General features: G+C 36.1%; 1 protein-coding gene across 5 annotated transcripts; it reads right to left on the bottom strand.

The window, feature by feature from the left end:
- Positions 1–45,270: 45,270 nt before the first annotated feature.
- Positions 45,271–51,954, bottom strand: LOC108453720 (26S proteasome non-ATPase regulatory subunit 1 homolog A-like). 5 transcript variants are annotated; one of them, XM_053028209.1, is made up of 13 exons: positions 51,571–51,954; positions 50,697–50,766; positions 50,176–50,281; positions 49,861–49,972; positions 49,618–49,786; positions 48,975–49,450; positions 48,736–48,871; positions 48,413–48,661; positions 47,945–48,165; positions 47,608–47,866; positions 47,208–47,440; positions 46,607–47,126; positions 45,271–45,890 (listed from the first exon to the last, which is right to left on the bottom strand). In XM_053028209.1, the coding sequence occupies exons 1-13, from the start codon at positions 51,723–51,725 to the stop codon at positions 45,552–45,554; spliced, it is 3,045 nt and encodes a 1,014-aa protein (XP_052884169.1). In that variant the 5' UTR covers positions 51,726–51,954; the 3' UTR covers positions 45,271–45,551. The 5 variants fall into 5 exon arrangements, with proteins under 5 accessions (XP_052884169.1, XP_052884168.1, XP_052884170.1 ...); XM_053028208.1 differs by having other exon boundaries at positions 47,208–47,485; positions 51,571–51,948; XM_053028210.1 differs by having other exon boundaries at positions 47,208–47,485; positions 48,975–49,384; positions 51,571–51,948.
- Positions 51,955–72,089: the final 20,135 nt, after the last annotated feature.

The following is a 72,089-nucleotide window of genomic DNA, read 5'->3' as shown; positions in this document are numbered from 1 at the left end:
GTAATGCTAGCCTACAGAGATGAGATTCACATAGTCCAAACCAATATTTACTACACAATCATATAATTTATCCACTTGGGCCTATGGGCCCATTAGGCCCATATGGCCCAAAGCAACCTAAGCCCACGAGAGCACTCATGATGGCCTCAACCATCACGTCAAAGCTCCCACACGTGCGCTCGCACGCTCGTGTGGCTGCCATCACCTTGTGACTGGCATTTCGGCATTCCAGCATTTGCCGTTCTACAACTAGAGTGGTGTGAAATACACACTTGTTTATGAGAACGCGCCGAAGTCCATGATCACCAACCTTGTCACATTCTGCATTGAGTCTTGCTCCCCAACTCATCTAGTTCGCTTTATTTAAAGCCAGCTTCTCACCAATTCTCATGTTAGCTTCCCGATGTGGGATTACTTCCAACCAATAGGAAAAATTCCTCATTCTTATGACCACTTCAACCACAGAGTTTTAGTCCAACTTCACCTCCTACACAATTCAAATAGCAAAATAAATACTCCACTACGAATCCCAAGACTTGAACCTTAGACCTCACAGTTACACAACATGCCACCTTGCCACTCCATCACAGGCTCTTTCTATGATAAAAACATCCATAATTAACTTTAAGACATATGTGCCAGCATCCAGATTCACTTAAGAGAAAAACCAAAATGAATTGTAAGAGCCAAGACTTGAACCTCATACCCCATGTACACTCCACACGCCATTTACCAATAGACCACTAGGCTTTTTGTGTCATTTATTTACCACAATAATTTAAAAGGCCTTCATCCAAGCACCTAAGGTTTTATTCACTTAAAACCAAAATTTTTGCTAAAGCTCAGGTTTGAACCCATGATTTCTCCAACACTTCTCAGGACCATTAACCACTAAAGCAGACATTTAATTGCGTCATTTCATTGCACAATTAAATACCTATATACAACCTCTTTACGGACCCACACTCAAGGCCCAATACTTCTAGGCCCAAATTCGGGGTGTTACATATAGTTCTTGGTACGGAAATAGCATGAATTAGGCTTAGTTGAGATTGGTTTGAATACCTATTTATACCATATTATGCCTTTTGGTTTTGTGTAGGTGAATGAAATTTTGGGTGAGAAGGTGGCTTGGTAAATAGCCTATTTTTGTCCACATGGGAAGAGACACAGACGTGTGTCTCAGCCGTGTGTGACACAGGGTCAGGTGACACGGCCTTGTGTCCCCTGGTGTTTAATTAAAAATCAAGTCAGAATGCTCCACACGACCCAACACACGAGCGTGTGACTTGGCCGTGTGGCATAAGTCAGAATACCCTACAGGTTTGGCACAGCCTAGCACACGGGTGTGTGAGGCCATTTCAAAGGGCACACAGAATAGCCACACCGCCGTGTGGTTGGCTGTGTGACCCAAGTCAGGGAGTTACACGCAGGGTCGGACACAGGCTGGGACACGGCCATGTGATCCCATTCGAATGTCCAGACAGCCTGTGACACAGGCGTATCTTTGGCCATGTGAGGCACATGGCTGGGCCACACGGGCGTGTTTCCCCTGTATTTTTGAAAAATTTTCTAAGTTTTTCCAAAAATTTCTTGAGTTATCAGTTTAGTACCAAACCACTTCTAATGCATGATTTGGTCCTCGTAGGCTCGTATTAGGGACAATGTGATTGATTATGAATGACTTGTATTTGAATTTGATAATTGTTTGAGAAATGTATGTTCATTTAAGTAATAAGTTGGTAATGCTCCGTAACCCTATTCCGGTAATGGATACGGTTTAGGGGTTTACAATAGCCACTTTGCATGCATAATTGATAAACTTATAAATGTTTTAATTATTTTTTTAGAACTTAAATGGTTTTATCTAATCTTAAATAAATTTTAAACTTAAAGTTTTCTAAGTATTTTTAAAAGTCCACTGCAAATAATTTACATCTAGACCACTTATAAAAAAGTTCAAAATTGATATTGAAAATTTCCTATTTAAATTCTTTAAGATGATAATTGATTTAATTAGTGATTTTTCCAAAATAAACATGTTTTACTAAATATTTTACAACAATATTAAATTAGTTAGAAATTAATTCTAGGTTTTGAAAAAATGATTTAAACATTTGTTTTTAAGAAGAAATTTTTTTCAACAAAATTAATGTCGCTTCCAAAATTTGGCCATAACGTCTAGGTCGGGTTTGGGGGTTACAATTATCAAAATCAATAGGTATTTTGCAAGATTGTAATGGGGCTAGGCTCAAGGTAAGGATAAAGAGATGTGATTTTTAGGCTAAATATTCTTAAACTTGCCTTGGATCTTTGTAGCACAATCTACCTTACTAATTGGGTTAACACCCCTAAACTTAATTTTGAACTCATGCTCAATGATATCATCAGTATTTGATCATACTTTTTTATCAGAAACCTTCTGAATTTTCCTTCAAGTTTTCTTTTCACCAAAGCAAATAAAGTTAAAATTAATGCAAAGATAGGGTAAAATTTATGAAAAGAAGGCAAGATGACTTGTTATGTAGGTGAATCAAATAAAGTAGGCCATACAACTCAAAATAAGGTTTCAACGGTTAATATTAAATATGGTAGGCTTGAAAGGCTTAAACGATCCAAATAAATATGCCTATAACATTTTCAGATTCTTGTGCCTCCTAGGATTTCGCCTCAAGAAAGTTACTAAGACAATTCTAAATACTTAAATCTTCATGCAAACCTAATTCTAAGGAAAAGTAAATTTTCATGGCTAAAACTTCATAATTCTTAGAAAAACACAACCTTATCATGATTAAGCTAACATAATTTCAAAAAAAAACTTGAATAGAATCAGAAAGTACACTTTCATTCAAGCTAACTTATTAACAAAAATTTTCTCTAAGTATTAATTCATTTAAACGTACTTATGTGTTAAAATTTAAAAAAAATAATGCAAGATGGTCCTTACCCCTTTTAAAAAGAAGCAGTGTCCTTATTGCAAAATAACAATGTAGTGAATGTGAACTTGTACACTAGGTAGGATCCTAGGAAAGAGAGGTGAGTCATGAAGACTGCTTAAGTACCAAGTATTTCCTTGACAAATCCAATCCTAGACATGTACATGTGCATTACCACACTACTTTGCTTTTTACTAGAAAACAAATATAATGGAATGGCATCAGCTTAAACTATTCATAACTTGCAATTTATTCAATTTATTATGTAAAAGTAAAATATTACCAAAGCAAATATAAAAATGTCTTAAAAGAAATACTAAGAAAAAGAAATTCCCCATTTTATTAATTTGTTTGTCTTGTTCCTTCGCCTTCTCATTCTCATTCTCGCTTGAATTCACAAACTTTTCTTGTCTTGAATCTTGTATCCATGACTTGAAGATATGATCTAGAAACTCAGGAATGAAAGTAGACAGATTATTAGAGAAATTCTTAAAAACATTCTTTATGGAGTCATATCTAATTTTTGCAAATTTACAATAAGTCTGTTGTTGGTTATGCATAGCTTTCCATATATCCATTATAGTTGAAAATTCTGGCTTATCATTGATATTTGAAGGAGTGGTCATCGAAATGGTAAAATCAGGACTAACATCGTCTCAACTAGTTCAACAATATTCGGTTCCATTCATGGTTAAGAGATGTTCGGTTCGCCTTCATATTTTTCTTTTTCTGGTTTATTCTCTGAGTCACATCTAGTTCAGGATCTGTTGGTGACTCTTCAGGTTCTGGTTCATCTGGTTTGGTTTGATTCAATTGTTCAACATTCTCTGCTAGCCTTTCAAGATAATGTTTTGTTATGCAGCCTTAAACATATCAACCTTTTAGGTTTGCTTAAGAATATTTTTCCAGCACATTGATATTCTTGTATCATAATTGCATACAACAAAAGCATTCATTCCATCGAGATGTTAGAACTGTGTGAGATAGGCATTATCGTACAAAGTAGAACCATACCTAGGCTACTGGTTTTAAGTACTCCTTTCGACAAGTGCGACTGTCGTATTTTCTTATTATCCATTGGGATCTCAGATTTACAAGAACTTGGAGTACTTTTTGAAGAAGATCCCAACTGATATTTTCCATCATGGTAGAGTATTCATCTTATTCAACATTAGGTAGATTAAACAAATTGTTAATGGATTTAGACGTAAGAGGCACCTTCTTTTTACAAACAAAAACTTTAGTGCCATCTGGTATGGTTAGATTGGCATAGAATTCTCGTACTAATTATTTTTTGGATAGTGATTGTATATCACAAAATTGATTCTAGTTTAAAGCATCCACTGCCTTCCGAATTGACAATGGTACAATCATTCTATCAATGCTTTTCGAATTGAAGCCTTTTTCTAGGAACATAAGCTGATTCTTGAAGATAGAATCAAATCTCTCCCTTGCTTCCTCATGTTGCACCAAAATTAGGTTTTCAATAGAAGTTTTCGAAGATCAAGTTCTTTTTCAAGTCATGATAAATTTGGCAAAGAATTAGAGGGTGGCAAAAAAGGTAGTTCAATGGTGATGGAATAGTGGTAAGGAATTTGTGGCAGAAAAAATGTAACACCCCAAACTTGGCCTAGACGTTATGGCTGAATCTATGATGTCATATTAGAGTGCTTTGCGAAAACTGGTTCTTGTTGAAAACCCATTTGGAAATGTAAAGCCTTTTTTTTAGTTCTCAAATTATTCTAGCTTAATCGTTATTCATTTTAAAATTATCATCACTTTTAAAACTCTTATTGTTGAGGAAGCATTTCAAAAGTGTTGTGAAGACGTAGTGTTTTTAAAACAGTTATCATTTTGGAAAACCGCATTTTACAATCTTAACATATATTAATCGTAGTAACCAAAACCCGAATTTAAACAGAAAATTAAAGAGGCCTTATTACATAACCCAAAATGAAATCCATTAGCAATTAAAAGAAAATAGACGCAGTGGTGTGGCCATCACCGAGGTCCTCGTAGTACCGACCCACTTAAGGATTACTTACACAGTTAAGCAGAAAAGGGTGAGTATGAAAATCAGTGTGTAATCCCTAGCTAATGAGCTGTGAAACATACAATGTCTGACCAGACTGAGCTTAAGCCCATATCAGTGGCAATAACAGTGTAGGCCTTTGTGATATCCCGAATTAGGGCCTAATAGGAATAGTGGTTTTGGGACCACAAATTTGAGATAGAAATAATTATTTTATGATTATTTTGAGGTCTATGATATGATTGCATGATTGTGTGAAAATTTCGTGAAGAAATTCTATGCATAAAGTGCTTAATTTGAAGTTAGGGACTAAATTGAATAAGTTACAAAACTTGCATTCTAGAAGTTTCTAGTATGAAATTTCTTTGAAATATTAATTAGGAGGTCTTAAATTGCAATTTGACCAATTTCTAAGTTTCTGGACAAGAATTGGACATGGATGGAATTTTTGAAAGTTTAGTAAGGAAGGGCATTTTGGTCATTTGAATATTAAATGAAATAAAATGGGAAAAATAACACAAAAATGATCATCTTCTCCATAAGTTACTGCAAAATTTTTCTCTCCACCATAGCTAGGGTTTCAACACTTTTAAGCCTTGATTGTAAGTGATTTCTATGCCCGTTTTTAATGTTCTTTACATTTTTGAAATCCTCGTAGCTCGGTTTAACTATTTCTACCAATATTTTGAGCTAGGGTTTATATTTAAAATTTTACCCATGGATTATATGTATGAATTTTGATGTTTTATGGTAGAATATGAAGTTTGAGATTGTGTTAAACAACTTTTGCTAAGTGATTTTTCGTAAAAACGAGTAAAATGACATAATCGGTAAAAATACCTAATATACATAAGTACATGTTAGAGTGTGAATTTGATGTTGCTATAGAAGGGAAAAATTATCAGCATGTCATAAAACATAAGAAAATAGGATGAGGTTTAAATTACGAGCCTTGGGGTAAAAGTGTACATATGTGAAAGTTTAGGGGCAAAATGGTAATTTTACCAAAGTTCGTATTAAGGGCTGTTTTGATGAATGTGTGTATTAAATAAATTAATTTGGTATTATAGATCAAGAGAAAAGATATTCGAGTCGAGATCAGGAGAAAAATAAAGTTTACGAGGAATAGGCTCGACTATTCTCATTTTGTATTGAGGTAAGTTCATGTGTAAATAAGGTAACATAATTTTTATTTTAAGTGATTTAATGTTATTTATATGACATGATACTTATTATCATGAAATATGATGTTTTGTAAATTATTATTTAGTGATATGCAAATTCTGTGAACAACTTGATAAGTATGAAATGTTAGCAAGTATCGATTTCTATATTCTGAAGAAGGCGATCAAAATGTGTAATCGAAAAGAATCCCGTTTGAACCTTGGGAATAGATTAGGGTACAAGTGACATGTCACTAGGATGGTTGAGTTCCGAACTTGTTGAGTTGAGTCCGAGTTCACTTATGGATGCGAATGCCTGAACTCATTGAGTTGAGTCCGAGTTCGTGAGATGTAACTAGGCATCCAAGCTCGTTGAGTTGAGTCCGAGTTCACTTATTGATGCGAATGCCCGAACTCGTTGAGCTGAGTCTGAGTTCATGAGATGTAACAAGGCATCCGAGCTCGTTGAGTTGAGTCTGAGTTCACTTATGGATGCGAACGCCCGAGCTCATTGAGTTGAGTCCGAGTTCGCTTATGGGCAGGTTACATGGTAGCTTGGCTACATATGTGGCACTTATGTGCAAACTTTCCATGTATCCGAGTTATATTCCGATGTGTTCAACGGGTAAAATTATAGTGAATGGAAGAATACTCAAGATGTAAGTGACGTATTGGTAAGTGTTGTGGAATGGGCACTTTGGACAGGTATGTACTTAACCCTCGGGTTGAGACTTGATACAACAACAATAATATGGTAAGACGATGAATGATGAATAGAAATGTGATATATGTTTTAGTGATATTATGCTAATGTTGGTTGGTATAATTTCTTTGTTAAGTTATTTTTTATTTGCATGTGAACTTACTAAGCATTTATGCTTACTTCCTCCCTTCCATTCCTTGTAGTTTTGACAAGCGGTTTGGAGATCGGGGCCGGTGAGGCACGCCACACTATCAACGGACCATCTCGGTATGGTGGCTTGCATATTTTGGGAATATGGCATGTATAGTATTATAACCCTTTTGTGTATATAATCTTATGATATAGCTCATGGATTGTAACGCCTGTGCGAGACCGTTCTTTGAAGTCGAACACGAGGTGTTACGAGACTTAATTCATTTACTTACAGTTCATTTCGAAATTTCGAGCAAGTCGGCTAAGCGCATCACAGCCACTTTAAAATCATATCTCGAGTTCCAAAACTTAGAAACTGATTCCGTAAATTTTTCCTGAAACTAGACTCATATATCCATCTACAAATTTTTTTCTAGAATTTTTGGTCGGGCCAGTTTATTAGTTAAAGTCTCCCCTGTTTCAGGGTTCGACTACTTTGACCTTCATGCATTACGACTTAGATATCTCCCTGTACAGAGCTTCAATACTTATGACGTTTGTTTCTAATGAAACTAGACTCAAAAAGGAATCTGTAAATATAAAGCATGACGTCTAATTGTCTCTAGTTAATTTATGGTGAATTTCCAAAATCAGAATAGGGGATCCAGAAAATGCTCTGGCCCTGTTTCACGAAAGCTTAAACATCTCATAAAATACGGCTCATATGGTTGTTTCGTTTCTTTCATATGAAAATAGGCTCATCAAGATTCGATTACATAATTTATTCACTATTTAATTCTATTCCTACTATTTTTAGTGATTTTTCAAATTCACATCACTGCTGTTGTCAGCATCTATTCTAAGGTAAAATTTACCTATTTCATAATTTTCCATGAATCAATTAGTAAATTGACATACTTCATTTTCAAGTATAATCACGATTAGCCATGTCGTACGTAGCACCAATAGGACCATGATTGGCCATTCCAATGGCTAATCATTACCAACATTTCCACACCACTTAATAACCATATCATAAGACCATATATACAAAATGACCATAATGTTATACTCAAAATATACAAGCCATTTTCGCATGGCTATACGAATATACATTACCAAAAGATACTTAATTAACAACAAAGGTCAGCCCTATACATGCCATTATCAAAATTCAACTAAAAGAGTACCAAAGGGCTTAGATAGTGTGGACGACTTGACTTTGACACTCCCGATTCCGATGGTGACGAACAAAATCTATAAAGCAGAGAATTAAAGCAATGAATAAGCATTTTGATGCTTAGTAAGTTTTAAGTAATGAAATTATTTACAACTAAGGTATAGCGTTCGTATGACTAAATGAACAATTGCATATACGCATATTCCCAAAATCATGTTTACTTCACGCTTCAACCAATATATTCATACACTCAGGATCAAACCTGACTAAAGGCCGGAAGCTTGTTAATCAATTGAGTGAATACTATTTAAAAGGAATCAACCTTTCCAATGCATATACGAAACATTATCGTTTGGATTTATGAGCGTATTAATTGAAGTTATTATAGCAAGATCGCTCATTTCCAAACCCAAGTACCTTTGGGATTTAGCCGGATATAGCAACTCGTACAAATGTCTTTGGGACTTAGACCAGATATAATCACTAGCACAAATGCCTTCGGGACTTAGCCCGGATATAGCCACTAGCACAAATGCCTTCGGGACTTAGCCCGGATATAGTAACTAGCACAAATGCCTTCAGGACTTAGCCCGGATATAGTCACTAGCACAAATGCCTTCGGATCTTAGTCCGGTTATCATCCGAATAATCATGCACATATATCAATAAATCATAACACATTTATATTTCATTTTCATTACTAGAACTCAAACACAAGACACTTATCAACCTTTACAATTTTCGGCTCAATAGCCACATACAAAGAGCATGATTATGATTGGCTTTGTAACATGATCTCTATACACATTCGGCTACCAGTCATAAGTATAACTAATTACCTCGATATATAATTCAAGTAGAATCATTATATCACCGTTTATTTGTTATGCTTATATGTCATGACTTAATCAAATCATAAACTAAGTTCCATTACTCAAAGACTTACCTCGGATTTGTCAAACGACTTCAATGGCTATTCGATTACTTTTTCCTTTCCCTTATCAGATCTAGATCCTCTTTGCTCTTGAGCTTAATTTAAAACAATTGAATTCATTTAATTTCAAATCAAATAGGCGATTTAATATAATACACGTATATTATAAGGTTGAGGTACATATGACTTAATGGTTAACTATCAAACACCATACGCATATATATGTATATATATATTCTCTAGTCATGCACAACCTAACATCTTACTTAGGCATTAACAACTTTATAGATATATGCATATCTATGTTAAGGCGAATATATATAATTTAACACATTCTACAAATATGGTTATTTATAATGACTAAACACCATTTTATCTCAAGTTATACTTATAAGCACATCCATCCAAATACATTCGTACTTAAACATCATTCCGACCTAACACTCATATTACATCTATAAAACTACAAGCCGAATATACCTATACTTACATCACTTAAACATCAACCCTCAATTTCTTTGACAAAGCACATTTCTGAAAATGATAAGGCAATATAACAGCCTTTAATCCAACTTATAATTCATACATATCACATTCCAAGCATTCACTCTATTCTATCACTTAAAGTACAAACATTACTCAATAACTTCCTAGTTCAAATTCGGCAATTACACCAATTCACTAGATGATTTATTATTATTATTGTTCATTTATTCAAACTACTTAAAATTACCTTAAACTATCACAATTAACAACCATTTGTAACTTATTCATTAAACATGAAAACAACCATATATCTCTTCCATTTTCTACCACTACGAATGCTCAAGACACCACACCATTCCAAATTGGTCATGGGTTGAGCAAAGAACTTAATGACTAACTCAAAAATGTTAAAAATCCAAGAATCATCATTGAACTTACCTTCATTTAGCTAACCACCATAGCCGAATTTCTCAAAGCTTTTTCTCTTCTAGTTACGGCAATGAGGAGCAAAGATGGAGAAACTTTGGTTTCTCCTCCCACAATTCATTATTTTTTTATTATCCATATTTTTATTTTTAACATAAAATATTAACATAAAATAATTATAATATGTTTTAGTCCATAACATGGCCGGCCACCATCTAGAATTTGGCTAATTTGACATGCAAGTACAAGCATTTTCTAACATGCATTAATAGGCCACTTTAACATTTGCCTAGCACATTTCTAAATTTTCTCACACAAGTCCTATTTAATAAATTTGGCACCATATACACATAATTTAAGCATGAATTTTTTCACACATGCATATTCATATATAATGAGCATCAAACATGACTGTAAATTATTTTTATGACTTGGTTTCGTGGTCCCGAAACCACTTTCCGACTAGGGTCAATTTAGGGCTGTCACATGGATGGCATGGAAATGTTTGAGAATGATTAGCTATTGGAGTGCCTAATCGAGATTATATTTGATAACACGTATATTTTATGTGCTAACTAATCTATGGAAATCCATAAAATGGTGAAATTGGCTATAAAACAGAATCACACAGCAGCAGTGATGTGAGTTTGAAAAATCACTAAAAATATTAGAGATAGAATTAGATAATGAATAAAATATTTAATTGAATATTAATGAATCTATTTTCATTTGGAGGAAACAAAATAGGTAAAAGAGTTGTATTTTATGAAATATTTACATTTTGGTGAAACAGGGTTAGAGCAATTTTTGAATCCCCTATTCTAAATTTTAAAATTCACCATAAATTGTAAAAAAACAAATAGGAGTTTTAAATTACATGTATAAAATCCTTATTGAGTCTAGTTTTTTTAGAAACAAACAGCATAGTCATTAAAACTCTGGACAGGGATATATCTGACTTGTAATACACAGGGGTCAGAGTAGCTAAACCCTGAAACAGGGGAGAATTTAACTAATAAACTGTACTAATTGGTCCAACCAAAAATTCTAGAAAAATTTAGTAAGTATATATATATGAGTCTATTTTTAGGAAAAATTTACAGAATTGGATTTTGAGTTTCGTAACTCGAGATATGTATTTTTTAGCGACTGTGACACAGTTAGCCAGCTTGTCTGGAAATTCTAAAATAAATTGTTTGAGCTGTTTAATTAATGAATTAAGTCCGTTAACAGCTCGTGCTCGACTCCAGCGATGGTCTCGGGTATGGGGGCATTACATCCTTAGCCCATTAAAGTACAGTATCAGTAATGCACAAAGAAATCCTACCCAACCATCCTCTACACTCCACTCCGTCCAGCCCTACACTCTATGTGGGGAATAAATCCACCAACCCATCCCTACACTCGAGAATAAAGTACCGGTTTTGGCACTAACAGTAATTGCAGCAGAGCTGCCAGTAATAGGCTTATAGTCTTTCAATACACTTTCTCCAAAATATATATATTCCACCCTATGCAATGCAACATAGTATAAATGTACATACGATAAGAATGGCATGCTCAAGCAATTATACATCACATAGGGGTATTTTGGTCATTTACTTTATAGGGGTTAAAATAGTCATTTCAAAAATTAGGGTTTAGGTACACCTACCGACCCAACAGTAGGTCCACAGTCGTCTCGTGAAATCCATGTAGCCTTTAACAGTTAAACAGCACAAATGGGCCTAAGCCCACTATACGAACCATGTGGGCCCACACGCTCGTGTGGCTCATTAAGCCCAAATAATGGCCCCGGTCGTGTACACAACATAGCCAACCCAATAGTTCCTACACATCCATGTGGTTTGCCCGTTCGGCCCACGAGCCCATGGGGCCCACACGGCCCATTGTGGCCCAATGTCGGCCTAAACCCATGAAACGTTCATGGTGGCCTTTTTGGTTGAATGCCTACGCTTAGTGCATTCGGCTCACCACTCGAGCGAGCGTACGCTCGTGTGGGGTCAATAGTTGTATACTTCTGGCTTTTGCCGGTCCATGTTAACAATAGTGTGATTACACCCTCGTTATGAATCTGAAGTTAACCTGCACTCCAAACACTCTTATGCCTAAAGAACAAATAATATGTTAACTAATCAGTTAATTGACTTAAATTGATTGAAAACTAACAAAGTTCCAAAACAACCATAAACTTCTTACTCCAACGCTTCAACAATCGCACCCTTGATTCTCAATCTATGATCAATCACCTTCGATCACCACCTACACAGAAATACCACCATTCTATATTAGATTCGTGTTTTAATCATAATATCATCTCAACTGAACCTCACTTACCAACAACCGAGCAGGGTGAAGGTTAATGAAGTGACGCATACCGACACGTGAAAAGGGTTGATCTAAAGGGTAGATGGATGGGGTAGTCAGCAAGAACCGAAGAGTTAGCAATTGTTTCAAAAAAGTAAAACAAACTGAAAACCAAAAGAGAAACAGTGATACTAAGGCTTACCTTTCAATATTCGGTCAACACAAGCCACTAGAGAGAGAAGAAAATTGTGTGCCTCCCTTAACTGATCACCACGCTTATGAAGCCCACATAACACAAAGAATTAGGATAGCATTCAGCCATGACATAAATATGATAGAGAAAGAATAGGGAGAACCAAAAATAGGAAAAGAGAGAGATATAAGGTAGAGATACCCTACCACAATTCAACCAAAGTAACCAGTTGAAGGAGAGGAGAGAAAAAGATCGATGGTACAGGGCCAAACTAAACTCTAGGGAAGAGAGGTATTCAGCTTTAGCAAAAGAAAAGGAAAAAGGCTTGAATGGGAGAAGAAGAATGAAGCAGAAGTCGGTCAACACACCCACAAAGGAACAAAGAACAAGAAAAAGGTAAAAATTACCGAAAAAGAGAACAAAAGAAAAGGGAACAATTTAGCTTAAGAGGCAAACCGTGAACACCAAAAAGGGAAAAACCTGAATGAAAAAAAATAGGGAACAAAGTACAAAGAACAATCGGCTATCCCAAAATAACCAGCACAAATTCGACACTAGCACCCTATGACGGAATTTGCACAATAGAGATCCCACTTTCGGTCACCCACTAACACCTCAACTCCCCACTTCCTTGATTCCCTCCTATTTTTCCTATTCACCAATTCAAACTGATAACTTCCTCACCCACACCCACGATTCTCTCCTCCATTTTGGCTATCCACTTTCACACAACCACTCCACTCTTAGAGTTTCGGCCAAACTCTACCACCTCCCTTACGAGAGCGGCAAAATATTACTCCCTTGTGCCAAAGGTAGCTCGAACTCTAGACCCTAAGGCACACACCACACTCCACTTGCCACTAAACCAACAAGCTCCTTTATGACACACTCTTCCTAGATTTATTTAAGACTCTCACCACTAGCATACAAGGTTTATTCAAGACAAAACCAAAATTTTGTACAAGTCCAAGCTCGAACTTAGGACTTCTCCAGCACCCCTCAGGATGCTCAACCATTGGAATAGACACTTACTTATGCAACACAACACACAATAATTAAGACCTAATATTTTTGGGGCATTACAAAAAAGAGGTGTCGGGAATGGATGATGTGGCAAAGTGATGCTATTTGGGTGTTTGCTATGGTAGAAAAATGGATGCTGTAGAATGGAAGAGATGCGGTGGCAATGAAAAAATTTGTCGGAAAAATTTGTTTTTGGCTTTTGAAGCTAATGAAAGAAGGAGGAAAAAAATGTAAGGTTAAGGTTAAGGCTAATTACTTAGGTAATGTGGAAAGTAAGATGGTGTTAAAGGGATTTTGTAGTGGGAAATTAGGGTAAATTGATAGCATAAATTTTGTTATGGACAGAACTTAGGCGGCAAGGATTTTGACGAAGGGAAGAAATGAAAAAAATTTTGTTCAGGGAGAGCTTAAGGGCGGCAAGAGTTAGGTATTTTTTGTCCTCATCACTGTTTTGGGCCTCAAGCTCAAATTGCAACTCTTTATTACCTATACTGAATCGAAACTGAATAGAAATAAACAGATTAAAATTTGGCCAACTTGACCCTTTTTATTCAACATAGAATTGAAATAAAATAAAAATAACAGCTCCTTTTAGGCTACTTAGACAATTTTCTTGAAGAATTACATTCATTTAAATTCTCAGGAAAGGTTGGAGGGGTCACAAATGGTCCCATTTAAGTTCTAATCTCCTTAGGAAGAATTAATTTAATGTACTAGTTCAAGAGAATATTTTCTAATCATGCATTTTATTCAAATTAATTAAATAAAAATCAAGGGTCTATTAAATTGAACGAAGTATTAATTTTCTCAACTTCATCATGCTAATAGTGTTTGAGAAATTGATGATTAACTTTAAGTGTATCTCCTTTATCATCCTGAAGTTTCACCACTCCATACGGATAGACTTTACGAATGATGAATGGTTCAGACCATCGAGACTTGAGTTTCCCAGGGAATAACCTTAATCTTGAATTGAACAGCAAGGCCCTTTGACCTTCTTTGAATTCCTGAGGTTGTATACTTCTTTCATGCCATCGCTTGGCCTTTTCTTTGTACAACCTTAATTCTTCCAACTCATTGAGTTGTAACATCCTTCTTTTACCAACTTGCTTCAAATCTAGACTTAATTGTTTTAGGGCAGCAAATGACAGGCTTTCTTGGAGACTAACTGATAAGAAGTCATTCCTAATGATGTTTTGAAAGTTTTCTAATAGGCCCATATGGAATCATCAAGCCTCAAGACCAATCCTTTTTTTTAGGTCAAACCACCTTCTCAAGAATTCCTTTGATCTTGCAATTTGCAAGCTCAACCTGCCCATTCGTTTGTGGATGATTGGTAGTAGCTACTTTGTGTTTCACATCATACTTAAGCAATTTATTTACAAAGTGAGATCCTTCATCACTTATTATAGCTTTAGGAGTCCCAAACCTTGTAAATACATGCTTATGTAGGAACCGCATGACTACCTTAGCATAATTTTTGGGGTATGCCTTAGCTTCCACCCACTTGGATGCATAGTCAATGTCACAAATGTCAAATAATTCTACCACTAGGATGTTTGTTAAAGGCATCTTGTTCCTCCTTGATATGTTTCCAGTCCTCTGGCATCAATTGTAATTCTTCACATATGCATATGCAAATTTAAACACGCAGGCCAGAAAAATCCAGCTTGAAAAATCTTTGATGCAGTGCGGGAACCTCCAAAATGTCCTTCACTTGGGGATGAATGGCAGCAGTATAAGATCTCGTCTATGTTGCTTCCAAGTACTCATTTCCTAATTATATGATCTGGACAAAAATGATTCTTCCTAGAACTAATACTACTATCATGAAGGAACTTTTCCTTTATTGGCATGTCATTCCAGAAGGCATTATTCCACATGCTAAATAATTTGCATAATCAGCAAACCAAGGAGTTTTATGGATTCGACTTACCGTAAAAATATGTTCATCTGGGAAATTTTCATTAATAGGAACAAGTGAGTGAGTTACCTTGTGTTGTTCCAATCTCGAAAAATGGTCCACTACTTGATTCTTAACTCCTTCTCTATCTTGGATCTCAAGGTCAAATTCTTGAAGTAAAAGTTGCCACCTAATAAATTTTAATATTATCTACATGTCAGTCGGTCCAACATCTGGCATGAAAGGCAATGGGAAATAACCCATCTTAGTTTCCTTGTTCAACTTAATTGTAACACCCCGTACCCGAGACCGTTGCCGGAGTCGGACACGAGGGGTTAACAGACTTAATTCACTTATTTGCACAGTCCATTTTAAATTTCCAAACGAGCTGGCTAACTGCATCACTGTCACCTTAAAAATCATATCTCGAGTTCCAAAACTCGAAAACCAGTTCCGTAAATTTTTCCTGAAACTAGACTCATATATCCATCTAAAAATTTTTTTATAGAATTTTTGGTTGATCCAATTAGTACAGTTTATTAGTCAAAGTCTCCCCTGTTACAGGGTTCGACTATTCTTACCTTCATGCATTACGACTTGGATATCTCCCTGTACAGGGCTTAAATATTGATACCGTTTGTTTCTATAGAAACTAGACTCGAAAAGGAATCTATAAATATATAGAATGACTTCTAATTATCTCTGGTTAATTTATAATGAATTTCCAAAGTCAGATCAGGGGATCCAGAAATCGCTCTGGCCCTGTTCCACGAAAACTTAAATATCTCTTAAAATCCGACTCATATGACCGTTTCGTTTCTTCCATATGAAAGTAGATTCATCAAGGTTAGATTACATAATTTATTCACTATTTAAATCCATTCCTACTATTTTTAGTGATTTTTCAAATTCACGCCACTGCTGCTGTCAGCATCTGCCTTTAGGGTAGACTTTACCTATTACATAGTTTCCATGATTTAACTAACCCTTTAGCATATATAGCACAAAACATGATTGTGATTAACCATTCTAATGGCCAATCATTGCCAAGCACATCCACACCTCTCAATAACCATATACATACAAGATGATTATAACATTATGCTCAAAATATGTATATAAGCCATTTTCGCATGCCTATCCAAATTTGTACAATACCGAAAGGTACATGACCAACATCAAAAAGGGTAGTCCTATACATGCCATTTCAAAGTTCAACCAAAAGTGTACCAAAAGGGGGTTTGATAGTGTGGGCGACTTTGACTTCAATAATCCCGAGTCCGATAGCTGACGAACCAAAATCTATAAAACAGAGATTCAAAGAACGGAGTAAGCATTTAATGCTTAGTAAGTTTGAGCCATAAAATTAGACACAACTAAAGTGTAGCATTCATATGGCTAAACAGATAATTTCATATGCACAAATTCTCAATATCATACTTACTTCACATTACCAACCCTTATATTCATACACAAAAGATCAACTTAGCCAAAGGCCGGTAGCTCATTTATCATGGCGAATACTAATTGTAAGGATCAACTAAATCAATGCATATACGAGACATACCTCATTGCTGGGATTTTACGAGCATATTAATTGAAACTATTACAGCAAGGTCGCTCATTCCCAAGCCAAGTACCTTCGGGATTTAACCGGATATAGCTACTCGCTCAATGCCTTCGGACATAGCCGGATATAGTAACTCGCACCAATGCCTTGGGACTTAGCCCGGATATAGTAGCTTCGCACAAATGCCTTGGGACTTAGCCGGATGTAATAACTTCGCACAAATGCCTTGGGACTTAGCCCGGATGTAATAACTCGCACAAATGCCTTGGGACTTAGCCGGAACTAGTCACTAGCGCAATGCCTTGAGACTTAGCCCGGTTATCATCCGAATATTCATGCACATATCAATAAATCATGACACATTTATATCTCATTTTCATAATTAGAGTTCAAACACAAGTCACGTATTAAGCACTCCCATTTTCGGCTCACTAGCCACATACAAACAGCATGGTTTAGTTTGCTTTATGACTCGATCTCTATGCACATACGGCTACCCGTCATACGCATAGACTAATTAACTCATCATATAATTCAAGTAGAATCATCATATCACCGTATATTTGTTATGCTCATACATCATGACTTAATCAAATCATAAACTAAGTCTCATTGCTCGAAAACTTACCTCGGATGTTGTCAAACGATTTCGATGGCTATTCGACCACTTTTTCCTTCCCTTTATCGGATTTAGTTCCCCTTTGCTCTTGAGCTTAATTTAACAAATAAATTAATTTAATCATTTGAGCATCGAAAAGAGGAACTCAAGGTACTTAGCCCATATATATATACATTAGACATTAAAGTCACATACATATGAAATCATGAATCAACTCAACATATTAACCCACACTTCCTTTTAGCCGATTGTCTAAGCCAAGATAAAAGCATCAATATGCTTGCCTCTAACCAAATACATGCAACACTAATCTTCTTCCTATGGCCGAATATGCATGTCTATGTTGAGGCCAATTATATGCTTAATACTTCCTACAAGTATGGTTACTTGTATTGATTATATATCATCTTATTTCAAGTTCAAAACTCGGCTAATACGCATATATACACTAGTAATCAAATACTAACATTTTGCACTTCACCTTACTACCATTTCACATCTACTTTCTACCATGGCCGAATGCATCAAGACACCATACCATTCAATTTTGGTCATGGGTTACACAAAGAACTTAATGTCTAACTCAAAAATGCCAAAAAGAAAATCCAAGAGTCATCAATCACCATCACATGTATCATTACAAAGCTTCACACTTAGCATGCAAATGACATCAACACAAATCCACCTTAGCCGAAACTTGACTCATCTTCATGCCTCATCACCACAACATCAAACATCAACCAAGAAGACAACACCCATGGCCGAATATCATCTCCATCTCATAGCAAAGATTTAAACCATGGGCTAGGTAGAACTCAAACTAACAACTAAAAACATGCATGAATCTCATGGACAACATCAAACATACCTTAGTCTAGCAACCATCCATAGCCGATTTTCTCAAAGCTCTTCCCCCTTCTCCTCTTTCTCCCATTCAGCCAAGAACAACATGAGAACTTCTTTTTTTTTTTTCAATTCACGGCAATGGGGGGGCAACCACACACATTTTTTTTTGTCATCATTTACCTTCCCATTATTATTTTATTGCCCATACTCCTTATTTTATTTTTCCTAACATAAATCACTAACATAACATGTTTATGACATGTTTTGCCCATAACAATTTGTCTATCCTTAATGTCATGGCCGGCCACTACTTCTTAAGGGGGAAATTGACATGCAAGTCCACCCTTTTGATTCCATGCACTAATAGATCCTTATAGATCGACCTATCACATTTCAAAAGTGTCGCACATAAGTCCTATTAGCTAAATTCACATGCAATTGACTAAATCGAAGCTTAAAACTTTCACACATTCATATTCACATATTTTAGACAATAATCATTATATTCAAATAATTTGGTGACTCGGTTTAGCGGTCCCGAAACCGCTTCCGACTAGGGTCACTTTAGGTGTCACAACTCTCCCCACTTAAGAAATTTTCGTCCCCGAAAATCTTACCGGTAAATAGGTTTGGGTATCGCTCTTTCATAGAGTTCTCAGGTTCCCAAGTAGCTTCTTCCATCCCGTGTTTGAGCCATAACACTTTTACTAACGGAACCCTTTTATTTCGCAACTCTTTCACTTCACGAGCTAGGATACGAATCGGTTCTTCTTCATAACTCATATCGGATTGAATTTCAACCTCTGATGGATTAATTACGTGTGATGGATCAGATCTATAACATCGAAGCATCGAAACATGAAAGACGTCGTGAATCTTTTCAAGTTCAGGGGGCAAAATCAATCTATACGCAGCTAGACCAATTCGTTCAGATACTTCATATGGCCCTATGAACCTCGGACTCAGTTTGCCCTTACGGCCAAATCTGAGTATCTTTTTCCAAGGTGGGACCTTAAGAAACTCTTTGTCTCCCACCTGATACTCAATATCTCTTCGTTTTAAATCCGCATACGACTTCTGACGATCTGATGCTGCCTTCAGACTTTCACGAATTATTTTTACTTTCTCAAGCATCTTTAATCAAATCCACTCAAAATTTTACTTTCACCGAGCTCGGTCCAAAACAATGGCGTATGGCATTTACGCCCGTACAAAGCCTCGTAAGGTGCCATCTTAATACTTGATTGAAAACTATTGTTGTAAGCGAATTCAATCAAAGGTAAATACCGCTCCCATGAACCACTAAACTCAAGGATGCAGCATCTCAACATATCCTCGAGTATCCGAATTATCCGCTCGGATTGACCATCGGTTTGTGGATGAAAAGCGGTGCTAAAATGCAGCTTGGTACCCAAAGCTTCTTGCAATTTCTTCCAAAATCGCGAGGTGAATCTCAGATCTCTATCCGATACAATAGAAATCGGTACCCCGTGTAATCTCACAATCTGAGAAACATACAATTCAGCTAGTTTATCCAACGAAAAATCCGTACGTACGAGAATAAAATGAGCCGACTTAGTCAGTCTATCCACAACAACCCAAATCGCATCTTTCTTACTTGCCGACAATGGCAACCCAGATACAAAATCCATCGTGACTCGATCCCATTTCCATTCAGGTATCATGATCGGCTGAAGTAAACCCGTAGGCACTTGATGTTCCGTCTTCACTTGCTGACATATTAAACACTTCGAAACAAAATCAAAAATGTCTCGTTTCATACCATGCCACCAAAACTGACGTCTCAGATCGTTGTACATTTTCGTACTCCCCGGGTGAATTGACATTCGGCTACAATGAGCTTCGTTCAGAATCATCAAAATGAGTTCTGAATTTCTTGGAACACACAAACGATTTCTGAACCTCAAACAATCGTCATCATCAACTTGAAACTCTGATTCCATATTCGGAACACATTCAGCCCGTTTTGCAACCAATTCATCATTGACTTTCGAGCTTCACGAATTTGATGAATCAACAATGGTTTGGCCTTTAATTTCGCCACTAACACATTGTCGGATAGAATGACAAGTGTACATTCATCGTCAGTAAAGCAAGCGGTGATTTACGACTTAAGGCATCCGCAACCACATTAGCCTTTCCCGGGTGATAGTCAATGACAAGTTCATAATCCTTCAACAACTCGAGCCAATGTCTTTGTCGCAGATTTAAGTCTCTTTGAGTCATCAAATATTTGAGACTTTTGTGATCCGAAAATACATGGCACTTCTCACCAAATAAGTAGTGTCGCCATATTTTCAAAGCAAATACGATGGCAGCTAGTTCGAGATCATGGGTCAGATAATTTTTCTCATGTGGCTTTTATTGTCTCGACGCATAGGCCACAACTCGACCTTCTTGCATCAATATGCAACCCAACCCAAGTAGGGATGCATCACTATAAATGACGAACTCCTTGCCTGATTCGGGCTGCACTAGAATTGGAGCTTCAGTCAAATAAGTTTTCAGTTGATCAATTAAATCATCAATGCACGGCATCGGATATTTATTCTTTATTGTCACCTTATTCAGCTGACTATAGTCGATGCACAACCTCATGGTTCTGTCCTTCTTTTTCACAAACAATACTGGCGCACCCCAAGGTGAGGAACTTGGTCGAGCGAAACCTTTATCCATCAACTCTTGCAACTGAGCTTTCAATTCCTTTAATTCCGTTGGTACCATACGATACGGAGCTATCGAAATCAGTGTAGTCCTAGGTACAAGCTCGATGCCAAACTCTACCTCCCAAACAGGTGGTAAACCCGGTAATTCTTCGGGAAAAACATCCGGGTATTCACAAACCAGCGCATGATTCAGCTTCTTTTCTAACTCTTTGTCATCAAGTACATACGCAAGGTATGCTTCACACCCCTTTCTTACACATTTCTGAGCCAGCATCGACGATATTACAGCTAGCAACCTATTCAAGTCAGTAGACTCGACTCGGATTATCTCGTTATTTACACACCTCAAATCGATGGTTTTTCTTTTGCAATTTACAATTGCATCATGTACGGTCAACCAATCCATACCAAGGATAACATCAAATTCGTCAAACGGTAAAAGCATCAAATCGGCCGGAAAACAGGAACCTCGAATTACTAGGGGACATTTCTTGCACACTTTGTCGACAAGCACGTAACGACCCAAGGGATTTGACACCCGAATTACAAACTCAGTAGACTCAACAGGTAGAGTCTTACTGGATGCTAAGGTTTCACATATATAAGAATGAGTAGAACCAGGGTCAATCAAAGCAATCACATTAGTATCAAAGAGAGTAAAAGTACCGGTAATGACATCCGGCGAGGAAGCATCCTCGCGTGCTGGCAGATAGCGTAAGCTCTAGCGAGAGCACGAGCCTCGATCCGGTTGCAGATCTCTAGATCCTCTCGACCGCCACTACCATTGACCGTATTCCTAGATGGTCTACCCCGAGCGATAGTAGCACCGGGCTTTCCACTCGATTTACGTTGTGTTCGACAATCTCGGCAATCTCTAATAAAGTGGTCACTGACCAAGACTTGTAACAGAGCGATCATGGAATCTACAACTCCCTGAGTGCCATTTACCACAATACTGACACTCCGTTCTATCTCAACGGTCATTTCCAACACTAGCGACCGAAGTGACTCGTGCATTCACAGGGGGTCGATCACGATCTCGTCTAGAAAAACCCGAAGTGTCTCTAGATCGGCCCAAATCATCTCTAAACTTTTTCGATGATTGTTGAAAGGGCCTCCCCGAAGACCTCTTACGAAACTCCTTTGCTCCCATATCAACTTTTCTTTTCTCCATACTGAACTCCTCGGCTTTGCAAGCTCGCTCGACAAGTACCACAAATTCTTGGATTTCCAAGATGCCAACATACAGCTTTATATCATCATTCAGTTCATCTTCGAAACGTTTACACATCACAGCTTCTGAAGAAATGCATTCTCGCGCGTACCGACTAAGCCTCACAAATTTTCGTTCATAGTCAGTAACCGACATGGAACCTTGTTTGAGTTCAATAAATTCCTTCCGTTTTTGGTCAATGAATCTCTGACTGATAAACTTCTTTCAAAACTCGGTTTGGAAAAACTCCCAAGCTACTTGCTCTCTGGGCACAACAGAAGTCAACGTATTCCACCAATAGTAGGCAGAATCACGTAGCAAGGAGATAGTACACTTTAGGCACTCATCGGGTGTGCAAGATAGCTCGTCGAAAATACCGAATAGTGTTGTCCAACCAAAATTCAGCTTGCTCGGCATCATCGCTGTCCGTAGCTTTAAATTCAATAGCCCCATGCTTTCGGATTCTATCAACTGGGGGCTTATTTGACCTTATTTGGTCAGCTACCGGAGGTATCGAAGTCTTGAGAGGTTGTGTTTGTCGGGAATGGAGGTTGTGGAACAGTAGTATTAGTTCGAATGTATTGGTTGAACCAATCATTCATCACGCTATAAAAAGCTTGTCTAGCTTCATCATTCGGATTACTAGCAATAGGTTGAGAGTCATTGGCGTTGTCCCTTGTCTTGCGGAGCAGCGCTACACTCTCAAGAACATCACTACCGCTTCGGTCGGGATCGGGATCCATTACTATAAGTAAACACATTTGCAAACGTCAGAAATCACCACACTATCAAATAATCACAAAATGGCATGTATAGCTAGACCCAAACATATTACGGTAGTCCTAGAATCGACTAAACCGTAGCTCTGATACCAATTTAATTGTAACACCCGCACTCGAGACCGCGTTTGAGTCGGACATGAGAGGTTAATGACTTAATTCACTTATTTGCACAGTCCATTTTAAATTTCAGACGAAGTGGCTACTGCGTCACATTGTCACCTTAAAATCATATCTCGAGTTCCAAAACTCGAAAACCAGTTCCGTAAATTTTTCCTGAAACTAGACTTATATATCCATCTACAAATGTTTTTCTAGAATTTTTGGTCGATCCAATTAGTACATTTTATTAGTCAAATTCTCCCCTGTTACAGGGTTCGACTATTCTTACCTTCATGCATTACGACTTGGATATCTCCATGTACAGGGCTTCAATACTGATGTTTTTTGTTTCTATAGAAACTAGACTTCAAAAGGAATCTATACAGATATGGAATGACTTCTAATTATCTCTGGTTAATTTATAATGAATTTCCAAACTCAGATCAGGGGATCCATAAATCGCTCTGTCCCTGTTCCACGAAAACTTAAATATCTCTTAAAATCTGAATCATATGACCGTTTCGTTTCTTCCATATGAAAGTAGATTCATCAAGGTTCTATTACATAATTTATTCACTATTTAACTCCATTCTTAATATTTTTAGTGATTTTTCAAATTCACGCCATTCTGCTGTCAAGATCGCCTTTAGGGTAGACTTTACCTATTACATAGTTTCCATGATTTAACTAACCCTTTAGCATATATAGCACAAAACATGATTGTGATTAACCATTCCAATGGCCAATCATTGCCAAGCACATCCACACCTCTCAATAACCATATACATACAAGATGATTATAACATTATGCTCAAAATATGTATATAAGCCATTTTCGCATGCCTATCCAAATTTGTACAATACCGAAAGGTACATGACCAACATCAAAAAGGGTAGTCCTATACATGCCATTTCAAAGTTCAACCAAAAGTGCACCAAAAAGGGTTTGATAGTGTGGGCGACTTGACTTCAATAATCCCGAGTCCGATGGTGACGAACCAAAATCTATAAAAAGAGATTCAAAGAACGGAGTAAGCATTTAATGCTTAGTAAGTTTGAGCCATAAAATTAGACACAACTAAAGTGTAGCATTCATATGGCTAAACAGATAATTTCATATGCACAAATTCTCAATATCATACTTACTTCACATTACCAACCCTTATATTCATACACAAAAGATCAACTTAGCCAAAGGCGGTAGCTCATTTATCGATCGAGCGAATACTAATTGTAAGGATCAACTAAATCAATGCATATCTGAGACATACCTCATTGCTGGGATTTTACGAGCATATTAATTGAAACTATTACAGCAAGGTCGCTCATTCCCAAGCCAAGTACCTTGAGATTTAACCGGATATAGCTACTCGCTCAATGCCTTGGGACATAGCCGGGTATAGTAACTCGCACCAATGCCTTCGGACTTAGCCCGGATATAGTAGCTCGCACAAATGCCTTCGGACTTAGCCTGGATGTAATAACTCGCACAAATGCCTTCGGACTTAGCCGGATGTAATAACTTCGCACAAATGCCTTGGGACTAAGCCCGAACTAGTCACTAGCGCAAATGCCTTGGGACTTAGCCCGGTTATCATCCGAATATTCATGCACATATCAATAAATCATGACACATTTATATCTCATTTTCATAATTAGAGTTCAAACACAAGTCACGTATTAAGCACTCCCATTTTCGGCTCACTAGCCACATGCAAACAGCATGGTTTAGTTTGCTTTATGACACGATCTCTATGCACATACGGCTACCCGTCATACGTATAGACTAATTAACTCATCATATAATTCAAGTAGAATCATCATATCACCGTATATTTGTTATGCTCATACATCATGACTTAATCAAATCATAAACTAAGTCTCATTCCTCGAAAACTTACCTCGGATGTTGTCGAACGATTTCGATGGCTATTCGACCACTTTTTCCTTCCCTTTATCGGATTTAGTTCCCCTTTGCTCTTGAGCTTAATTTAACAAATAAATTGATTTAATCATTTGAGCATCGAAAAGAGGAACTCAAGGTACTTAGCCCATATATATATACATTAGACATTAAAGTCACATACATATGAAATCATGAATCAACTCAACATATTAACCCACACTTCCTTTTAGCCGATTGTCTAAGCCAAGATAAAAGCATCAATATGCTTGCCTCTAACCGAATACATGCAACACTAATCTTTTTCTTCCTATGGCCGAATATGCATGTCTATGTTGAGGCCGATTATATGCTTAATACTTCCTACAAGTATGGTTACTTGTATTGATTATATATCGTCTTATTTCAAGTTCAAAACTCGGCTAATACGCATATATACACTAGTAATCAAATACTAACATTTTGCACTTCACCTTACTACCATTTCACATCTACTTTCTACCATGGCCGAATGCATCAAGACACCATACCATTCAATTTTGGTCATGGGTTACACAAAGAACTTAATGTCTAACTCAAAAATGCCAAAAAGAAAATCCAAGAGTCATCAATCACCATCACATGTATCATTACAAAGCTTCACACTTAGCATGCAAATGACATCAACACAAATCCACCTTAGCCGAAACTTGACTCATCTTCATGCCTCATCACCACAACATCAAACATCAACCAAGAAGACAACACCCATGGCCGAATATCATCTCCATCTCATAGCAAAGATTTAAACCATGGGCTAGGTAGAACTCAAACTAACAACTAAAAACATGCATGAATCTCATGGACAACATCAAACATACCTTAGTCTAGCAACCCACCATAGCCGATTTTCTCAAAGCTCTTCCCCCTTCTTCTCTTTCTCCCATTCGGCCAAGAACAACATGAGAACTTCTTTTTTTTTTCAATTCAGGCAATGGGGGCAACCACACACATTTTTTTTGTCATCATTTACCTTCCCATTATTATTTTATTGCCCATACTCCTTATTTTATTTTTCCTAACATAAATCACTAACATAACATGTTTATGACATGTTTTGCCCATAACAATTTGTCCATCCTTAATGTCATGGCGGCCACTACTTAAGGGGAAATTGACATGCAAGTCCACCCTTTTGATTTCATGCACTAATAGATCCTTATAGATCGACCTATCACATTTCAAAAGTGTCGCACATAAGTCCTATTAGCTAAATTCACATGTAATTGACTAAATCGAAGCTTAAAACTTTCACACATTCATATTCACATATTTTAGACAATAATCATTATATTCAAATAATTTGGTGACTCGGTTTAGCGGTCCCGAAACCGCTTTCCGACTAGGGTCACTTTAGGGCTGTCACATTTCTGTAGTCTATACATATTCTCTAATCTGTGGCCTTCTTTGTTGGGATTAACCCATTTCACTCATTCTCTACAATCATGATTCCACCCTTCTTTGGCACACACTGTACCATACTTACCCACGAACTATCTGAGATGGGGTAAATAATTCCCGCATCTAACCATTTGATAACTTCCTTCCGAACTACCTTTTTCATAATAGGATTGAGTCTTATTTGCCCATGAATTCTAGCTTTCTCACCTTCCTCTAATATAATCTTTTTCATACAAAAAGGATAGGTTTATTGCTTGGATATTGTTATAGTCCAACTGATCGCCTTCCTTAATTTCCTTAAAAATTCAATCAACTGTTCCTTTTGGCGTTCTATTAGTTCTGCTAAAATAATAACAGGTAAAGTAGAAGAGTTAACTAGATAAACATATTTCAAATGAGAAGAAAATACCTTTAATTCAAGTTTGGTTGGTTCCCTGATTAACAACTTTGGTTATATGTATTCTTGAGTTTCCAACTCCAATAATTCAAAATGTGTTGGTCAAACATAGCCCTTTCGATTGGCTTCCTTCAAAGCCATATTTTCCTTACCTTGTTCATCTTCTAGTAGCTCAAACCCTAATGTGTTTTCTAATGGGTCTTCTACAAAATTAAACTCCCATTATGTAGAGACTAAGGACTCTAACTCCTCCATTGTTGAGCATTCTTCCATGGCATTAGAGAATTCCATGGCTTTAAGAACATTAAAGGTTACCTGGTCATCATGAACTCACATAGTGTGTTCACCTTTCTGCACATCCATTAATATTCATCGTATTGCTAGAAAAGGTCTCCCTAGGATGATTGATAGTTCCTTATCTGCTTCAAATCTAAAATGATAAAATCAACAGGAAAAATAAACTCGTCTACACATACCAGAACATCATCGATCTTTGCTTTTGAGTGTGTTATGATCCACCAGTTGGAGTGTCACAGTTGTTGGTCTAACATCACCTATACCCAACATATTAAAAGTAGACATTGGCATCAAGTTGATGCTTGCTCCTACATCACAAAGAGCTTTACCACAATAAGGTTCTCCAATGTTACAGGGTATAGTAAAGCTCCCAGAGTCCTTTAGTTTTAGAGGTAGCTTGTTCTATAAGCATGTAGTGTAATCCTTTGTTAATGCTACAATCTCGAGCTCTCCAAGCCTTTTTTTCTTGGATAGAATATCCTTTATAAACTTGACATAGTTATGTAGTCCTAAGGCTTATACCAATGGGATATTGATGTGAAGCTACTTAAGAACATCCAAGAATTTCTTGAACTGTACCTTTTTTTTTGTTTGAGTCTTTGTGCATACGGGTGTGATGGAAACTTGGCTTAGATCGAACAATGTTTCTGAGGTATTTTATCTGCAATTGACAAAGGTGTTAGCTTATCAGAATTGACTAGTTTAGATTTTACCTCTTCAAAATTTTTAGAATCTGGCATCTTTGGTGTAGGAATTTCAACTGTCAATTCATTTTCCTTACTCTTAACGAATTCATCTTTAACTTCAACTTCCTTGGTTTCCAAAATCCTTTCACTTCGTAAGGCAACTTCTTTTCTATGTTCCTAACCTGTATTCCTTGGATTTTTCATGTCACTCCGCAAGCCTTATTGAGGTCTATTGCGAAGCTCTATAGCTAACTGACCTATTTGGTTCTCCAAATTTTTCAGTGTTGTTGTTTGGCTTTTGGATTAAGACATCATTGTTAGCCATGTATGCCTTAAAAACATTCTCCAAATAACTAAAAGTTTTAGTTTAAGGTGGTTTTTGAACTTGTTGATTGAAACCTAGAGGTTGATTTGATCTATGTTGCATGTAGGTATTGTTCGGTCCAACTCATTGGTTACTCTAAGAGAAGTTCGGATGGTTTTGACACAGATGGTTTTGACACGAATGGTTATAGAAGATGGACTATGGTCTTTATCCACTTTTATTTTGGTTTTGAAATCCTACATAATAGACAAACTTCAGGTTTGATGGACAGTTCTCAAACAAATGTTCGTCCCTATAGTATATGCTGGTATGGCCTATTCGTGAACACCTTTGCCCCGAACTACTATGGACTGTGAGTTCGAGAGATAAGTAGTTCTTGCTGACTCGTTATTCTAGTGGAAGATCAAGAGATCCTACTAGGGCTATGACTAGTTGATTGAATAGGGAACTCGAAGCAATATTTAGTTATGATTACCGAATCGAGCTAGTCACCCATGCTCAGATCTGATTAAGTTTCCATAGAAAATTTCCCAAAGTTTTTTCATTTATATTATTTTATTACATTTTATTACCTTAGTTATTAAAAACCCTCTTTATGTTTAGTCATAATATAATTTATTTAAAGTACAGATTATCTCTATTTGTGCTTAGGTTAGGATTAATTTAGTGCTCGCCTCCATTAGGTACGATCCTCAGAGTACTCACCCACATTGTTGTAACTATATTACAACCAGACTCGTATATTTACGGATACTATCTATTTAACATACTTGGAAACAAGCATACTGCCTTTGTTGTCGCAACACAGTCTCTATTGTGTAGCGACATCGGTCCTGTACTAGAAATAACTACGAGCTAGGGGAATTTTGATTCACACAATCAAAACATGCATGTCATAAAAATAACAAAATTTATATATAGCAACACAATTTCACAGATTGCAGTATGCATAAGGATGTCAATACAGAGCTTTTTCAAAATCAATGCAAGTTTTTTAGATAACGTTCCTACCCATCTTCGCTACACTCTATAACTCAGCTCCCTATAACTCGCCCATCCTAAAACTCCAATATATACGTGGGCAGAGCCACCAAATTTGAAGACAAGTTTCCAGTAATGTGGACAAGCCGCCAATAATGTAGATAAACTTCCAATAATGCAGACAAGTTACCAGTACTACAGATAAACTGCCAGTAACGCAGACAAGCTACCGGTATTGTGGACAAGCCACAAGTAATACAAATAAACTATTAGTACTTCCTCCTTACACATGTCCCAAACCCATGCATGTGATATGGCCACAGTAAACATATTTTGACTTTGTTATAGAATATCACTTTAGGCATGAGAATCATGCTCATCGAATCATTTAACATATAATATCACATAGGCATGTTTTGACATGCAATTCACGTATTATCTTGATGTATCAAAACATCACATTTTTAACAATCATGTAAAATAAATTATGCCATAATATCACATAACATGAGAATGAGAACAACATACATATCACATAACATGAGAATGAGAACAACATACATTTCAAATGAGCATAAACGTAACCACACAACATACTTTTCATAAGCTAGTGGGTTTGGAGTCACTTACTTGGTATGATACATATCGATAGGTTTAATCTCCCTTTTTGGAATACTTTAAGTATTTGAATAACGCACAATACAGTAATAATATTTATTTAAACATTAGAATTCATGTGTATCAATTTTTATTTAGATTAGACCCACACCTGATGTAGAAGATCCAACGTAACACTAGACTCCTTCGAGCACCCACACTTGGATCTATTTAAAACAATCACAAATCTAAGTATATAATGATGATCCACTATCAAAATGTTTTGCTATTTATTCCTTTTAATAAAAAACAATTTAATCTATATTTCCAAACCCACACTTACACTATTACATTTAATTTCGATGTCATAATTCACTTCCAAAGCAAAATGTGGTCCTAAGTTGATAGGAATTGGTCCTTCAATCATGCGAATATTACAATTTGCTAATATAGAGACAAAAAAATCTAATAATCACTATTATACCCATCCCTTAATAATAAGAATGGGAAACAAATGATGATTATCCTAAATCATCCCATACCAACGTTATAATATTTATGTTAGAGATATAATTCACTTCCAAAATTTCTAGCGATCCAAAGTGGTCATTTTGGTCCTGTATCAATAAAACGATATATATGGGATTAGTTCTAGAAAAATATGTCAATAAATTATATCTATATATATACATTCGGTGAATGAAGGAAAAAGGATGGAAGAAATGTGACAAAATCGACCAGTAACACCTTACTTACACTTATTATATCCAAAAATGAGTTAAATCAATCCGATCTAAGGAAATCCAGAAAGATGGATGATAGGACGAAATTTTTGGTTTGGAAATAATAAAATTCCATCAAGGTTTTCAAAATAAATTATATACGTAAATATGGACCAAATATCACTTAGTTTAGAAGTAGAGAGAAAAAGAAAAGGAAAATTGATCACGACGGTGGTGAAGTGGTAGCGTAGCGGTGGTGTGGTTAATTAAATGTGGTGGAAGGTGGAATAGAAGTAGAGAAAAAGAGGTGTAATGGTGGCTCAAAGAAGAATAAAATGGAATAAAAATGAGGAGCAAGGGAGGAGAAATGGAAGAATCAATCAAAAGAGGAGGAGGAAACACCAACATGAGAGAAAATGATAATGGTAGCCTCTTTTGGTTGGATGGACAATTAAATCTTGGTAAAAGGGAGAAAATGGAAGTTTTGGGGAAAAAGGAATGAAAGGTAGATCGCGAGAAACATGTGGAGTGAAAATGGAGCTAAGGGAGGAAGGTTGACTAGCTAAAGGAGGAAAGAATCTTTTTTTATATTGAAACTATGAGGTGGACAGCAATGGGGTGTTGACCATGGATTGTATGAGCCAAAAAATAATAAGAAACATGAAAATGTAGGGAATTGAACATAAGATCTTTAGGAAACTAAGTAAGCTATTAACCATTAGACTAACTCACTTATTAATACTCCTACATCATTTATTTTAAAAAATATGGTGTGCCCTTTGCTAAGGGTTGAAGCAAATTTGCACCAAAAAAAAATTAATGAGAGCGAAGGGATTCAAATTGAGATCATCAAGGACAGCTCCACCACTACTAAATCACTATATTTGATACTTATATATTGAAAAATGTGCCAAGGCCATCTAAAAAAATTCGGGTGTGACCCTCTCGATTCATTAACCCATTTCCTACTAACCTGAATTTTGGGACGTGACAACTCTCCCCTCCTTAAAAAGAATTTTGTTATCAAAATTCATATTGTCAAGCGAATTCAGTTATCCAAAAAATTCATAACTCTTCTTTCTAAACCAACCACCACGCTTCCATTGTGCAACTCTGATTCCAATGTAGTTCTAATACTTCACCTTAAATCTCCAATAGATTCCTATTTATTTACACTGGTTATCTTAAGGGACTATCTATATAAACATCACTAATGATTTCCTCATTTCCAAATTCTCAATTTTAGAGATACACTATTTACAACAAACATTTAGGTAAAACTTGTAGCACCCTATACCCAGCCCGATTGCCAAGCCCGCGTACCAGGATGCTACACCACTGTCACAACATCACACATCACATAGCATCTCATTAGCATGCAAATGTCTTCAAATTTGAATTAATTATAGAGGTTCCAAGTCAAGAATACCCTAGGCGACATTAAGTTATGCCAAACATGCATAAAAATAAGCCCATAACAAATTAGAAGCATGCTTTAAGACTACTTAACAAAAATTACCAAAAAAATCACGTAGGTACTGATACTAATTCAATGGTACAGAAATTTCTGATATATGGTAGCGATATCAATCAAAAAAATGGTACCAAGTCAGCATTTTATTTTTCTGCAAAAGTTAAAACCCGGCAATTATTGATACAAATTCAAACCTATCGGTATTTTTACCCCGAGTATCAATATTGAGAAATGGTATCGATACCAAAATGAGCTACTATTTTCCTACATACTCAAATCAGATCAGAAGTATCGATACTTATGCCCAATTATCAATACCTTAGATTATACCAAAAAAGGGAAATTAACACAATTAAGCACATGCCATATCATCAAGTTCATAAAACCTCAACATTCATCAATAAAATGTCCATATTTTCAGTTTAATGAATCGTCAACAAACTAAACCATGTAAACCAACAAATCGATGGCATACATCCATAATTTCTATGAGTAACGAAATCATGCAAACATCCAAAAATATCATGGAAATAATCAACCGCAAGTCTACCACATTACCTTATTCCCCCAATCAAAATAATAGCAATAATATCACGTATTAAAAGTTTCTTAGGTCATGTGGGTTTTTATAGAAGTTTAGTTAAAGATTTTTTGAAGATATTTAAACCCTTATGCACTTTGTTGGAGCAAAATAGACCTTTCAATTTTGGTGAACAATGTTTGGTAGCTTTTGAAGAGTTAAAGAAAAAACTCATAGTAGCACCAATTGTAGTACCTCTGGAATGGACACTACCTTTTGAGCTCATGTGTGATGCTAGCGATTATGTTCTGTGGGCCATGCTGGGGTAAAGAAAAGACAAAATATTGTGGGCAATATACTATGATAGCAAAACTTTATCGGAAGCGCAGCTTAATTACACCACTAGGGAAAAAGAGTTATTGGATGTGGTGTTTGTGTTTGATAAATTTCGTTCTTACCTAGTTGGTATAAAGGTTATAGTCTACACAGATCGCTTTGTTATTAAGTATCTAATGTGCAAAAAAGATACTGAATTGAGGTTAATTAGGTGAATATTGTTGCTTCAGGAGTTTGACTTAGAAATTAGAGATCAAAAAGGGACTGAGAATCAAGTGGCTGATCACTTATCGAGGATAGATTTTAGAAGTGAAGGTAGTCATGATACATTCATTAAAGAAGAATTTCTAGATGAACAGTTGTTAGTAGCCACGGCATTACCTTGGTATGCCGACATAGTGAACTATTTAGTGAGTAGAGTGTTGCCACCTGATCTCAACAGTCAGAAAAGACAAAAATTTCTTCATGATGCCAAGCACTATTATTGGGATGAACCATTCTTGTTTAAACATTGTGCTGATCCTATAATTAGGAAATGTGTTCCTGATGACGAAATATATAGCATTCTATAGCATTGTCGTTCAGCTCTGTATGGAGGACATTTGGGAAGGATGAGGACTGCTGCCAAAGTACTTTAATCAGGATTTTATTGGCCAAGTCTGTTCAAGGATGCTCATCAATTCTATTAGTCATCTGACCATTGTTAGAGAATAAGGAATCTATCTAGGAGACATGAAATGTCATTGCTAAGTATACTAGTGATTGAGTTGTTTGATGTATATGGAATAAACTTTATGGGTCCATTTCCATCAGCAGTGGGCTAGGTGTACATATTGTTATCAGTGGACTATGTCTCTAAGTTGGTCGAGGTTGTTGCCCTTCCTACTGCTAATGCAAGGTCAGTAATGAAGTTTTACACAAGAACATTTTTACAAGATTTGTACACCTAGAGTGATTATTAGAGATGAGGGGTCTCATTTTGACTGTAAGTTGGTAGCTAATGCTTTGAAGCAATATAGGATGAAACATAAGATTACCATAGTATATTACCCCCAAACAAATGGACAAGTTGAAATTTCTAACAGGGAAATTAATTTTTTTTAAAGAAAAAGTGGTGAATCATACTCGTAATGACTGGTCTACCAGATTGGATGAAGCTTTGTGGGCATGCCGTACCGCATACAAAACTCCTTTGGGGATATCACCTTTTAAGCCTGTCTATGGCAAGCCATGTCACTTTCCTATTGAACTTGAGCACAAAACATTTTGGGCTATTAAGAAGCTGAAGATGGATTGGGTCACTGCTGGCCATAAAAGGTTGTTAGAATTGAATGAAATTGAGGAGTTCCAAGCACAAGCATATGAGAATGCTAAGCTATACAAGGAAAAGACAAGCATTGGTCAATTTGAACCTGGACAACAGGTGTTGTTATTTAACTTTAGGCTCAAATTGTTTTTCGGTAAATTAAAGTCTCACTAGTCATATCCTTTTGAAGTAGACCAAGTGTATCCTCATTGAGTTGTTAATATCAAAAATTTGAAAATAGGGGTCACATTTAAAGTTAATGGGCAACACTTAAAACACTACTTAAGGTGCCAATGTGAATCGAGACAAGCACTCCACTGATCTCCGAGATGTTTGAGCTAACAATTTATGTTGTCTTTCTTTACTTTAAATTTTAGTACTTACTTAATACTATTTCCATTTTTTGTTTGTATTTTTGAAGAGTTTTTTTATGATTTTCAAACATAGAATAAAGAATGTGAATTGAGTAGTTGCGATATTGGGTGGATTTTATCGTAGCATTCAAAAAATTAGGTACTAGATAACGTGAGGATGACCAGGCAGATGAGTCCAAAGGGAGAGATTTTTTTTTTTGTTGGGCTGATTATATTATTGAGCGAGCCAATAGAAGGGAAGTTAAACTTTTTGAAATTAGGGCACTTCACATTTTCCCCCAAAAAATCCTCTTAGTTTTCTTCTTTCCTCCTCCACGTCACGCAACATCCCTAGCACGTTTCAATCTTGTTAAATTTTCATCATTATCCCCTTATTTTCCCCTTCTCAACTACTCACGTCTCTTAAGTTCCTCTTAAAGTTTTCATTTTTATCACTTTTTATTTTCAAACTCTCTTACATTTTCTTCCACGACATACTCCAAGATTTCTTCTGGTTTTCTCCAATGGCTCACATCAAAACTGCTACCAAAACAGCTGAATCATCAAGGGCTGGTGCTGCTCAGGCAAAGACAGTATTTAACACTGCCACAGTCACGAGATACAACAGTAACATCGCGAAGCAGCCTTTCTGTTTTGAGAAAGGGTTCTTGTTTAAAGATGCACCATATATAGGATATGATGAATTTGTGTCCTCAATAGTAGAAAAACATGGGTGGGACATTTTTTGTTTGCACCCCGAGGATGTTTAGGAAAAATTATTCGAGAGTTTTATGCCCATGTCAACTCTCTATATTCCCCTTTTATCTATATAAGAGGTACTTCTGTTCCTTTTGATGAAGACCATATTAATGCACGGTTTGGCCTTGTAGGTATACATCACAAACACACGCCGTTTGTTGAAGGTATTACTGCTTAAGGATTTAAACCAAGTATTGTCATGAAATATTGATACTTTAACCTCGAGTATAGATACTCGAGCAAAGGTACAGATATCGATTCTCTTATTTTGATTTCCTACACATTTCATAGCACAGAGGTATCATTTTTAAAACACAAGTATCGATACCCCTGCCTTTGAGCATAAAAAAATACAGCATACAAGGGTACATAACCATTCCAAAAGTGTTTCTAATCAACATGCACTAACTACTAAAACAAATAAACATTCAAACGGCTTATCCAATAGTTCACAATACCAAAAATGAGTCTAAGCAAGTAATGCCATGCCATCATCAATATTCAAAAACCTAAGCTAATATATAAACTCATAATGCTCTTGTAAGAAAAACAAAACCGGTAAATAGTTCAAACACATCATGGCATCAACAAATCTACCACATTGCCTTATTCCCCAACATGAAAACAAATGAATGAACACCTACGAGAAATAACGATCCTTCCTTGGATCACTCCCTAGGACAACCACACCGCCTACGCCAAATTGTTACTAATCTGCAAATGTTGAAAAAAGTGGGTGAGCTTTAACAAGCTCAATGAATGAGTGGAATAACCACAATGCAAACATACCATCATATGTCCACAAACAACCATATTCTCACAATTACGTTGTTCCTAAGTTTAATAACATACAATACTATAACATTCATTATCTAACAGTTCATCACAAAGCATTTATAAGAATAGTTCGCATAGCAACCACATATTCCTTTAGGCATACATCACATACCCTACATATATATATATACAAATATATGATAATTTGGCACTTAAGTTGTAAACTTATAGTAAACTCTATCATCACACATCGGATACACGGATCTCCAACACACCACATAGACTCATAGAGTCAAATCATGTCTTATAAATGAAGTATAAGGCTAACACTCTCCTTATTTCCTCTCACATGTCCCATTGAATGGAGCTTAGCTCACATTCCCTTATCCCTCCATCATGTTCCAAGGCCTCAATGCCAAAAACAACTGTACATATAAGTGAGCACTCACAATCCTATTGCATGCCAACTATATCTAATGGTTTTAAGAATCATAAGGCCAAAATATCCAATTTAACACACATATTACTTACCGGTTATCCATGCACTATCACTACATGTTAGAAACTTGCAAAACACTATCACTTTCACATAACATATATATATCATGTATACTTTTTCACTTTTCGCATCATTTACCATATCCACATATCACATATTTGAGCTTCTCATCACTACACACCATGTCATAATCATATAAGCACATAAACCACAAAATAATGTAGATACAAGAAAACTTAACACTTAGAATTTAGAGTAGGGGTTTAGGCTACGACTAAATTACCACATAATACATGATTTGTGTATACAAGAAGTAATTCCAAACACTCACCACTATGCTTTCACCAATAAGTTGAAAGCTCACAATAGATCTTCCTTTAACTTGTAGAAGGCTCCAATGAATCCGAGGCTTTACACACAATAACCATACAAAATTCACAATCAGATAGTAACCAAGGACTTACTTAAACCAACTAAAATATCAACTTATTCTAAGTTCTCATGTAACTCAAATTTTAACATAACAAACTTAAAATGGTCATAACTCGGTCTATGCTTAACCTTTTCACCTAAAATGAATTCCGTTCATCTAATTAACCATCTATGCCTAATTCTCAATCTTTAAACTATAGTAAAATGCTCAATGCATGGTATCAACATTTTTCAACATCTTTCCGGCAATTTTCACAAATTTCATTAAAACATGAGAAATCATTAACGAAACTTCAATGTAAGTTTAAAAACCTCTTAATCACATTCAAACTAATATAAAAACACTTTTTGCATGAAAGTAACATGCAAATTATCAAGTCAAATATGCTATTTCACATAATCATGTACTCAAGACAATCTCATTTATCTTATATCAACTAAAGTCTATTACTTTTTGCAAGTTAATAATCATACAATTCATATAAGATACGTTTCATCTCAAAATCCAATTTCATGTTTTCATGGAACATAACATATTAATGTTCCCAATTCAATCCAAAATCCACATTTCATTTTCCATTTTCATTTCCAATTTCATTTCTTATTCTTTTTACCATACCAAATTCATATAATCCATTTCGTTCTTTATGTCCCTACTAACACGACTCAGTCTTAGACAGATACACGAACCCAGCCAACACACCAGTTTGGCACCCAGTGCCTCATCGGATAAATCCGAAGTAAATAGTTACGCCTAACGCTATCAAATAGATTAACACCCAATGTCTCATCGATTAAACCGAAGCAAATTGGCACCCAGTGCCTCATTGACTCATAGTCAAAGAAATCCCTAAACTCTTCCTATCCTATAGCGTGCCAACTATATCCGACTCTACCCGAATAGTTAATAAGGTTTTTATTTCATAATCCAATACCAACCAATGTCTCAATTTCACAATTATTTCAATTAAGTAAACATTTATTCAACATATATAGTAGTCATAATTATCACAATTCATACTCAATTTTCATAATTAATAAAAATACACACATTTATCAAACATATTCATTTTGATCCTCATATTCATTATTCAATTCAAGTCATCCCAAGTGAACAACAATTCTCACATCATATTCTTACCATGAATGAACAAATCAATATGCAGCAATTTATAATTAGTTCGGATTATAGAAACACAAATCGTAAACTCCAAGCTATTCGTCGACGACTTTACCTTTTCCTTTATTTTTCGAGTCTGGGTCGACATTAGCTACAAATTAAAACAAACATAATAAATTATCAAGACATTGCCAATTTCACATTCAATTTCTAATTTATGCAAACTTTTTATTTTATTCAATTTAGTCCTTAAAATTAGTACTAACATAACTTTCACATTTAACCTCAAATTTGTATACCAATTTCACTCTAAGCAAAATTTAACTCCCTGTTTCTCATTTCTATCCCAAAATTTCAAAATTTTTGAAATTTGGTCCCTATTGCACAAAATCAACAATTAACTTTACAATTTAGTCTTTTTTTTTCACTTCTAACCTAAAAACCTATCAAATTTGTTCCTAAAACTTTAATTATTCAACGATGGTGACATCTTCAATCTTTAACAGTACTAAAAAATAGGACATGGGTCAGCTAGATTATAGTATCGGGATTCCAAAAACATAAAAATTACGAGAAAATGACTAAATTGCACTAAAAATTTTAAACTTGAAAAAGTAAGCCCTAAGGTTGTGCGTGCTTCTCTCATTTCTCCTTGGTTTCGAATTGATGAAGATGAAGAGAGAAAAATGGTTTCTCTTACCATCCACCAACATGTTATCAATTCTTTATTTTATTATGCTTTTTATTTTATAATATCATTAACCAGCCATGCATTAAAATTTTAGGAATATTTAATATTTTAACCCATGTATTTAAGTTATGATTATAAATCATTAGTAAGTTGCACTTTTACCAATTATGCGATTTAGTTCAATACTCAAATTAAGCACTAATTCAATGAAATTACCTAACTGAAATTTAATTCACTTCAAATATAACTTCGTAAATATTTAATAAAAATATTTACGAGTCTGGTTTATGGAACTGGGGTTCCAAAACCATATTTTCTAACACCATTGACATTTGGGTCGTTACACTTTTTTCTCGAAAAATAAATATGTTTTGTGTTAGATGGATCCTAAACGTTTGTGGGTTTTAATCGAACAACCTTCTTCATTATTCTTATACTACGAATTGTTTTGAGTATCGGCTTGAAAAATCATGAATCAAAAACAAAACTAGAAATGATTTATTACTTTCAGTAGGAAAGTAATTCCATCTCTATAGGAATCGGTAGAATTGTGATTCCTAGAAAATAGTATTTATACTTAAAAAATAAATTCTCTCTACTTTCTGGAAGAATAACAATATCTTAAATTTATGTGAAACTTATGTAAAACTTATGTTAATAGCTCTACCAGTACCATCTATTTATAAGGAGAGATAAAAGAATCCTAATTGAATTAGTAAAACACAAATAATATTTATTTAATAGAAAATTTAGCCTTCTAGTCTATTTAGAAGAGGAAGTTGCATACCGTAATTAAATACACTAGGGTTGCCACCTCTCATATTTAATATGAAGGGAATTGAGCCTCTCTTGTGTAAGGTTCAATTAATTAATTTAATTAGATAAATTAATTTTACAATTAAATAATTTTCTTAATACAATTCTAATTTTGTTAAAGTCATGACAACCTTACCTAAAAGAATCTATGAGGAAATATATTTAATTTCCACATTCAACTAATTCACAATGACCAATTAATTTAATTTTTTTGAAATTTAATTATTTAATTAAATGATAATTTAAAATATTAAATTAATTTTCAGGTCATTTCTATACTCGATGAGAAAATACATTTATTTGTGAAATATTTCTCTAACTTCATCATTTCCATCCATTTTTGTTCATTTGTTCCTACATGTAATTCATTTATGGTTTCAACAAGTTAGCGGAGGGAGCGATTGGACATATGTAATTAGGGCTAAATAATTTATAATTAAGTTTCAGCTTTTTACCTATTAATTATAAACTTATTAATCAAGAAGTTATTCCACTATAGTATTATAACTGAGCTCTCTCTTATTACATATCATTACGAAAGCTACTTAATTAGTGCTCATCCAATGACCTTGTCATAAGTATGTTACCCTCATAGGATATATTTAATCTTTTTAGGATAAATTCATTCTCCCAATATGATTATATTTTATTTCATGGTAATCATTACATCTTCATTCATGAAAAAAGTCAGTTAGTATCAAATAGTAATTAAGTCATTTATAAAAAAGACGACCCATGATCGCTTTTACTTTTCATCTATCATATAATTATGATAAGAGGATGTCATTTGCCTATTAGTTGGGTTATGGAATCAACTATTGTGAATGATCCTACATACTGTAGAAATTGTATATCCAACGCCCTAGCTCTCAGTTCCTTAACTATTTGAACTCAGGCTTTTACTTACATCAAAGAATATGAGTCACATATACATAATCCAACACCCACTCAGGATTAAAGTATGCCACACTATGAACATCACAAACGAATAAATCCATAAATGGTCTAAGATCTATTTACTTAGGTCTTATTTGATGTACTATCAGTCTAGTCAGTCACATTTATATCTTTATTTTCTGGGAGTCATCCTCTCCGATACTTAAGATAAAATATCTCCCCAATTGGACTTGATTGATAGAATATTAGTTTTCGATCGATTTTCTCATTTCTTATTAGAATAATGACATGTTTAGATTCATCTACTAATATAAGATATCTTTACGTATTACAATCAAACCACATAACATTGCTTAGTATTAATTAAATGTTAGATAACCATTGAGCCAATATTTGCTTCATATTTTCTTTGAGTGCAAAAACCATTTATAACAATATACAAAAGGTGGTATTAATGTAATTAATGGATATTATTCTTAAACTAATTTGTTCAAAAAAATACGAGTGTTAATAGATGAAAATACTACACTTAGGACCCCAGATCCAACACCCACCATCTCAAATTTAATTTTATGATTTTATAAAAAAAATTAAAGTTTCAAAATTTTAAATAAATCCTAGATTTTGATACGTACATGCTCTTGTGGCACTTTTCATTTGTACTCTACATTGAGATAAGTGAAAAGTGTTACAACTAACCTGTCATTTTCTTATCATTTTCCTAACATATCAATTAAATATATTAAATAAATTTAGTTTAAACTTCACAAATTTTGAATAGTATATGTTCAACCAAAAAAAAACAATAACGTTTTAGAGTAAGATAATGACAAATATAACCAATTCACTTGATACTTAATCCAGTCAAATGAAGTGGCGTCTTCTAATTGGTTCCAAATATAAATCATATAACTATAGAACCAAAACCTTCCTACACACACTATCACCTAAAGTTTAAGTACAGTCTCAAAGAATCCTCCATATTAAAAATTGCAATGGTATTGAGAAATAACTTGAATATAATTTTGACAATTTAAGTAGTAAAAAGAATTTCTTCAAACCTCTCACAAAGAAAATTGATATAAAACTAGCGGACTAAAAGGAGAAATACTTAACCCTTGGTGGAAGACTAGCTTTGGTTAAGTCGACTCTAACCAATATTTCGAATTTCTACTTATCCTACTTTAATATCCCTAGTTACATTTCTAAAAAAGTGGATCAAGTTAAAAAGTTCTGGTGGAACCAATGGGACAGTAAGAAGAAAATTCATTTCATAAATGGGACCTTCTATGTAGAGGCCTAAAAATCAAGAACTAGGAGTAAGAAATACGAAAAGTATGAATTAAACTATTGTTGCAAAAAGAGCTTGGCACATTATTCAAGACAACTGTTGGCTAATTATAGAAACTTTGGGATGTAAATATTGTGCTTAAGAAAGGCTTTTTGGAAGTAACCCCTAGTGTCACGGGGCTAGATCTTTCATCTCGCAATTTGTGCGGCCTTAGGCGATCCGTTCATCCAAACTCACCTAAGTCAGCCTTTATTCAAGTGTGGATTCCTTAAGAACTCCTCCAAGGTACCAATTTGTAGACCAGAAGAAATTTATGCCAAAAGAAGCTTACAAAGAATAACAAAAATAGCGCACACAATGTGTTTGAGCAAATGCTCTCAATATTCTCTTATTTACAAAGAATAATGAAACAATGAATTGAATGAGTACAAATGAGGGAATGGCTCTCTATTTATAGTTAAGCTCCCTCAAACCAACGGTCAAGATACATTTACATCAACAGACGAGATTAACTATATTCCTTAAATCATGAGATTTATAAGATATGTCATATCAAATCTAATCTAATCTTTACAAGATATGATTCTACCAATCTTCTACTATTAGTTACCAAAATAGCCTAAGTTGTTATATCTTCATTATCGAGCCAACTAGGCTTCAATTTGACAGCCTTTTCCAACAGGTTACCAAATTAGGTCAATTCTTGCGGGCCAAATGATCCTCATCTACACAATACACCTCTATCGGATGCATTTGGTGTGATGGTCGTGGGCTTTGAACTACGGCCCGTGGCATTCTCCCCTACCCATTCTCGTAACGCTTTCGTTGCGACTTCTGAATGGCACTGACTTGACTCGCCTCGATCTCGTCTTGACGCCTTAGCTTTTCCCTTTCTTTGGGACTTTTTCCTCGGCTTACGTCGTTATTTAACTCAAACTGTCCTACTCATTGCATTTACTCTGGTCAACTGTCCTACTTGCATCACTTCTTTTTCCTTGAAGTTCGATGCATCACCTTCCTTTCCCATAGGTGGAAGCCTTGTCAATGACTCGGCCAACTCTAACGCTTCACTCAAACTGAGCATCATTGGTCCCAACTTCACTGTTTTCATCGCAACTTTTTCCCCTAAGTTCAATGACAAACTCACCTATTCCTTGGGTGGAAGCCCCTCCGACGACTCACCAAGCTCAGGCGTTGCCTTTCCTTTGACTACGACTTGCTTTGGACAGTTCCACAACTCATGCAAACCATGGCACAAGAAGCATTATACTCACTTCTTTTTGCTCCTCTTTGCCCTCTTGGCTTCGACTTTTCCCTTACTCGAACCAAGCTTCTTGGGCTCCTTGTCTGCTCCATCATCCCCTTTGATGACAAACTTCTTCAGACACTTCCGCAACCTATGCAGACTATGACATAAGAAGCACTCCACTGGCTTCTTCTCACTTTCGGCATACTTGACTTCAACACCCCTTGCACTCGAACCAAGTCCCAAGGCCTTACCCGCCGGCTTCTCCTTAAGCGTGGATTTCTTCAGAAATTTCTTCAACATGTGTGGACCGTTGTAGAGAAAGCATTTTAACTTGTCCCTTTTCCTGTTGGGTCTTTTCTTCCCAACTCATGGTTTCCCATTACCACCATTGTTGCCGTTGCTGTTGCCATTGCCACCAACAACATCTTCCTTGTGGTACCCACCATTGCCCCTCCTGTTGGGCTTAGAAGATTCAAACTTGTCTCTTTTCGAAACAAGTTCCAAGGTGAATCAAGTCAGTGCCATTTGAAAGTCACAACGAAGGCATTGCGAGAATGGGTGTGGGATAATGTCACAAGCCAAAGTGCAAAACCCGTGACCATCGCACCAAATGCATCCGATGGAGATCTATTATGTAGATGGGGATCATTTGGCCTACAAGAACTAGCCCAATTTAGTAACCTATTGGAGAAACCTCTCAAATTGAAGCCTAGTTGGCCCAATAATAAAGGTATGGCAACTTAGGCTATTTTTAGTAAGTAGGGGAATCATATCTTGTAGATTTGATATGATATGATGTAATCTTGTAAATCCCCAAAATTAAGGGATAAGCTAATCTCGTCCGTCGATGTAATTTAATCTTGACCGTTGGTTTTGGGAGAGCTCAACTATAAATAGAGAGCCTCCCCCTCACTTGTAAATCATTCCATTGTATGTGAATTCTTAAGAGTAATAGAATTCTGAGAGTATTTACTCAAACACCTTGTGTGCGTTCTTTTCTGTGGCTTTCTATTGTTCTTTGTGGCTTCTTTTGGCATAAGTTTACTTCCACTATACAAATTGGTGCCTTGGAGGAGTTCTTAAGGAATCCTCACTTGAGTAAAGGCTGACTTAGGCGAGTTTGAACGAACGGATCGCCTAAGGCTGCACGGATGATCTAGCATCGTGACACTAGGACTTGTGATTCTTGGATCTGGAAGGGTATACCAACAGGAAGAGACCTATGTTTAGAAGGCCTTGAATGGCAAATATGCGGAGAAAAACAAGCTACCATTATAAATGGTAGGATTCCTATTAGAATTAAACCTTTTAAAACCAAGGATGTCAACCATAATAACTTACATGAGATGGGAGTTTGGATGACTGCAAAGCATGATATTGAAACTACTGAACTATATTTTATCAAGTCTACTGTTCTAAAGAGAACAAAGAGGCCAGATTTTAATAGCTCCACAATAGTTTTTGATAACAGGGATAGTGAGGTGACTATGACTAGATATCAAATTCATGTCAAATGGAAGAAAATCAATGAAGGAATGGAAGTGGGATTTTGTTGTATATTATCCTGGTGGAAGAAGTATCTTCAGTTCGCAAAATACATCCATGTTAAAGATTTTGTTAAAAGGCAAATTATGGATGTTAAGGAAGTCCTTTTTAAGTTTCGATCAGCGGGGATTTACCTTCATGGGAAGAACAAATTCCTGAAGTTATTAGGAACATATCAGGTTAACGTCCATTTTATTCACCAAGCCATCTATTCTAACGTTAGGATTCTAAAGGATAATTTAGATCGGTTGAGGTAAAAGCATGTAATAAGATTGGGAGCGCAATCAGAAATAGTGTTAACAGAAAATCTCATGTTAAGAAGCTCATCCAAGAATTTTCAAAAGGAAGGATGAACCTGTAGGGAGGGTAAGTTTTCTGTCTTGTTTTAATGACTATTTGCAGCTTGGTGTTTTAAGGTTTTGAACCTGAACACTAATGGAAAAGAAAAAAGATATTATCAAATATTGGTATGGTTTTTTTTTTTAACGTAATATTGGTATGGTACCAAGTAAGCACGCACATTCTACGTTAATGCATCGATAGAACTTGAAACATAATGGTTCGATAAAAATAATGTTAAAAAAATATTAAATATATGTGGTACTGGTGCGTATCTATTAATATTTTATCATATATTCCAGCTAACTTAAATGCGCGCTGAAATACCATAAAAGGAGAATGGTTAAAACGTGTAACCATTTCAATAAAACACAACGAAAAGGAAACAATAGAAAAATAAGATCAATAGATCACTTTAAAATGGATATTTAAATAAATAAGTAAACAAATAAATAGATAAGATGCCATGAACTAAATTACCAAAGTTGCAAAGCTGTAATGCGACAAAACACTGCCCGATTCTGGGAAAATCATAGGCCCTCTTCAGTTTCATAACCCAGTGAAATCAGGATGTGTACTCAAAAGGCTGCGGGACCTGAGGTTCATCATCAACCGCCATAGCTGATGAGGAACTCTGTTGCCCTACTGCTGGTCGACCAGTGGTTCGAGATGCTGCTGATGCAGGTGCATCTGTTAGAGAGAGCACCTCGGGTTCATTAGGGCGCAGGTCTTTAAGAAGAACAAACCCGGATGGTGCCGATTTCACAGGCACATATCGGCTGTCTTCTAGAAACTTGATGAACTTCTCTTGAGCAGGAACCACTCTGGCTGGATTGGTCAAAATCTCAAATGTCGGCTCCGGCTCTGGCTCCGGCTCTGCTTTCTTCTCCGGAAGGCTATCAACCTGCTTAACATAAAACATCAATGGCAGAAGATAGTAAATATATTTTGGTTGTTCATCACCTGAACATATCTCAAGCAATCAATGATGAAAACCTATGACGTTCCGACTTAATTTTTCTTGAAATACCTATGTCTAGCACCCATATCTAACACATATCCGAATATGGATAGGAGAATATGTTCCTCCAAAGACCCCCGCAAACTATAGAAAACTCAAGGAAGAAAAAAAGTGAACAAAACTCTATCCGGTACTCACATCCAAACTTGAGTAACAAAAAACAAAACAACACATTTCAAGAGATATTTCGACGTTAAATTTTTAGAGTTGTATTGGAATTTTAGTCCCAACTCCAGCACAACTCAAAGTATGAGTTATAATTAATTCTAATATTCTGACATATTTAAATTGCCAGTTAATTTATTAGCTCACTGGTCAGTGCACTAAGCCCCCATCAGTCTTAAATTCAAAAACCTAAACCTATTCTTCGACCCTTCATTTTTCTTTAAGTATGTGTTTGATACATATTTAGATATAAACACAACAATATGATTTCCAAAAAGAACCTCCAAATACATTAAAAAAACTTAGAAAATATTGAAAACACCTGTGTTGGACACATACATGTACCTGACACACCTGAATCCATGTAACACAGATCTAGACAATAAAAGACAAGATTTAAACATCGTTCAAACGTATAACTCGATGAATCTTACCTGCATAGCTTCCCCATCCTTCTCACTAGATGGTTTCCCTTTTCCAGTATTCAGAGAAGAGGATGAGGACTCCAGCCCAGATGATTTTTCAGCATTAGCCTTTTGTTCTGCCTCTTTCTTAGCCCTAGCTTTAGCCTTTGCTGAAGTTGACAGGACAGCAGTTGGAAGTTTAACAGCTGATGTAGTGGTAGAAGCAGTAGTTGGTTTAGGATACTCAAAAAGAAAAGGTTTTGCATGGGATAAGAACTCAAATCTTGGAACCTTCAGGTCATAGTTCAGTCCAATAAAAGCTGTGGGTGAGAACGACAAGCTCACAAAATAGATGAGAGGATACCAATACCAAAATTGGCTGAAAACCGCAAGACCAACAATGGCAGTGACTTTGTTGTGCTTTGTCTTGGAAAGCAATCTTATGGTCACATTCCTCCCACCAGCATCAAGGATCCCAGAGGCCAAGATTGCTCCCATCTTGCTCATTGTATCTTCATGCTTATCACGTATTATCTTTTCCAGTTGTCGCCTGGATTAAGGAGATAAAAAAGGGTAAGCTAAATAAATCAATAATATGTAAAACTGTTACTTGAAAACGAAGAAATAACACCTGAATGTTCCAACACGTGAATCACTTGCTTCATTGACCTGGACCATGACCATGGCCATTGCATTGAGGGCACCTTGACGAACAAAATCAACAGCATCCAAAGTTAAGGGTTCTAGCAATGATATGGCTTCACTCAGTCCTGTGCCAGCACATGATATGCCCACTGCAAGTGCCGCACCATATCGAACATGTGGGTTGTAAGACTCAGATAGTAAAGACACAATTCGAGGAGTCTGCAGTGTTGACCAGACAAAAGTGTTGACCAGACAAAAGGTGAGCTTCAGAAATTTATAGCCCAATGACAGATCCAAAGATATAATACAGTTAGAAAATTATGGACAAAAAGGTGCATAAAACATTGATCACATCCCACACATAGATGAGGGAATACGCAACCTACCTGCGCTGGCTCAGAATATAGGACAAACCCCAGCGCTAAAACAGCAGTTCTCCTTACATCATCACTCACATCCGATACAGCAAAGTGCAGCAGCTGACGAATAGCCTTGTTGTTTGCGGTTCCCCTATAGGCCAATGCTAATGCATACATGCCACCATAACGTAGTATAGGATCTTGATCCTGAGTCATCTGCTCAATTAATGTATCTGCTTCTTCTTCCCTTCCATAAACTGTAAGAGCTATCCCTAAAGCTAAACCCCTGAAACCAAATGGAAGACACAAGTAAAGACCACTAGCAGAATAAAGACCAGTTCAATACCAAGATATCGGACTTTACCTAATAATTTTCTCATGTTGTGTCTCGTGTGCATAAGCTAGCATCTCACTTGCTTTCTCACTAGCAGTTCCAACCATAAGCAAACCCATACTGATGCCAGCAGCTTCACCGGCAACAGCACTGTCGGTATAGAGCACAGTTTTGACTTCATCATAGATATCTTCATCAGCAGTTCCCAGAGCTGCCAAACCAAGACCTAAGCATGCACCATGTTGGATAACCTGGACCAAAAAAAAAAAAACCAGTAATTTAGTCCACAAAAACATAATGCTACTTTGTCCAACAATAGAAGACAAATCTGAATCCTCACAAATGGAATAGAGATAAGAAATAACAAACTGATGACCATGTTTTCTTGTGAGTAGATGGAAATTTGGCTCTTCAGCATGTCTCTTTATTTTCAGGCCTATTTGTTGGTTGGGGGGGGGGGGGGGATGAGGCTAATGTCGGCCAAGAAAGTTAGTATACCTCAACATTAGTGTTTCGAAGGCTATCACGAAGGAATTGCTTAATGCCTTCACCATGGTTGGCATGAATGAGACCCAAAGCATACAGTGCACCACCTTCAGAGTATGGACTCCCACCACCACCAGCCCCACCTTGGGGTAGGTATGGAGCCATCAGAGACCGCCCCTGCTGCAGATGTCCTCTGTGAATAACACCAAGCCCAGCTGTTGCACTGAATTTGGCCCAATTTGTAGCCCTACTCAGCCAGTCCTAATGATCAGAATATGAATAGTAAGTATAAAGTCTAAAAGAGCAAAAAAGAAACAGCAAGATGAATGTTTTACCAGATTGTCCCTCAGGAATGTATCCACAGTTGTTCCAGCATGCATTATAGCATTTGCATAGATTGTAGCACTGTGACAAACGCTATTCCTCATTTCAACAGATTGTTTTATGGTCTTCAAAATTAATAGATCCGATCTAAGATGAAGAGTAACCAGTTAATATCTTGTATGCATCACAAAGAAACATGATATGAATTTATTTCCACCAAAAGATGGTACAAAAGAAATCAATGCCTCACTTGTTATGACTGTACAAGAACTGTAAAGTCAATTGTATTGAGGTCTCTCCAGACAAAATTCCTTTGATTTTTGTCAGCCTCTCAGCGTACATAACTTCTTTAGGATCAGCCTCACGCACATCCGTCATAGAAGCAGAAGAACCATCTGTCATCTGAACATCCTCTGCAGCAGTAGAATTTTCATTTTGAATAGGACCAGGGTCACTGGATTCTGGCTGTAATGATTCTGAAGGCAGAGATTTGGGAGCTGGAAGTCGATCTCTTACATTTAAGAGAAAAGCCTGGTGCTCATTCTCCACAAGATCGAATGCAACTTGGAAAGCCAAAAGAGCATCCTCCTTATTTTCAGAGCGGAGAAGTTTCTCCAATATATTGGCAACACCTTCAGGTTCATCCAAGAACATGAGACACTGAGAAGTACTCAAATAATCAGAATAAGGCAATTTTTGGTACAATTTAACAAGAAGCTGAAGCACCTGCATGAACCAAAGAATAACCGTCTGGCATTATGGATCTTGCAGAATTTGCAAGGGTGTAATAGAGAAATACAGTTTGTACTAATAAAAGAATATCAAAGAACTAGTAGCAATGGCATTAATACAAAGTACAGATCTTTTATGAATTACTGAAATATCAAACTTACCTCTCGGCGGTATTCTCGGCGATATATAAATGAATGAGAGACATGAGTGGAATATGCTAAAGTGGCATGAACATTATCACTCCTTATTATTGCTTCCTCAAGTTTATCCAGTCTCCGGCACTCAATTGCAATTCCCATCCCTTGTTGGAATTTTCCATCAATAATACACCTAGATTAAAGAACAGTAAGATAGCCAGACTAACTCCAAATATTTACATCAACTATGAAAGAAAGCTCTATTACTTGTCAAGCATTCTCTCTACAATTGCCTCCAACCTACAGTCAATCTCTGCTGCTCCATCACTAGACTCTGCTGCCTTTGACCGAAGGCTAGCGTACTCATCTATTGCCTTGGCTGAAATTAAGAGCATAATGAGTCAACTGCATGGAACATCGAATTTAAAACATGAAATACAACAACAACAAAGTGAATGATTAGGGTCAGTTAAAATCCTTATTAGCAGCAAAATACAACCAGAGCCAACATACTAATGGATTTGAATTATTGAAACAGTTATTAATGATCACAAAATATAGCAAATGACTCAAAGTTGTTACCAAGGAGAGTGTGAACATAATCAGAATCCTCAGAAATATCGAAAAGGGGGCCAGCTCCAAGAGCATAAGACAACGAATCATTGAGTTCCCCCAAGTAATAAAAGACCTGAGGGTAAAAACATTGTGGCCCAGATAAGCATAAGCCAACAAAGTCAAAATTAAATAAAAGAGCAAGTAGAGAAAGGCCATCTACTTCTGTTACTTCTCAGTTACAAATTGTAAATGCAATCAAACTAAAGTTAAACATATCAAACAGCAGCAGCATTTTTACATGAAAAATGAATCCAACGAAAATTATAACATTAACATAAGTTTATATATATTTACACACACACACATGTTGCTTGTAATAGAAAAGTAAAAGTCACATAGATGAAGATCATGGAGTTTAGATTTTTCTTCTTCCATTTTTTGAAAAGAACCCATCTTTTCAATTTCAAAAAATATGCTAGTTATACACATTTGATCATTAAGAGGCACATTGATACACATGCAAACAGTAAGGGGAAAGAGAGGAGAACCTTTGAGACAAGCAGAGCAGCAAGTTGTCTCTGATGCTGGCCAAATTCTTCATCTTCAGATAAGCTTTCTCTAAAAAATACAAGCATAACATTGTTATTCACATAACTCATTTAGTACTTCTTTTGAACTAAAATTACTACCATTTTAGGCAGATAACTTATACAAACTCTCTAAATAGTGCCAGATAAATTTAAAATAAGCTGAAAGCAGATGAATTAAAGTCATGTTCCCCGTCTTCCCCCAGCCCAAAACAGTTACATGAAATTTTCCAATTAAAGTGAAAATGGAACTTAATTTAGCAGATGTCAGATTTTCATAAAATAACCATCACCATAGTTTTTATTCACTAAAAACTTATAACTTGGTAAGCGAAAAACCATTACCTACATTGCACAATAGTTTCTTCTTCTTCTTTTTTTTTTTTTTTGTCTGTGTGTGACTAACAAAATAATTGCTTCTAATTCTTCCTAATCTAAAACTTATAAAATAAGTGCAAAACTGCAAAGCATATAGCTCGTCTAAAGCAATCGTTAGTCACATACAAAAGTACAATTTAGTTAAATCACAAAAATTTCACCATTTGCCTACTATAACCTAAGAAACCAAAAATTAAAACCTTTCCAAATCTCCAAAATTCCAAAATTTACGCTCTTAATGAATTCAAACTACATTCTCAGTCTTTCCTACAGTAGCTAAGCCAAAACACACACACACACACAAAGGGAAAAAAAAAAAAAAAAAGCTTTCTTCACTTTGTTTCCTTCAATTTCCCACACTCCAATCAGTTCAAAACAACCAAAACCTAAACCTTAACTAAACAGAAGGAAAGAAAATATCACAAAAACGACCACCATAATAAAGAACAAGGCTTACATAATAGGAATGCTGGTGGAGATCTCTGGCCAAAATTGATCAACGGAACTGATTAGATTAGTGACAGCATGGAACTTCAATTGTGGATGGCTCTCATTAAGCATTGCTAATAACCCTCCAGCGGAGCTGACCATCGTCGCCGCTGCCGTTGCCATTCCCCAAAATAAAAATAAAATAAAAAACACCAACGTTCTATGATTTTGGGAGATTCGTCACTAGAAAGAAAATGGAGGGAAATTGGGTATTTTCGTCGGAGAAAAAAGAACCTTCGACGATACTTAGACGAACCCAAACGATAAAGGGACGACGGAGAAAGAAAAATATTTCCGATGCAATATACTGGGAAAAATTTGTGGAAATATTAATTTAAGTGCTTGAAATTTTATTACTAACTTTTTTAATTACTTAATTTATATTATAAAATTGTTTTGTAAATTCGTAAATATAAATAAAATATATATAATTATTTTATTTAATAGAAGTATATAATTAATTTTTTAAAATTATTTTTTATTTTAAATTTATTAATATAATATTTTATATTATTTTAAATAATTTAATTAAAATAAATATGATATTTTAAATTTCTCATTTAAAAATATTAATAATTTATTTTAACTTTTAATAAAATAACTTAATATTTTCTATAATAGCAACTTACATTAAGATTGAAACACATCCTAATATCGAAATATATTCAACGAATTTAGTACAACTTTTATTTAAAAATTCAAATTTGATTACCATTTTTTTCTCATTTATTTTGTTATATAGACCAACTAAAATTTTGAAAACAGCAATAAAAGAACTAAATTTAAATGTAAAAAATACAATATATTTAAACTTAAATATAAAATATTCAAAATTTTATTTTATTAGATTTTTCTAAATATTTTAATTTAATTAATAGTACATGTATTTGGTTATTTGTTGTTTTATTTATTTTAGGGTGATATCATATTTAGTACTATACTTTCATAAAATGTCTAATGCAACACTTATATTTTGAATATATCAAATTGGTATTTGAATTATCCAAATGGTTTTATTGCACAATAGAATTTCAAAAATTTCCACAAAACTTGAACCTTGTGTTTTTTTTTTTTACGAAAATAAATTTTACCAAACTTAGTAGTTGTGTTTCTATACTAGCGAGATTTTTTAGTTCCTAACTTTCAACCAAATAATCTTTTCGCTATCCCAAACCCTCAATTGTTGGGCTCTTATCACGAACCAAATACAAAACAAAAATTATAACTTTCCAGTGGAGAAAGTTCACTTTCTTTATGGTAACCAAAATCAAAATTACTATCACGAATACTCATGAAAAAATAGAATTTACTTTGTAACTAGATAAATTTTCTTGAATTTCGGTAAAGTATCCATGTATAATTAATGTGTCTATTTGGATATTTTTACAAGGAAATATCACAAGAGTTCTACTTGAACAAAAATAGGAAAAAAAACAATATTTTAGTAGGAAACTCAGAGTACAATAGAACTCATTAGGTCAGGTGGCACAAATTAGGTTTCCTAGACCTAATGTGCCACCCAACTCATGCTATAATGGATTTTTAAACTTTTGTCATGTTTTGAGTACAATTATATATGTAATCAATTATGATTTTAATTAAAATAAGCTCATATAATTATTCAACCCAATAACTAGTTTTATGTTCCCAAAATATTATTTTATTTAATTAAATTATTTTCTCAATCCAATTCTAATTACATCAAAATCATGACGATTTTATGGTATTAGAATCTACGATAAATACATTTAATCTTACATGTTCAATAAAACTACAATGACTAATTAATTTAATTTTTACTCTTGACTCAATTATTTAATTACAATAAATTAAATAACAATTCAAAGAAATTAAATTAATTTCTAAGTCATCTTTGTTCTAAAACCCTACACCTGACCTAGATGACGAGTCAAAATGAGAGTGACACATTGTGTTTCCAAAGCAACTCATACTATCGTCATATGATAAGTTCATTAAATAATTTGAATTTAGACATATTTATAAAACCATTAAATAATAATATTCAATTTGAGGACTTTAAAATCAAGTTGAAAACATTCTAAAACGATTTCTAGATGTTCAGAGGTGAATGGGATTGAGTACGAATCTTTGGGAGTCAAAAAAACTCAAATTATAGGAGGGTCTCATGTCTGCCATAGTTGTATCAGTTTAAGTCCCTACTACTGTAACTTTTTGCTCACTATCATACTTGTATCGACACAATTGATCTTAAGTTTTGATACGACTATGCTTGGACCCAAAAATCACCTCAAAACTCACCTAATTTGACCCTCAACATTACCATACCAAACCAATGACTTATAATACTTAAAAGCCAAGCTCAAAACATCTTTCATACTCTCAACAACACCTCCAAGTGCTAATATAATGATTATGCTTAACAATCAAGTAACCTTACTTAAAAATCAAGCAACCAAACATTCAAATGCATATTCTTCATACTTCAACTAGGACATTGGACATAACATAATATATGCATACATGCTTTGTCCTTAACTTATAAACAAATTATACAATCACTCAAAATACCAAAGTGACTAACATCGGCATAGTAGACTCTAACTATTTCCTGTTCACTTAGGTATATGCCAATACAGGACTAAACTCAAGAGACTCAAAACAAACATTTCTTGAGCTGAGATGGAGGATTTGGATTGACCAAAAAGTCTCTAGCTATCTGGACCTATTCGCCACCTACTGACCGTTGCCAAACATGTGAACGTATGACCTAAAAATACTACAATAGAAAGATATGAAATTGAAGCAGTGGTGCTTGCAAGTATATGGGTCAAATTGTAATATAGTATAGTACAACGGGGTACTGGAAATATTCCGTGGATCGTACCCAAGGAAGGATGGACTAAACTTGATTTTTTTCTACAGTAATGAGTCTAAATAATAATAATTGAAAATTATATTACAACAAGTAATAGTAAATTTTAAGATCATAAAATAAACTAAAATTACTGAAAATAAATAAACAATTAACGAAATCTCAAATAACAGGTATAAGAATAACTCACTTCAGTATTTGTAATGAACTTCAAAACTTGAGTTTTAGTGAATTAGCTAATAACTAACCAATTATTACCTCTCAGCCTCTAACTGATTAATCAATAAAAAAACCACTTATCTCTTGACCTCGTAGTTTAAATCGAGATAAATTATGAGATGCTCCATAGACTTACCCTCTTGGCCTATCTCCCTAGATTACTTTCTAGGGTTGTCAATTCTAATTTCTACAGGTTTGTTAGTAATGTATAAGAAGAGGCATTCCTGCTAATAATGAGTATCCTTTTGACCTAGAGATCGAAAGAACTTTGCGAAGAAGGTGAAAAGAATTGAGAAAAATGGCCAGAAATGGGAATGATTCCGGTCTCAACGACAATCTAAATGGTCATGATGTTAATCTCCTATTCGTCAGGTGATAGATGACTGAGATAGACCAATCCCAGAGCATGTTGTGCCAATTTTGGATGACCTAAATCTAGGGATTGTCAGACCACAAATACAGGCTCAATAGTTTGAACTGAAACTGGTAATGTTTTAGATGTTGCAAACAGTAGGATAGTTTGGTGGACCGCCCACTGAAGATCCAAGATTGCATTTATGAATTTTTCTAGAAGTTTGTGACTTGTTCAGGTAATAGGGTGTTCTTGAAGACGCCCTGCGGCTTAAACCATTTCCATATTCTTTAAGAGATCATGCAAGAGCATGGCTGAATGCTTTACCTTCGGGGATAGTGACATCATGGAATGATTGTAACACCTCTAACCCGTATCTGTCACCAGAATAAGGTTACGAGGCATTACTGTAACACCCCTCGCCCGTATCCCTCGCCGGAATAGGGTTCGAGGTGTTACCCGACTTTTACTAACGCTTCTATACTAAACAGGGCCAAGAAATCTCAAACAATTTAAAACTTTTCTTTTCACATGCGATCTGTCCCATGTATGGGCTTACGAGGCCCAAAATATCACTAGCCAACATAGGCCAATTTACATGGCCAAAACACTTTATCAATACAAGCCACCACCTTTGGCTAACTTATAGTATCACATACTCAACATTAAAACCCTATACATGCCATAGACTCGAAATACTAGGATTTACTTACACCAATAGCGTGAGCTCGACGGTGTGATAATATCTCCGTGAACTCCAACTCGAGCAAGTGCTGGAGCCAACAATCTATAAAACAGAGGAATGTAACAACGGAGTAAGCTTTCATAAGCTCAGTAAGTTTTAAGCAATGCAAACAATTAAACACAATTATACTTCGATTATTTAATTTCTCAAGAGGCCATATTCTAGGTATATTGCCATCTGGCCGAATACACACAAACACATAATGCACGTTTAATATTCTTATTACACTTAATCTGAATTCATATAACATAATTAAATCAAATACTTCCACATACTTTCACACCCTGACCCGGTGTATCATGATCATAGATATAGTTATAACATTTATTCACGTATGTATCACATTACACACTTATGATTCACTTCAAATCAAACTCACATATGAGTACATAATGTATACCTAGCCCACTTAACATATTGAATGTATTCATTTGTCAATCTAACACGAGGTACCTTAGTCTTAGACTTTTCTCAAATCACCGGCATTTTGCCTGCTAGGCTCGAGGCTCGATTATCATTTCACCGACATTATAGCCTGCTAGGCTCGAAAGCCCGAATAGTATCTCACCGGCATTATAGCCTGCTAGGCTCAAAGGCCCGAATAGTATTTCACCGGCATCATAGCCTGCTAGGCTCAAAGGCCCGAATAATGTCTCACCGGCATAATAGCCTACTAGGCTCAAAGGCCCGAATAGTGTCTCACCGGCATAATAGCCTGCTAGGCTCAAAGGCCCGAATAGTGTCTCACCGGCATAATAGCCTGCTAGGCTCAAAGGCCCGAATATAATACCAAAGACTAGGCTCATGGATTTAACCGGATATAATACCAAAGACGAAGCTGCATGGATTTAACCCGGATATACATCAAATATCATGCATATTTAATCATATATTAGCACATCTCATTCAATATATCACATTAGTAGTCATTTGCTACATTCGGATATAAGCTCCATATGAACACCATCATTTACATTTTGGTTCAAAAGTCATACATAAATATCACATATCCATTTCACCATTCAAACTTAACCCATAGTGACCATTCGACTAAAAGTCATATACATAAATTATTTATCGCACAACTTAATTCAAGTAGAACCAAAAGGTCACAATTCATCTAATATATACATATTGCTCACTGATTCGCACACAACCTTACAAATTAGCAATTATAAGATGGTTCCGTACATAGCCCATCCTTATCGATAATTTACGATGGTTTTACCCTTACTCACATATATGAGATAGGCATTTTTACCTATGCTTCTCAATTCACATTCATGATTCAATTCCAATCGGTTTAACGTGTATAAGTACATATCGCATACTTGGCCAACTTAATGTATTGAATGAATTCGTCGATTTAACACAAGGTCTCATAGTTGAACCTAAACATGAAACCATTTCTTATAGGTTCGATTCACATCAATCATCATTTTCATTTAATTCACATGTACATAATTAGGTTGTTCGTACCTGAATAATTTACTTTACGAAACGAATCCACATATCGTATTAGCCCATAGTCTTATAACACCACACTTTTAATAGTTCACCTCATCGAAGTTCACAATTAATCACTTTAGTGCCAAGCCATATTCGGCTACCACAAAGGACTAATAATAATAATTTTATACACATCATGGTTTCCTTTAGATATTTAATAATCACAAATCGTGATATCTCTACCAACACATATACGGCATAGTTTATTCATTGTAACACTCATTTAGTGCATCAAATTTCCAAGTCCAATTCAACTTAAGCATAATAGCCATAATCGACTTATAGCCTTAAATCATTACATATTCTGTGACAGCCCAAAATTGACCCTAGTCGGGAAGTGGTTTCGGGACCACTAAACCGAGTCACCGAAATGTTTGAACGTAATATTTATTGTCTAGAATATGTATTTATGAATGTGTGAAAATTTCGAGCTTCGATTTAGTCGATTGCATGTGAATTCAGTCATTAGGACTTGTGTGACACTTTTGAAATGTGATAGGCTAATCTATAAGGACCTAATAGGGCATGTAAACAAAAGGGGGGACTTGCATGTCAAATTTCCCCTAATAGCTAGTGGCCGCCATGACAAGGATTATGGGTAAAAACATGTCATAAAACATGTTGGGACAATGGTGTATGTAAGAAAAAATAAAAATAATGAGCATGGGAATTTAATAATGAAAGGAACAAAAAAAAGAGAATGGTGAGTGTTTCCCCTTGCCGTGAGTTGAAGAAAGAGAAGAAAAAAAAATTTGTTGTTCATCTTTTTTCATTTCTTTGAGCTGAAATTCTAAGGAAGAAGGAAGGGTTCTTGCTTCATGCTTGGTTTGGAAGAGGATTAGGAGGAGGTTTGGCCATACTTGTGTCTAGATTAAGGTATGTTTGAGGTTGTGCCATGAGATTCATGCATGTTCTTAGTTGCTAGCTTGAGTTCTAATTAGTCCATGGTTCAAAACTTTGCTATATCATGGGGATGATATTCGCCAAGGTAGATTTTGTGTTAATGTCATTGCATGCTAAATATGAAGCTTGTTAATGATACATGTGATGGTGGATTGATGACTCTTGGATTTTCTTTTTAGCATTTTTGAGTAAGACATTAAGTTTTGGAATTGATGGAATGGAGAGTATGCTTAAGTTGTGTTATGAACAACTATGTGTTAAATCGAGGGTTGCTAAGCTAGCTATTAAGGTGAAGTGCAATGTTAGTGATTGATTAATAGTGTATATACATGTATGCATATTCGGCCATCAAATTAAGAGCATAGGTGATGATGAGTCTATGCTTTGTACATTCGACCATATATATATATATGCATGTGTGATTGGATTATTGATAGTAGGGCTATAGCATATGGTTATGAGCCGAATAGCTAAGAGCATGAGGTAGCAAGATAAAAAATTTTACCATGCCGTTCCGTATGTCATAAAATCATTAAATTGTGAATATCAATATGTGTAGCAAAGCGGTTGAATGAGTTAATTTATTTGTTTAAGCTCAAGATCCTAAAGGAGAGGCGTCCAACAAGGGGAAATCGAAGGTCGTCGAGTAGCCGACTTGGAATTATTTTACACCACACAAGATAGGTCACTAAGCATATATTTTGTATTGATTTAAATAGACATAATGTCTATGTAATTATGCCAAAAGGAATGATAAATTTATGTACATGTATGTATGTGGTGATGAAAGTATTGAATGAAAAGAAAAGAGGTGAGATGCATTGAGTTGTTGATTTCGGCACTAAGTGTGCGGGTATAAACATTTGTGATCATGAGAATGACACTAAGTGTGCGGGTTTAAAATTTGTACAGCACTAAGTGTGCGAGTTTGATCATATAGCACTAAGTGTGCGAGTTGATTATATAGCACTAAGTGTGCGGACTCACTATATGCTTTTGAATCACTATTGACACTGAGTGTGCGACATTATTGAGTCGATCACGGACAGCGGATCGGGTAAGTACCTTGAGTTCATGACTAATAGGCGCTATGTTTATATTTGGAGTTAAGCTTGGTAAGTTTTGAACCTATGTGACAATTCAAATTGAAGTCACGTACATGAGAATTATCGTGGAATAAGTGAAAGGTCATGTAGATGTATGATTGTAACGAAAACAAAATGGTGTGTAAAAATGCCTCAAATATCCTATTGATTAGTATATGGAATGTGAATGTGTAACTTGGTATGAGATTGAATCGAAAGGTCTAAGGAACTATGGTATAGTTCGGTTTGAATGGAGTAATTAGCCTCGTTCCATTTTGTTTCCTCTTGTGATAATGTTATTAATAGTTGGTAATGCATTGCTTATGACTTACTGAGTTATATACTCATTCAGTGTTTGCTTGTCACCTATTTTAGGTTTCTTGGACTCGACTTTTTGCGTATTCGGGACCGTCATCGAAGTCATCACACCGGCTAACAACTTTTGGTATTTTCTTCGTAGTTGGTCTAGGAGTACATTTCGGCATGTATTGGCTGTTATGCTTTGTTGAAATTTGGTATGTAAACTTTTAGCCATGCGAAAATGGCGTAAATGTTTGGTTGGAATTGGTTTTGTGATGTTTGGACACTAATCATGGTTATAATTTGGGACATGCATGATGAATTATTAGTTAAATTAAGGGAAAGTCATGAAATAGGCATGGTTTGTTTTAGTAATAGATGCCGACAACAGCAGTGGTGTGGATGTGAAAAATCACTAAAAATAGAAGGAGTGGAATTAAATAGTGAATAAATTATGTAAATGAGCCTTGATGAATCTACTTTCATATGGAAGAAACGAAACGGTCATATGAGTTGTATATTGAGAGATATTTAAGTATTCGTGAAACAGGGCCAGAACGGTTTCTGGATTTCCTGTTCCGAATTTGGAAATTAATTATAAATTAACCAGAGATAATTAGGAGTCATACCATATATGTATAGATTCCTCTTTGAGTCTAGTTTCTATAGAAATAAACGGCATCAGTATTGAATCCCTGCACAGGGAGATATTCAAGTTGTAACGCACGAAGGTCAATGTAGTCGACCCTTGTAACATGGGAGACTTTAACTAATAAACTGTACTAATTGGCTCAACCAAAAATTCTAGAAAAAAATCTGTAGATGGACATATGAGTCTAGTTTCAGGGAAAAATTACGGAACTGATTTTTGAGTTTTGAAACTCCAGATATGATTTTTAAGGCGACAGTGATGCAGTAACCAATTTGTCTGGAAATTTTTTTTATGGACTGTGAAAACAATTAAGTTAAGTCTGTGTGCACCTTGTATTCGACTCCGGTAACGGACTCGGGTACGGGGTGTTACATATTCGGCACATTAACTAAATAAAATTTATGTTCTCTTTGCCATATTAATTTAACTCTTAGGCATATAAAAAGGAATCAAGCTTAAACACTTAAGAACTTACCTCGAATGTTACCGAACGATTACAACGACTATTTGATTACTTTCTCTTTTCCTTTATCCGAATTTGCCCCTCTATGCTCTTGAGCTTAAATTCAAAAATTTTAAACATAGTCATTATTCGACGATTCAAGCATCACTTTCAGAATATATAATATATATATTCGAATTTCACACATACAGATCATAGTAAGCATATAAGAAATCAATAAGCAACTCATTAACAAATTTTTGTCAATGTTTACCACATAATCATAATTTCACTGCAAGCTGTCTTCCTCAGCAACAGTCACTAAATCATTTATAAGTGGAGCTACGAAACTCCAAAAGAATTGCCGTTAATTTTCCCTGAAAATAGACTCATATATCTTCTATCCATAAAATTTTCAGAATTTTTAGTTTGGTCAATCAATACCAGATATTTCTTAAAGTTTCCCCTGTTTCACTAATTGACTAATCTGACCACTCTTCACTACAAATCAAATTTCTCATTGTACAGAATTCAAAATATGTTCTCGTTGATTTCATTTGAAACTAGACTCATTATGGAGTCTAATAATATGAACTTTATCTTATAACAATTTTTGTACAAATTATAATGATTTTCTAAATAAAAGGAATAGGGGACCCCAAAGTCATTTGACTCTATCCCACGCCACTTCAAATATCTCATTGTCAGAAATTCATTTGCTTTCACGGTTTCTTTTATAAAAAACTAGGCTCATTAAGCTTTAATTACATAATTTATTCAGCTTCTAACTCATCTCCCACAATTTATGGTGATTTTCCAAAATCACGTTACTGCTGCTGTCCCAAGCAGATTTATTACCAATTTACTCTTTCACACATACCTTGCATTCACATTATTTAAACATTTATATCACCAATCAATTTCATCACATATCTATACTTTCACTTACGCATAATCTCAATACAATACATCATGCTCAATTATACCTTAACTTATCCATTCCTTTCATTTAAACAACCCACATAACTTATTTATTCATGAACACATTCGGCACTATACATCTTTACAAATATTTCTTGGCACCTTTATCACATTTTCACAATCGGCATAACCGTGTTACCAATCTAATACATCAAAATTTACTTATCCAAGACTACATTCAGCATATATATATTCACATAAACACAATAGCCGAACACTTCATGAAGTTACCGAGACTCATCATTTGCTATTTCACACACACTCACATCCAATCCTTTTTATTAAACACTCAAAATCAACCATCTTCATGCCTTATCACAAAAAAAAAAAATCAAAACACCAACCAAGACACTCTACAACCCATAGCCAAATGCATCACTTCAAACCAATAACAAAAATTGAGTCATGGGCTATGAAAGGATCTTAGCAATTAACTCAATTTCGCATAAATTATCAAGAAATAAAATTAAACATACCTTCAATTAGAATCACCAAGGCCAAATATCAAAGAGCCCTTTTTTTTCTACCTTAGATTTTGAGTTTTCTCCTTGGCCGAAATCCTCAAAGTATCTTTCCTCCTTCTTTCTCCCACATTCGGCAAGAACCAGGCAAGGATGTATGGTCCCTTTTTTTTTTTATTCATTCCTAACCCATTAACTATTATAATATTAATATGTAAGGCATATATGGCTATTCCACCATTAACATGGCCGGCCACTTACTTAAAAATGGGGAATTTGACATGCAAATCCCCATATTTTAAGCCATGCAATATTTGACCACTACACTTCAACCTATCACAATTTCAATATTTTTCACATAAGTCCTTTTTAATTAATTTCACATTTAAATAACAAAATCAAAGCATGAAATTTTCACACATACACTTTCACTTATAATAGGCATAGAATACAACATTTAATTATTTTTAAGACTCGGTTTTGTGGTCCCGAAACCACTTTCCGACTAGGGCCATATTAGGGCTGTCACAATTACTAACCATTTCACATCATTTACAACAAATTTCACATACTATTTACATATATCATCATATCGCATTCATTCATAAACAAATTGTCCCTTATATAGGTCCACGAGACCTAAAACATGCCTAAAAGAGGTTCAGGACTAAACCAATAACATTAGCAAACTTTAAGAAACTTAGAAAAATTTCATACTTTAAAGGGTCACACGCCCGTGTGAATAGGCCGTGTGCCTTACACGCATTAGACACGCTCTTGTGTCTAGGCTATGGCAAAACAGGGCATACATACTGACTTGGGTCACACGGCTGACCACATGCCCGTGTAACTCTCTGACTTATATAACTAAGATACAACAGACATACGGTCAAGACACAAGCCCGTGTACCCAATCGTGTGGGGCAAATTAGGCTTGGTTTAAGCTACATTTCCCACCTATCTTGTAACACCCCGTACCCGAGTCCGTTACCGGAATCGAACACAAGGTGCACACAGACTTAACTTAATTGTTTCATAGTCCATAAAAAAATTTTCCAGACTAGCTGGTTACTGCATCACTGTCGCCTTAAAAATCATATCTTGAGTTTTAAAGCTCGAAAATCAGTTTCGTAAATTTTCCCTGAAACTAGACTCATAAGTCCATCAACATATTTTTTTCTAGAATTTTTGGTGGGGCCAATTAGTACAGTTTATTAGTTAAAGTCTCCCCTAATCCAGGGTTCGACTATACTGACCTTCACGCATTACGAATTGGATATCTCCCTGTACAGGGCTTCAATACTGATGCCGTTTGTTTCTATAGAAACTACACTCAGCGAGGAATCTATACATATATAGCATGACTCCTAATTATCTCTGGTTAATTTACAATGAATTTCCAAAGTCGGAACAGGGGATCCAGAAACCGTTCTGGCCCTGTTTCACGAAAACTTTAATATCTCTTAACATATAACTCATATGACCTTTCGTTTCTTCCATATGAAAGTAGATTCATCAAGGTTCATTTACATAATTTATTCACTATTTAATACCATTCCTACTATTTTTAGTGATTTTTCACATCCACATCACTGCTGCTGTCAGCATCTGCCTTTAAGGTAGGCTTTACCTATTTCATGATTTCCATGATTCAATTGGCCCCTTTTGCATACATAGCACAAAGTGTGATCATGATTAACCATTCCAATGGCTAATCGTTTCAAAACAATTCCATACCTCATAATGATCAACATACAAAAGATTATAGTACTATGCTAAAAACGTATATAAGCCATTTTCGCATGGCTATCCAAGTTTACACAAAACCGAAAGGTACATGACCTACAACAAAAGGGTAGTCCTATACATGCCATCTCAAAGTTCAACCAAAATTGTACCAAAATGGGGGCTCTGATAGTGTGGATGACTTCGACTTCGATGATCCCGAATCTGATAGCTAACGAGCAAAATCTATAAAACAGAGAGCCAAAGCAACGGGGTAAGCATTTTAATGCTTAGTAAGTCTCAAATAATGAAATCAGCTTTGACTAAAGTATTACATTTACATAACTAAATGAATCACTTTATTAATACACATTCTCATAATCATACTTACTTCACATTACCGACCCTTATGTTTATACACAAAAGAACAACTTAGCCAAAGGCCGGTAGCTCGTTTATCAACTGAGCGAATACTTACTTGTAAGGGCTCAACTAATTCAAGCACATACGAACATACCTCATTGCTGGAATTTTCACAAGTGTATAGACTGAAATTTTTACAGCAAGATTGCTCATTTCCGAGTCACGTACCTTCGGGATTCAACCGGATATAACCACAAGCACAATTGCCTTCGGGTCTTAACCCGGATTTGGTAACTTGCACAATTGCCTTCGGGTCTTAGCCCGGATATAACAACTCGCACGAATGCCTTCGGGTCTTAGCCCGGATATAATCACTAGCATAAATGCCTTCGGGACTTAGCCCGGGTATCATTCAAATGCTCATGTACACATATATCAATAATCACGACACATCCATATTTCATTTTCGTTACTAAGGCTCAAACACAAAATATTTATCAAACCTTTACAATTTCGGCTCAATAGCCACACACAAGGAGCATGATTTCAATATAATTCAAGTAGGGTCATTACTTGAAGACTTACCTTGGATATTGTCGAGCGATTTCGACGGCTATTCGATCACTTTTTCCTTTCCCTTATCCAACTGTGGTCCTCTAAGCTCTTGAGCTAATTCACACAAATTTAACTTATTAAAATCTCATTATGATAGCTTATGGCCGAATATGACAAGGAATTTAAATGGTCATATGGCCATCCTTTAGCTCAAATACACAATGGTCATGCACAATTTTTAATCACAACAAGCAATTCAATATAATTCATTCAATCATCAAAGTGAAGCTCAAGGTACTTAGCCCTTATATACATTAGACATTAGAGTCACATGTGTATGAAATCACGAATCGAATTCAACACATTAGTTAGTACTCTCCTTAGCCGAATTTTCCAAGCCAAGAATAGGCATCATTATGCTTGCCTTTAACCGAATGCATGCACACCAACTCCCCTCATGTGGCCGAATATGCATGTCCATGTTGAGGCCAATTATACACTTAATACCACACAAAAACAGCATACATTTTACTAACTAACGCATTACATATTGTAGCTCAATACACATCTCTCATGTACTTCATAACCGAAACATCATCACAAGCAAATATATACCTTGAAATAGTATATATGTCATGCCAATACATCATGTGCTAACATATATACATATAGGTGCAAGGGCCGAATCATAAGGATGACTATGACTATCTCATATATTTTCATTATGGCCGAATGCTTCTTCTACCCCATTTACCTTCACAAAGCATGAACTTCATCATCCAACTTACAAGCTTACAATGTCATGAAGTTTAACCTCATGGTATCTATCAAACTCTCACTCAAAAGTGCTAAAAAGAATATTCAATAATCCTCAATCCACCATCACATGCACCATTACAAAGCTTCACTTTTAGCATGCAAATGATATCAACACAACCTCACCTTAGCGAATATCATCTCCATGACATAGTAAGGATTTGAACCATGGCTAGTTAGAACTCAAGCTAACTACTAAAATATACATGAATCTCATGGCAAAACATCAAACTTACCTTAATCTAGGTACAAGTATGGCCAAACCTCCTCCTAAACCTCTTCCAAACCAACATGAAACAAGAATTCCTTCCTTCTTCCTTAGAATTTTCAGCCCAAAGGAAATGAAAATGATGAACAAAAATTCTTCTTTCTTTCTCCACAACTCACTAACAATGGGCATGCATGAGACCATTTTTTTCTTTTTTTTTTCATTCTTTATTACCCATACTACCAACAAAACATGTCTATGACATGTTTTGCCCATCCTCCTTGTCATGGCGGCCATTAGCTAATAAAAGGGAAATTGACATGCAAACCCTCATTTTGCATGCATGATCAACTAGTCATCACACATTTCCCCTCATACTTTTAAAGTTTACTACTAGGTCCTTTCTAGTGAAATTCACATTTATAACTCTAAATTAAAGCATCAAAAATGTCACACATGAGTTAACACATATTATAGGCATCAAAATAAATATCAAATTATTTTTATGCCTCGGTTTTGTGGTCCCGAAACCACATTCCGACTAGGGTCGTTTTAAGGCTGTCACAACTCTCCCCCACTTAAGAAATTTTCATCCCCGAAAATCTTACCGGTAAATAGGTTTGGGTAACGCTCTTTCATAGAGTTCTCGGGTTCCCAAGTAGCTTCTTCCATCCCGTGTTTGAGCCATAACACTTTTACTAACGGAACCCTTTTGTTTCGCAACTCCTTCACTTCACGAGCTAAGATACGAATCGGTTCTTCTTCATAACTCATATCGGCTTGAATTTCAACCTCTGATAGACTAATTACGTGCGACGGATCAGATCTATAGCGTCGAAGCATCGAAACATGAAAGACGTCGTGAATCTTTTCAAGTTCAGGGGGCAAAATCAAACGATACGCAACTGGACCGACTCGTTCGGATATCTCATATGGCTCGATGAACCTCGGACTCAATTTGCCCTTGCGCCCAAATCTGAGTATCTTTTTCCAAGGCGAAACTTTAAGAAACACTTTATCTCCCACCTGATACTCAATGTCTTTTCGTTTCAGATCCGCGTACAACTTCTGACGATCGGAGGCTATCTTCAGATTTTCACGGATTACTTTTACTTCGCTCAAAGCATCTTTAATCAAATCCACTCCGAAAATTTTGCTTTTACCGAGCTCGGTCCAAAACAATGGTGTACGGCATTTACGCCCGTACAAGGCCTCGTAAGGCGCCATCTTAATACTTGATTGGAAACTATTGTTGTAAGCGAATTCAATCAAAGGTAAATACCGTTCCCATGAACCACTGAACTCGAGGATACAACATCTCAACATATCCTCAAGTATCTGAATTATCCGCTCGGATTGACCATCAGTTTGGGGGTGAAAAGCGGTGCTGAAATGCAACTTGGTGCCCAAAGCTTCTTGCAATTTCTTCCAAAATCGCAAGGTGAATCTCGGATCTCTATCCGACACAACAGAAATCGGTACCCCGTGTAATCTCACAATCTGAGAAACGTATAATTCAGCTAGTTTATCCAATGAAAAATCCGTACGCATGGGGATAAAGTGAGCCAACTTAGTCAGTCTATCAACAACAACCCAAATCGCATCCTTCTTGCTCGCTGACAATGGCAGTCCGGACACAAAGTCCATTGTGACTCGATCCCATTTCCACTCGGGTATCGTAATCGGTTGAAGTAATCCTGAAGGCACTTGATGTTCCGCTTTCACTTGTTGACATATTAAACATCTCGAAACAAAGTTGGAGATGTCTCGTTTCATACCATGCCACCAAAACCGACGTTTCAAATCGTTGTACATCTTCGTACTCCCCGAGTGGATTGCCATTCGGCTACAATGGGCTTCGTTCAGAATTATCAAAATAAGTTCCGAATTCTTTGGAACACACAGATGACTTCTGAACCTCAAACAATCGTCATCATCAATTTGAAACTCCGATTCCTTGTTCGAACACACTCGGCCCGCTTTTGCAACCAACTCATCGTCAACTTTTCGAGCTTCACGAATTTGATGAGTCAATAATGGTTTGGCCTTTAATTGGCTATTAACACATTGTCGGGTAGAATAGACAAGTGTACATTCATAGCTCGTAAAGCAAACAGTGATTTTCGGCTTAAGGCGTCCGCAACCACATTAGCCTTTCCGGTGATAATCAATGACAAGCTCATAATCTTTTAACAACTCGAGCCAACGTCTTTGTCGCAGATTTAAGTCTCTTTGAGTCATCAAATATTTGAGACTTTTGTGATCCGAATACACATGGCACTTCTCACCAAATAAGTAATGTCGCCATATTTTTAAGGCGAATACGATGGCGACCAATTCGAGATCATGGGTCGGATAATTTTTCTTATGTGGCTTTAATTGTCTCGACGATAGGCCACAACTCGACCTTCTTGCATCAATACGCAACCTAACCCAAGTAGGGAGGCGTCACTATAGATGACAAACTCTTTGCCGATTAAAATTTGTACTAATCTTGGAGCTTCATCAAATGAGTTTTCAATTGGTCGAAACTTTTTCGACACTTTTCCGTCCATTCAAACTTGACATCTTTCTCAAGCGGTTTCATCATGGGTGTGGCTATCATCGAGAATCCTTTTACAAACCGTCGGTAATGTAAGCAAGTCCCAAAAACTCCGAACCTCGTAATATTTCTTGGAGGCTTCAGTTAAGTATGGCTGAAATTTTGCTCGGTCGACTCGAATACCGATCTGAGATACCACATGACCCAAGAAGCTAACCTCTCTTAACCGAACTCACACTTCTTGAACTTAGCATATAACCGCTTATCCTGTAATATTTGCAACACTAATCTCAGGTGCTCCGCATGTTCGGTCTCATCTCTTGAATAGACCAGGATGTCGTCAATGAACACAACTACGAACCGATCCAAATATGGTTTGAAGATCCGATTCATCAAATCTATAAATACCGCAGGGGCATTAGTGAGCCCAAACGGCATCACTAAGAACTCGTAGTGACCATATCTCGTTCTGAAGGCAGTTTTGGGTATGTCCGAATCTCGGATTTGCAACTGATAATAGCCCGATCTCAAATCTATTTTTGAGAACACTGAGGCTCCCTTCAGTTGATCGAACAAATCATCGATACGCGGTAACGGATATTTGTTCTTTATTGTCACTTTATTAAGCTGACGATAGTCGATGCACAACCTCATGGTTCCGTCCTTCTTTTTCACAAACAACACTGGTGCACCCCAAGGTGAAAAACTCGGGTGAGCAAAACCTCTATCCACCAACTCTTGCAACTGAGCTTTCAACTACTTCAATTCCGTTAGTGCCATACGATACGGAGCTATCGAAATCGATGTGGTCCCAGGTACAAGCTCAATACCAAACTCTATCTCCCGAACAGGTGGCAAACCCGGTAATTCTTCGGGAAAAACATCCGGGTATTCACAAACCACCGGTACAGATTCGGGTTTTATTTCTAACTCCTTATCATCAAGTACATATGCAAGGTATGCTTCGCACCCCTTTCTCACATACTTCTGGGCCAACATTGATGATATTACAGCTGGCAACCCCTTTAAGTCCGTAGATTCAACTCGGATCATCTCATTATTTGCGCACCTCAAATCAATAGTCTTGCTTTTGCAATTCACAACCGCATAATGTACGGTCAACCAATCTAAACCGAGGATAACATCAAATTCGTCAAATGGCAATAGCATCAAGTCCGCCGGAAAACAGGAACCTCGAATTACTAGGGGGCATTTCTTACACACTTTGTCGACAAGCACGTAATGACCCAAGGGATTTGACACCCGAATTACGAACTCGATGAGACTCAATAGGTAAAGTCTTACTGGATGCTAACGTTTCAGTATATATAAGAATGAGTAGAACCAGGGTCAATCAAAGCAATCACATTAGTATCAAAGAGAGTGAAAGTACCCGTAATAACATCTGGTGAGAAAGCATCCTCGCGTGCGCGTATAGCATAAGCCCTAGCAGGAGCGCGAGCCTTGGATCTGGTTGTAGCATCTCTAGATCCTCTCTGACCACCACTAGCATTGCCTGTATTTCTAGATGGTCTACCTCGAGCAGTGGTAGCGCCGGTTTCCCACTCGATCTACATTCTGCTGCACAACCTTGGGCAATCTTTAATAAAGTGGTCAACTGCTCCGCACTTGTAACAGGAGGGGTCACGGAATCTACAACTTTCGGAATGCCATTTACCACAATACTGGCACTCTGCTCTCTCTCGACGATCATTTCCACCACTGGCGATCGAAGTGACTCGTGTGGTCACAGGGGGTCGATCGCGATCTTGTCTAGAAAAGCCTGAAGTGTCTCTAGACCGCCTAAGCCATCTCTGAATTTCTTTGATGATCGTGGGAAGGGCTTCCCAAGACCTCTTCTGAAACTCCCTTGCTCCCACTTCACTTTTCTTTTCTCCATCTTGAGCTCCTCGGCTTTGCACGCTCGCTCGACAAGAGCCACAAACTCTCGGATTTCCAAAATGCCAACATACAACTTTATATCATCATTCAGTCCATCTTCGGAGCGTTTACACATCACAGCTTCTGAAGAAATGCATTCTGCGTACTGGCTAAGCCTCACAAATTTTCGTTTATAGTCGGTAACCGACATGGAACCTTGTTTAAGTTCAAGAAATTCCTTCCGTTTTTGATCCATAAATCTCTGACTGATATACTTTTTCCAAACTCGGTTAGGAAAAACTCCCAAGTTACTTGCTCTCGGGCACAACAAGTCGAGTACACCACCAATAGTAGGCGTAATCACGTAGCAAGGAGATAGTACACTTTAGGCATTCATCGGTGTACAAGATAGCTCATCAGTACCGGATAGTGTTGTCCAACCAAAATTCAGCTTGCTCGGCATCGTCGCTATCCGTAGCTTTAAATTCAGTAGCCCCATGTTTTCGGATTCTATCAACTGGGGGCTTATTGGACCTTATTTGGTCAGTTACCGGAGGCATTGTAGGTGCGGGGGTTGTATTAGTCGGGAATGGAGGTTGTGGAACAGCCGTGTTAGTTCGAATGTATTGGTTGAACCAATCATTCATCACGCTATAGAAAGCTTGCCTAGCCTCATCATTCGGATTGCTAGCAATAGGTTGAGAGTCTGCCGGTGCTGTCCCTTGTGCGGGAGTAGGCGCCACACTTTCCACATCATCAGCTATCGCTCGGTTGGGATCGGGATCCATTACTATAATTAAACACAAATTCAAACGTCAGAAATCACCACACTATCAAATAATCACATAAAATGGCATGTATAGCTAGACCCAAACGCATTACGGTAGTCCTAGAATCGACTAAACCGTAGCTCTGATACCAATAAAATTGTAACACCCCGTACCCGAGTCCGTTACCGGAATCGAACACAAGGTGCACACAGACTTAATTGTTTCACAGTCCATAAAAAAAATTTTCCAGACTAGCTGGTTACTGCATCACTGTCGCCTTAAAAATCATATCTTGAGTTTTAAAGCTCGAAAATCAGTTTCGTAAATTTTCCCTGAAACTAGACTCATAAGTTCATCAACATATGTTTTTCTAGAATTTTTGGTCTGGCCAATTAGTACAGTTTATTAGTTAAAGTCTCCCCTAATCCAGGGTTTGACTACACTGACCTTCACGCATTACGAATTGGATATCTCCCTGTACAGGGCTTCAATACTGATGCCGTTTGTTTCTATAGAAACTAGACTCAGAGAGGAATCTATAAATATATGGAATGACTCCTAATTATCTCTGGTTAATTTACAATGAATTTCCAAAGTCGGAACAGGGGATCCAGAAACTGTTCTGGCCCTGTTTCACGAGAACTTTAATATCTCTTAACATATAACTCATATGACCGTTTCGTTTCTACCATATGAAAGTAGATTCATCAAGGTTCATTTACATAATTTATTCACTATTTAATACCATTCCTACTATTTTTAGTGATTTTTCACATCCACATCACTGCTGCTGTCAGCATCTGCCTTTAAGGTAGGCTTTACCTATTTCATGATTTCCATGATTCAATTGGCCCCTTTTGCATACATAGCACAAAGTGTGATCATGATTAACCATTCCAATGGCTAATCATTTCAAAACAATTCCATACCTCATAATGATCAACATACAAATGATTATAGTACTATGCTAAAAACGTATATAAGCCATTTTCGCATGGCTATCCAAGTTTACACAAAACCGAAAGGTACATGACCTACAACAAAAGGGTAGTCCTATACATGCCATTTCAAAGTTCAACCAAAATTGTACCAAAATGGGGGCTCTGATAGTGTGGATGACTTTG

Source organism: Gossypium arboreum, chromosome 5 (assembly GCF_025698485.1).
Source record: "Gossypium arboreum isolate Shixiya-1 chromosome 5, ASM2569848v2, whole genome shotgun sequence".
NCBI classification, from domain to species: Eukaryota; Viridiplantae; Streptophyta; class Magnoliopsida; order Malvales; family Malvaceae; genus Gossypium; species Gossypium arboreum.
Note: the sequence above shows the minus strand (reverse complement) of the source record. Positions and strands in the feature narration are given on the sequence as shown.

Bases quoted from the DNA above. Each gene is read 5' to 3' on its own strand.
- LOC108453720 (XM_053028208.1), bottom strand. From the start codon at position 51,725: ATGGCAACGGCAGCGGCGACGATGGTCAGCTCCGCTGGAGGGTTATTA. The intron at 50,282-50,696 runs GTTCTCCTCTCT...TTTTACCCTCAG, and splicing joins CTGCTCTGCTTGTCTCAAAG to GTCTTTTATTACTTGGGGGA. The intron at 47,127-47,207 runs GTGTTATTTCTT...TCCTTAATCCAG, and splicing joins TCACGTGTTGGAACATTCAG to GCGACAACTGGAAAAGATAA.